The 72,089-nt window shown below is 53.9% G+C and overlaps 1 protein-coding gene across 1 annotated transcript; it reads left to right on the top strand.

The window, feature by feature from the left end:
• Window positions 1–16,173: 16,173 nt before the first annotated feature.
• On the top strand, window positions 16,174–71,670 carry LOC147110166 (uncharacterized). Its single transcript, XM_086004101.1, has 7 exons — window positions 16,174–16,279; window positions 18,643–18,753; window positions 19,759–19,869; window positions 28,749–28,859; window positions 29,865–29,975; window positions 41,115–41,269; window positions 70,478–71,670. The coding sequence occupies exons 3-6, from the start codon at window positions 19,776–19,778 to the stop codon at window positions 41,231–41,233; spliced, it is 435 nt and encodes a 144-aa protein (XP_085860227.1). The 5' UTR covers window positions 16,174–16,279; window positions 18,643–18,753; window positions 19,759–19,775; the 3' UTR covers window positions 41,234–41,269; window positions 70,478–71,670.
• The last annotated feature ends 419 nt before the right edge of the window (window positions 71,671–72,089 follow it).

Genomic DNA, 72,089 nt, shown 5'->3' with positions numbered 1-72,089 from the left:
CCGCAATGTTGGAGGGGCAGTACTGACGGAGGGCCGCACTGTCGGAGGGGCAGTACTGAGGGAGCGCCGCATTTTCGGAGTGGCAGTACTGAGGGAGCGCTGCACTATCGGAGGGGCAGTACTGAGGGAGTGCTGCACTATCGGAGGGGCAGTACTGAGGGAGCACCGCATTGTCGGAGGGGCAGTGCTGAGGGAGCGCTGCACTATCGGAGGGGCAGTACTGAGGGAGTGCTGCACTATCGGAGGGTCATTACTGAGGGAGCGCCGCACTGTTTCTGCCCAATCCTATTATTATTTTCTAAGTGCCCTGTTACCAAGTCCTTAATAATTGATTCTGGCATTTTCCTTACTACTGATGTGAGGCTAACTGGCCTGTAGTTCCCCGTTTTCCCTCTCCCTCCTTTCTTAAATAGTGGGGTTACATTTGCCACCTTCCAATCCATGGGAACGGTTCTAGAATCCAGATCCTAGGAAGATTAAATATTCTTCACCTAACTTCTCTCTACTTTCAGGGTCAACGGACGTAACAACGATAAGGGCAGAGACCGAGAGTGTTGCACAGACTGTTCCCAGTGCTTCTAATCTCCCGGGCACTGCTGGTGCTGGCAACACAACCCTGTGGGGTGAGTAACACCTCCTTCATCCTCACTTCATTCACTATCGCAGGGTCGGAGGGATGTGGGTGTCGTGAAGAACATGGATGTGGGGCGAGAACCCAACATAGGCTGGAGTCTCAGGGGAGCGAGGGCCGTGCAGGTCCCATCACCTGTCATCCCACGTTCCCCTATCACTTTATTGAACGGGCATTCAACCCCCGGGCGAACCCAAAAATGGTGTCCGCTGTGGTTCAGTGAGTCGCACTCTCGCCTCTCAGTCAGAAGGTTGTGTGTTCGAGCCCCCACTCCAGAGACTTGAGTACAAAATCCAGGCCGACACTCCCAGGGCAGCAGTGAGGGAGCGCCGCACTTTCGGAGGGGCAGTACTGAGGGAGCGCCGCGCTATTGGAGGGGCAGTACTGAGGGAGTGCTGCACTGTCGGAGGGGCGGTACTGAGGGAGCGTCGCACTGTCGGAGGGACATTACTGAGGGAGCGCTGCACTGTCGGAGGGCCGGTACTGAGGGAGCACCGCACTGTCGGAAGGGCGGTACTGAGGGAGCGCCGCACTGTCGGAGTGGCAGTACTGAGGGAGCGCCGCACTGTCGGAGGGGCAGTACTGAGGGAGCGCCGCAGTGTCGGAGGGGCAGTACTGAGGGTGCGCCGCACTGTAGGAGGGGCAGTTCTGAGGGAGCGCCGCACTGTCAGAGGGGCAGTACTGAGGGAGCGCCGCAGTGTCGGAGGGGCAGCACTGAGGGAGCGCCACACTGTCGGAGGGGCAGTACTGAGGGAGCGCCGCACTGTGGGAGGGGCAGCACTGAGGGGGCGCCGCGCTGTCGGAGGGGCAGTACTGAGGGGGTGCTGCACTGTCGGAGGGGCGGTACTAAGGGAGTGCCACACTGTCGGAGGCATTACTGAGGGAGCGTCGCACTGTCGGAGGGGCAGTACTGAGGGAGCGCCGCACTGTCGGAGTGGCAGTACTGAGGGAGCGCCGCACCGTCGGAGAGGCAGTACTGAGGGAGCGCCGCACTGTCGGAGGGGCAGTACTGAGGGTGCTCCGCACTGTCAAAGGGGCAGTACTGAGGGAGTGCCGCACTGTCGGAGGGGCAGTACTGGGGGAGCGCTGCACTGTCGGAGGGGCAGTACTGAGGATGCGCCGCACTGTCGGAGGGGCAGTGCTGAGGGAGCGCCGCACTGTCAGAGGGGCATTACTGAGGGAGCCCCGCACTGTCGGAGGGGCAGTACTGAGGGAGCGCCGCACTGTCGGAGGGGCGGTACTGAGGGAGCACCGCAATGTTGGAGGGGCAGTACTGACGGAGGGCCGCACTGTCGGAGGGGCAGTACTGAGGGAGCGCCTCATTTTCGGAGGGGCAGTACTGAGGGAGCGCTGCACTATCGGAGGGGCAGCACTGAGGGAGCGCTGCACTGTCGGAGGGGCAGCACTGAGGGAGCGCTGCACTGTCGGAGGAGCAGCACTGAGGGAGTGCTGCACTGTCGGAGGGGCAGCACTGAGGGAGCTCTGCTTTGTCGGAGGGGCAGCACTGAGGGAGCGCTGCACTGTCGGAGGGGCAGCACTGAGGGAGCGCTGCACTGTCGGAGGGGCAGCACTGAGGGAGCTCTGCACTGTCAGAGGGGCAGTACTGAGGGAGTGCCGCACTTTCAGAGGGGCAGTACTGAGGGTGCGCCGCGCTGTCGGTGGGGCAGTACTGAGGGAGCGCCACACTTTCGGAGGGGCAGTACCGAGGGAGTGCCGCAGTGTCGGAGAGGCAGTACTGAGCGAGTGCCGCACCGTCGGAGAGGCAGTACTGAGGGAGCGCCGCATTGTCGGAGGGGCAGTACTGAGGGTGCTCCGCACTGTCGGAGGGGCAGTATTGAGGGAGCGCCGCAGTGTCGGAGGGGCAGTACTGAGGGTGCGCCGCACTGTAGGAGGGGCAGTTCTGAGGGAGCGCCGCACTGTCAGAGGGGCAGTACTGAGGGAGCGCCGCAGTGTCGGAGGGGCAGTACTGAGGGAACGCCACACTGTCGGAGGGGCAGTATCGAGGGAGTGCCGCAGTGTCGGAGAGGCAGTACTGAGCGAGTGCCGCATTGTCGGAGGGTCAGTACAGAGGGAGCGCCGCACTGTCGGAGGGACAGTTCTGAGGGAGCGCCGCACTGTCGGAGGGGCAGTACTGAGGGAGTGCCGCACTGTCGGAGGGGCAGTACTGAGGTAGCACCGCACTGTCGGAGGGGCAGTACTGAGGGAGCATTGCACTGTCGGAGGGGCAGTACTGAGGGAACGCTGCACTGTCGGAGGAGCAGTACTGAGGGAGCATTGCACTGTCGGAGGGTCATTACTGAGGGAGTGCTGCACTGTTTCTACCCAATGCTGTTATTATTTTCTAAGTGCCCTGTTACCAAGTCCTTAATAATAGATTCTGGCATTTTCCTTACTACTGATGTGAGGCTAACTGGCCTGTAGTTCCCCTTTTTCTCTCTCCCTCCTTTCTTAAATAGTGGGTTTACATTTGCCACCTTCCAATCCATGGGAACTGTTCTAGAATCCAGATCCTAGGAAGATTAAATATTCTTCACCTAACTTCTCTCTACTTTCAGGGTCAACGGACGTAACAACGATAAGGGCAGAGACCGAGAGTGTTGCACAGACTGTTCCCAGTGCTTCTAATCTCCCGGGCACTGCTGGTGCTGGCAACACAACCCTGTGGGGTGAGTAACACCTCCTTCATCCTCATTTCATTCACTATCGCAGGGTCGGAGGGATGTGGGTGTCGCGATGAACATGGAGGTGGGGCGAGAAACCAACATAGGCTGGAGTCTCAGGGGAGCGAGGGCCTTGCAGGTCCCATCACCTGTCATCCCACGTTCCCCTATCACTTTATTGAACGGTCATTCAACCCCCGGGCGAACCCAAAAATGGTGTCCGCTGTGGTTCAGTGAGTCGCACTCTCGCCTCTCAGTCAGAAGGTTGTGTGTTCGAGCCCCCACTCCAGAGACTTGAGTACAAAATCCAGGCCGACACTCCCAGGGCAGCAGTGAGGGAGCGCCGCACTTTCGGAGGGGCAGTACTGAGGGAGCGCCGCGCTATTGGAGGGGCAGTACTGAGGGAGTGCTGCACTGTCGGAGGGGCGGTACTGAGGGAGTGTCGCACTGTCGGAGGGACATTACTGAGGGAGCGCTGCACTGTCGGAGGGCCGGTACTGAGGGATCACCGCACTGTCAGAAGGGCGGTACTGAGGGAGCGCCGCACTGTCGGAGTGGCAGTACTGAGGGAGCGCCGCACTGTCGGAGGGGCAGTACTGAGGGAGCGCCGCAGTGTCGGAGGGGCAGTACTGAGGGTGCGCCGCACTGTAGGAGGGGCAGTTCTGAGGGAGCGCCGCACTGTCAGAGGGGCAGTACTGAGGGAGCGCCGCAGTGTCGGAGGGGCAGCACTGAGGGAGCGCCACACTGTCGGAGGGGCAGTACTGAGGGAGCGCCGCACTGTGGGAGGGGCAGTACTGAGGGGGCGCCGCGCTGTCGGAGGGGCAGTACTGAGGGGGTGCTGCACTGTCGGAGGGGCGGTACTAAGGGAGTGCCACACTGTCGGAGGCATTACTGAGGGAGCGTCGCACTGTCGGAGGGGCAGTACTGAGGGAGCGCCGCACTGTCGGAGTGGCAGTACTGAGGGAGCGCCGCACCGTCGGAGAGGCAGTACTGAGGGAGCGCCGCACTGTCGGAGGGGCAGTACTGAGGGTGCTCCGCACTGTCGGAGGGGCAGTATTGAGGGAGCGCATCTCTGTCGGAAGGGCAGTACTGAGGGAGCGCCGCACTGTCAAAGGGGCAGTACTGAGGGAGTGCCGCACTGTCGGAGGGGCAGTACTGGGGGAGCGCTGCACTGTCGGAGGGGCAGTACTGAGGATGCGCCGCACTGTCGGAGGGGCAGTGCTGAGGGAGCGCCACACTGTCGGAGGGGCATTACTGAGGGAGCCCCGCACTGTCGGAGGGGCAGTACTGAGGGAGCGCCGCACTGTCGGAGGGGCGGTACTGAGGGAGCACCGCAATGTTGGAGGGGCAGTACTGACGGAGGGCCGCACTGTCGGAGGGGCAGTACTGAGGGAGCGCCGCATTTTCGGAGGGGCAGTACTGAGGGAGCGCTGCACTATCGGAGGGGCAGTACTGAGGGAGTGCTGCACTATCGGAGGGGCAGCACTGAGGGAGCGCTGCACTGTCGGAGGAGCAGCACTGAGGGAGTGCTGCACTGTCGGAGGGGCAGCACTGAGGGAGCTCTGCACTGTCAGAGGGGCAGCACTGAGGGAGCGCTGCACTGTCGGAGGGGCAGCACTGAGGGAGCGCTGCACTGTCGGAGGGGCAGCACTGAGGGAGCTCTGCACTGTCAGAGGGGCAGTACTGAGGGAGTGCCGCACTTTCAGAGGGGCAGTACTGAGGGTGCGCCGCGCTGTCGGTGGGGCAGTACTGAGGGAGCGCCACACTGTCGGAGGGGCAGTACCGAGGGAGTGCCGCAGTGTCGGAGAGGCAGTACTGAGCGAGTGCCGCATTGTCGGAGGGTCAGTACAGAGGGAGCGCCGCACTGTCGGAGGGACAGTTCTGAGGGAGCGCCGCACTGTCGGAGGGGCAGTACTGAGGGAGTGCCGCACTGTCGGAGGGGCAGTACTGAGGTAGCACCGCACTGTCGGAGGGGCAGTACTGAGGGAACGTTGCACTGTCGGAGGAGCAGTACTGAGGGAGCATTGCACTGTCGGAGGGGCAGTACTGAGGGAACGCTGCACTGTCGGAGGAGCAGTACTGAGGGAGCATTGCACTGTCGGAGGGGCAGTACTGAGGGAATGCTGCACTGTCGGAGGAGCAGTACTGAGGGAGCATTGCACTGTCGGAGGGTCATTACTGAGGGAGTGCTGCACTGTTTCTACCCAATGCTGTTATTATTTTCTAAGTGCCCTGTTACCAAGTCCTTAATAATAGATTCTGGCATTTTCCTTACTACTGATGTGAGGCTAACTGGCCTGTAGTTCCCCTTTTTCTCTCTCCCTCCTTTCTTAAATAGTGGGTTTACATTTGCCACCTTCCAATCCATGGGAACTGTTCTAGAATCCAGATCCTAGGAAGATTAAATATTCTTCATCTAACTTCTCTCTACTTTCAGGGTCAACGGACGTAACAACGATAAGGGCAGAGACCGAGAGTGTTGCACAGACTGTTCCCAGTGCTTCTAATCTCCCGGGCACTGCTGGTGCTGGCAACACAACCCTGTGGGGTGAGTAACACCTCCTTCATCCTCATTTCATTCACTATTGCAGGGTCGGAGGGATGTGGGTGTCGCGATGAACATGGATGTGGGGCGAGAACCCAACATAGGCTGGAGTCTCAGGGGAGCGAGGGCCTTGCAGGTCCCATCACCTGTCATCCCACGTTCCCCTATCACTTTATTGAACGGGCATTCAACCCCCGGGCGAACCCAAAAATGGTGTCCGCTGTGGTTCAGTGAGTCGCACTCTCGCCTCTCAGTCAGAAGGTTGTGTGTTCGAGCCCCCACTCCAGAGACCTGAGTACAAAATCCAGGCCGACACTCCCAGGGCAGCAGTGAGGGAGCGCCGCACTTTCGGAGGGGCAGTACTGAGGGAGCGCCGCGCTATTGGAGGGGCAGTACTGAGGGAGTGCTGCACTGTCGGAGGGGCGGTACTGAGGGAGCGTCGCACTGTCGGAGGGACATTACTGAGGGAGCGCTGCACTGTCGGAGGGCCGGTACTGAGGGAGCACCGCACTGTCGGAAGGGCGGTACTGAGGGAGCGCCGCACTGTCGGAGTGGCAATACTGAGGGAGCGCCGCACTGTCGGATGGGCAGTACTGAGGGAGCGCCGCAGTGTCGGAGGGGCAGTACTGAGGGTGCGCCGCACTGTAGGAGGGGCAGTTCTGAGGGAGCGCCGCACTGTCAGAGGGGCAGTACTGAGGGAGCGCCGCAGTGTCGGAGGGGCAGCACTGAGGGAGCGCCACACTGTCGGAGGGGCAGTACTGAGGGAGCGCCGCACTGTGGGAGGGGCAGTACTGAGGGGGCGCCGCGCTGTCGGAGGGGCAGTACTGAGGGGGTGCTGCACTGTCGGAGGGGCGGTACTAAGGGAGTGCCACACTGTCGGAGGCATTACTGAGGGAGCGTCGCACTGTCGGAGGGGCAGTACTGAGGGAGCGCCGCACTGTCGGAGTGGCAGTACTGAGGGAGCGCCGCACCATCGGAGAGGCAGTACTGAGGGAGCGCCGCACTGTCGGAGGGGCAGTACTGAGGGTGCTCCGCACTGTCGGAGGGGCAGTATTGAGGGAGCGCATCTCTGTCGGAGGGGCAGTACTGAGGGAGCGCCGCACTGTCAAAGGGGCAGTACTGAGGGAGTGCCGCACTGTCGGAGGGGCAGTACTGGGGGAGCGCTGCACTGTCGGAGGGGCAGTACTGAGGATGCGCCGCACTGTCGGAGGGGCAGTGCTGAGGGAGCGCCGCACTGTCGGAGGGGCATTACTGAGGGAGCCCCGCAATGTCGGAGGGGCAGTACTGAGGGAGCGCCGCACTGTCGGAGGGGCGGTACTGAGGGAGCACCGCAATGTTGGAGGGGCAGTACTGACGGAGGGCCGCACTGTCGGAGGGGCAGTACTGAGGGAGCGCCGCATTTTCGGAGGGGCAATACTGAGGGAGCGCTGCACTATCGGAGGGGCAGTACTGAGGGAGTGCTGCACTATCGGAGGGGCAGTACTGAGGGAGCACCGCATTGTCGGAGGGGCAGTGCTGAGGGAGCGCTGCACTATCGGAGGGTCATTACTGAGGGAGCGCCGCACTGTTTCTGCCCAATCCTATTATTATTTTCTAAGTGCCCTGTTACCAAGTCCTTAATAATTGATTCTGGCATTTTCCTTACTACTGATGTGAGGCTAACTGGCCTGTAGTTCCCCGTTTTCTCTCTCCCTCCTTTCTTAAATAGTGGGGTTACATTTGCCACCTTCCAATCCATGGGAACGGTTCTAGAATCCAGATCCTAGGAAGATTAAATATTCTTCACCTAACTTCTCTCTACTTTCAGGGTCAACGGACGTAACAACGATAAGGGCAGAGACCGAGAGTGTTGCACAGACTGTTCCCAGTGCTTCTAATCTCCCGGGCACTGCTGGTGCTGGCAACACAACCCTGTGGGGTGAGTAACACCTCCTTCATCCTCACTTCATTCACTATCGCAGGGTCAGAGGGATGTGGGTGTCGCGAAGAACATGGAGGTGGGGCGAGAACCCAACATAGGCTGGAGTCTCAGGGGAGCGAGGGCCTTGCAGGTCCCATCACCTGTCATCCCACGTTCCCCTATCACTTTATTGAACGGGCATTCAACCCCCGGGCGAACCCAAAAATGGTGTCCGCTGTGGTTCAGTGAGTCGCACTCTCGCCTCTCAGTCAGAAGGTTGTGTGTTCGAGCCCCCACTCCAGAGACTTGAGTACAAAATCCAGGCCGACACTCCCAGGGCAGCAGTGAGGGAGCGCCGCACTTTCGGAGGGGCAGTACTGAGGAAGCACTGCACTGTCGGAGGGGCAGCACTGAGGGAGCGCCGTACTGTCGGAGGGGCAGCACTGAGGAAGCACTGCACTGTCGGAGGGGCAGCACTGAGGGAGCGCCGCACTGTCGGAGGGGCAGCACTGAGGGAGCGCTGCACTGTCGGAGGGGCAGCACTGAGGGAGCGCCGCACTGTCGGAGGTGCAGCACTGAGGGAGCTCTGCACTGTCAGAGGGGGCAGTACTGAGGGAGCGCTGCACTGTCGGAGGGGCAGCACTGAGGGTGCTCTGCACTGTCGGAGGGGCAGCACTGAGGGAGCGCTGCACTGTCGGAGGGGCAGCACTGAGGGAGCGCTGCACTGTCGGAGGAGCAGCACTGAGGGAGTGCTGCACTGTCGGAGGGGCAGCACTGAGGAAGCTCTGCACTGTCGGAGGGGAGCACTGAGGGAGCGCTGCACTGTCGGAGGGGCAGCACTGAGGGAGCGCTGCACTGTCGGAGGAGCAGCACTGAGGGAGTGCTGCACTGTCGGAGGGGCAGCACTGAGGGAGCTCTGCACTGTCGGAGGGGCAGCACTGAGGGAGCGCTGCACTGTCGGAGGGGCAGCACTGAGGGAGCGCTGCACTGTTCAAGGGGCAGCACTGAGGGAGCTCTGCACTGTCAGAGGGGCAGTACTGAGGGAGTGCCGCACTTTCAGAAGGGCAGTACTGAGGGTGCGCCGCGCTGTCGGTGGGGCAGTACTGAGGGAGCGCCACACTGTCGGAGGGGCAGTACCGAGGGAGTGCCGCAGTGTCGGAGAGGCAGTACTGAGCGAGTGCCGCATTGTCGGAGGGTCAGTACAGAGGGAGCGCCGCACTGTCGGAGGGACAGTTCTGAGGGAGCGCCGCACTGTCGGAGGGGCAGTACTGAGGTAGTGCCGCACTGTCGGAGGGGCAGTACTGAGGTAGCACCGCACTGTCGGAGGGGCAGTACTGAGGGAACGCTGCACTGTCGGAGGAGCAGTACTGAGGGAGCGCCGCACTGTCGGAGGGGCAGTACTGAGGGAACGCTGCACTGTCGGAGGAGCAGTACTGAGGGAGCATTGCACTGTCGGAGGGGCAGTACTGAGGGAACGCTGCACTGTCGGAGGAGCAGTACTGAGGGAGTGCTGCACTGTTTCTACCCAATGCTGTTATTATTTTCTAAGTGCCCTGTTACCAATTCCTTAATAATAGATTCTGGCATTTTCCTTACTACTGATGTGAGGCTAACTGGCCTGTAGTTCCCCTTTTTCTCTCTCCCTCCTTTCTTAAATAGTGGGTTTACATTTGCCACCTTCCAATCCATGGGAACTGTTCTAGAATCCAGGCCCCAGGAAGATTAAATATTCTTCACCTAACTTCTCTCTACTTTCAGGGTCAACGGACGTAACAACGATAAGGGCAGAGACCGAGAGTGTTGCACAGACTGTTCCCAGTGCTTCTAATCTCCCGGGCACTGCTGGTGCTGGCAACACAACCCTGTGGGGTGAGTAACACCTCCTTCATCCTCACTTCATTCACTATCGCAGGGTCAGAGGGATGTGGGTGTCGCGATGAACATGGAGGTGGGGCGAGAACCCAACATAGGCTGGAGTCTCAGGGGAGCGAGGGCCTTGCAGGTCCCATCACCTGTCATCCCACGTTCCCCTATCACTTTATTGAACGGGCATTCAACCCCCGGGCGAACCCAAAAATGGTGTCCGCTGTGGTTCAGTGAGTCGCACTCTCGCCTCTCAGTCAGAAGGTTGTGTGTTCGAGCCCCCACTCCAGAGACTTGAGTACAAAATCCAGGCCGACACTCCCAGGGCAGCAGTGAGGGAGCGCCGTACTTTCGGAGGGGCAGTACTGAGGGAGCGCCGCACTGTCGGAGGGACAACACTGAGGGAGCGCCGTACTGTCGGAGGGGCAGCACTGAGGAAGCACTGCACTGTCGGAGGGGCAGCACTGAGGGAGCGCCACACTGTCGGAGGGGCAGCACTGAGGGAGCGCTGCACTGTCGGAGGGGCAGCACTGAGGGAGCGCCGCACTGTCGGAGGGGCAGCACTGAGGGAGCTCTGCACTGTCAGAGGGGGCAGTACTGAGGGAGCGCTGCACTGTCGGAGGGGCAGCACTGAGGGAGCTCTGCACTGTCGGAGGGGCAGCACTGAGGAGCGCTGCACTGTCGGAGGGGCAGCACTGAGGGAGCGCTGCACTGTCGGAGGAGCAGCACTGAGGGAGTGCTGCACTGTCGGAGGGGCAGCACTGAGGGAGCTCTGCACTGTCGGAGGGGCAGCACTGAGGGAGCGCTGCACTGTCGGAGGGGCAGCACTGAGGGAGCGCTGCACTGTCGGAGGAGCAGCACTGAGGGAGTGCTGCACTGTCGGAGGGGCAGCACTGAGGGAGCTCTGCACTGTCGGAGGGGCATCACTGAGGGAGCGCTGCACTGTCGGAGGGGCAGCACTGAGGGAGCGCTGCACTGTCGGAGGGGCAGCACTGAGGGAGCTCTGCACTGTCAGAGGGGCAGTACTGAGGGAGTGCCGCACTTTCAGAGGGGCAGTACTGAGGGTGCGCCGCGCTGTCGGTGGGGCAGTACTGAGGGAGCGCCACACTGTCGGAGGGGCAGCACTGAGGGAGCGCCGCACTGTCGGAGGGGCAGCACTGAGGGAGCTCTGCACTGTCAGAGGGGGCAGTACTGAGGGAGCGCTGCACTGTCGGAGGGGCAGCACTGAGGGAGCTCTGCACTGTCGGAGGGGCAGCACTGAGGGAGCGCTGCACTGTCGGAGGGGCAGCACTGAGGGAGCACTGCACTGTCGGAGGAGCAGCACTGAGGGAGTGCTGCACTGTCGGAGGGGCAGCACTGAGAGAGCTCTGCACTGTCGGAGGGGCAGCACTGAGGGAGCGCTGCACTGTCGGAGGGGCAGCACTGAGGGAGCGCTGCACTGTCGGAGGAGCAGCACTGAGGGAGTGCTGCACTGTCGGAGGGGCAGCACTGAGGGAGCTCTGCACTGTCGGAGGGGCATCACTGAGGGAGCGCTGCACTGTCGGAGGGGCAGCACTGAGGGAGCGCTGCACTGTCAGAGGGGCAGTACTGAGGGAGTGCCGCACTTTCAGAGGGGCAGTACTGAGGGTGCGCCGCGCTGTCGGTGGGGCAGTACTGAGGGAGCGCCACACTGTCGGAGGGGCAGTACCGAGGGAGTGCCGCAGTGTTGGAGAGGCAGTACTGAGCGAGTGCCGCATTGTCGGAGGGTCAGTACAGAGGGAGCGCCGCACTGTCAGACGGACAGTTCTGAGGGAGCGCCGCACTGTCGGAGGGGCAGTACTGAGGGAGTGCCGCACTGTCGGAGGGGCAGTACTGAGGTAGCACCGCACTGTCGGAGGGGCAGTACTGAGGGAGCGCCGCACTGTCGGAGGGGCAGTACTGAGGGAGCGCCGCACTGTCAGAGGGGCAGTACTGAGGGAGTGCCGCACTTTCAGAGGGGCAGTACTGAGGGTGCGCCGCGCTGTCGGTGGGGCAGTACTGAGGGAGCGCCACACTGTCGGAGGGGCAGTACCGAGGGAGTGCCGCAGTGTCGGAGAGGCAGTACTGAGCGAGTGCCGCATTGTCGGAGGGTCAGTACAGAGGGAGCGCCGCACTGTCGGAGGGACAGTTCTGAGGGAGCGCCGCACTGTCGGAGGGGCAGTACTGAGGGAGTGCCGCACTGTCGGAGGGGCAGTACTGAGGTAGCACCGCACTGTCGGAGGGGCAGTACTGAGGGAACGCTGCACTGTCGGAGGGGCAGTACTGAGGGAGCGCCGCACTGTCGGAGGGGCAGTACTGAGGGAGCATTGCACAGTCGGAGGAGCAGTACTGAGGGAGCATTGCACTGTCGGAGGGGCAGTACTGAGGGAGTGCTGCACTGTTTCTACCCAATGCTGTTATTATTTTCTAAGTGCCCTGTTACCAAGTCCTTAATAATAGATTCTGGCATTTTCCTTACTACTGATGTGAGGCTAACTGGCCTGTAGTTCCCCTTTTTCTCTCTCCCTCCTTTCTTAAATAGTGGGCTTACATTTGCCACCTTCCAATCCATGGGAACGGTTCTAGAATCCAGATCCTAGGAAGATTAAATATTCTTCACCTAACTTCTCTCTACTTTCAGGGTCAACGGACGTAACAACGATAAGGGCAGAGACCGAGAGTGTTGCACAGACTGTTCCCAGTGCTTCTAATCTCCCGGGCACTGCTGGTGCTGGCAACACAACCCTGTGGGGTGAGTAACACCTCCTTCATCCTCACTTCATTCACTATCGCAGGGTCAGAGGGATGTGGGTGTCGTGATGAACATGGAGGTGGGGCGAGAACCCAACATAGGCTGGAGTCTCAGGGGAGCGAGGGCCTTGCAGGTCCCATCACCTGTCATCCCACGTTCCCCTATCACTTTATTGAACGGGCATTCAACCCCCGGGCGAACCCAAAAATGGTGTCCGCTGTGGTTCAGTGAGTCGTACTCTCGCCTCTCAGTCAGAAGGTTGTGTGTTCGAGCCCCCACTCCAGAGACTTGAGTACAAAATCCAGGCCGACACTCCCAGGGCAGCAGTGAGGGAGCGCCGCACTTTCGGAGGGGCAGTACTGAGGGAGCGCCGCACTGTTGGCGGGGCAGTACTGAGGGAGTGCTGCACTGTCGGAGGGGCGGTACTGAGGGAGCGTCGCACTGTCGGAGGGGCAGCACTGAGGGAGCGCCACACTGTCGGAGGGGCAGCACTGAGGGAGCGCTGCACTGTCGGAGGGGCAGCACTGAGGGAGCGCCGCACTGTCGGAGGGGCAGCACTGAGGGAGCTCTGCACTGTCAGAGGGGGCAGTACTGAGGGAGCGCTGCACTGTCGGAGGGGCAGCACTGAGGGAGCTCTGCACTGTCGGAGGGGCAGCACTGAGGAGCGCTGCACTGTCGGAGGGGCAGTACTGAGGGAGCGCCGCACTGTTGGCGGGGCAGTACTGAGGGAGTGCTGCACTGTCGGAGGGGCGGTACTGAGGGAGCGTCGCACTGTCGGAGGGACATTACTGAGGGAGCGCTGCACTGTCGGAGGGCCGGTACTGAGGGAGCACCGCACTGTCGGAAGGGCGGTAATGAGGGAGCGCCGCACTGTCGGAGTGGCAGTACTGAGGGAGCGCCGCACTGTCAGAGGGGCAGTACTGAGGGAGCGCCGCAGTGTCGGAGGGGCAGTACTGAGGGTGCGCCGCACTGTAGGAGGGGCAGTTCTGAGGGAGCGCCGCACTGTCAGAGGGGCAGTACTGAGGGAGCGCCGCAGTGTCGGAGGGGCAGCACTGAGGGAGCGCCACACTGTCGGAGGGGCAGTACTGAGGGAGCGCCGCACTGTGGGAGGGGCAGTACTGAGGGGGCGCCGCGCTGTCGGAGGGGCAGTACTGAGGGGGTGCTGCACTGTCGGAGGGGCGGTACTAAGGGAGTGCCACACTGTCGGAGGCATTACTGAGGGAGCGTCGCACTGTCGGAGGGGCAGTACTGAGGGAGCGCCGCACTGTCGGAGTGGCAGTACTGAGGGAGCGCCGCACCGTCGGAGAGGCAGTACTGAGGGAGCGCCGCACTGTCGGAGGGGCAGTACTGAGGGTGCTCCGCACTGTTGGAGGGGCAGTATTGAGGGAGCGCATCTCTGTCGGACGGGCAGTACTGAGGGAGCGCCGCACTGTCAAAGGGGCAGTACTGAGGGAGTGCCGCACTGTCGGAGGGGCAGTACTGGGGGAGCGCTGCACTGTCGGAGGGGCAGTACTGAGGATGCGCCGCACTGTCGGAGGGGCAGTGCTGAGGGAGCGCCGCACTGTCGGAGGGGCATTACTGAGGGAACCCCGCACTGTCGGAGGGGCAGTACTGAGGGAGTGCCGCACTGTCGGAGGGGCAGTGCTGAGGGAGCACCGCACTGTCGGAGGGGCATTACTGAGGGAGCCCCGCACTGTCGGAGGGGCAGTACTGAGGGAGCGCCGCACTGTCGGAGGGGCGGTACTGAGGGAGCACCGCAATGTTGGAGGGGCAGTACTGACGGAGGGCCGCACTGTCGGAGGGGCAGTACTGAGGGAGCGCCGCATTTTCGGAGTGGCAGTACTGAGGGAGCGCTGCACTATCGGAGGGGCAGTACTGAGGGAGTGCTGCACTATCGGAGGGGCAGTACTGAGGGAGCACCGCATTGTCGGAGGGGCAGTGCTGAGGGAGCGCTGCACTATCGGAGGGGCAGTACTGAGGGAGTGCTGCACTATCGGAGGGTCATTACTGAGGGAGCGCCGCACTGTTTCTGCCCAATCCTATTATTATTTTCTAAGTGCCCTGTTACCAAGTCCTTAATAATTGATTCTGGCATTTTCCTTACTACTGATGTGAGGCTAACTGGCCTGTAGTTCCCCGTTTTCCCTCTCCCTCCTTTCTTAAATAGTGGGGTTACATTTGCCACCTTCCAATCCATGGGAACGGTTCTAGAATCCAGATCCTAGGAAGATTAAATATTCTTCACCTAACTTCTCTCTACTTTCAGGGTCAACGGACGTAACAACGATAAGGGCAGAGACCGAGAGTGTTGCACAGACTGTTCCCAGTGCTTCTAATCTCCCGGGCACTGCTGGTGCTGGCAACACAACCCTGTGGGGTGAGTAACACCTCCTTCATCCTCATTTCATTCACTATCGCAGGGTCAGAGGGATGTGGGCGTCGCGAAGAGCATGGATGTGGGGCGAGAACCCAACATAGGCTGGAGTATCAGGGGAGCGAGGGCCGTGCAGGTCCCATCACCTGTCATCCCACGTTCCCCTATCACTTTATTGAACGGGCATTCAACCCCCGGGCGAACCCAAAAATGGTGTCCGCTGTGGTTCAGTGAGTCGCACTCTCGCCTCTCAGTCAGAAGGTTGTGTGTTCGAGCCCCCACTCCAGAGACTTGAGAACAAAATCCAGGCCGACACTCCCAGTGCAGCAGTGAGGGAGCGCCGCACTGTCGGAGGGGCAGTACTGAGGGAGCGCCGCACTGTCGGAGGGGCAACACTGAGGGAGCGCCGTACTGTCGGAGGGGCAGCACTGAGGAAGCGCTGCACTGTCGGAGGGGCAGCACTGAGGAGCGCCGCACTGTCGGAGGGGCAGCACTGAGGGAGCGCTGCACTGTCGGAGGGGCAGCACTGAGGGAGCGCCGCACTGTCGGAGGGGCAGCACTGAGGGAGCTCTGCACTGTCAGAGGGGGCAGTACTGAGGGAGCGCTGCACTGTTGGAGGGGCAGCACTGAGGGAGCTCTGCACTGTCGGAGGGGCAGCACTGAGGGAGCGCTGCACTGTTGGAGGGGCAGCACTGAGGGAGCGCTGCACTGTCGGAGGAGCAGCACTGAGGGAGTGCTGCACTGTCGGAGTGGCAGCACTGAGGGAGCTCTGCGCTGTCGGAGGGGCAGCACTGAGGGATCGCTGCACTGTCGGAGGGCCAGCACTGAGGGAGCGCTGCACTGTCGGAGGAGCAGCACTGAGGGAGTGCTGCACTGTCGGAGGGGCAGCACTGAGGGAGCTCTGCACTGTCGGAGGGGCATCACTGAGGGAGCGCTGCACTGTCGGAGGGGCAGCACTGAGGGAGCGCTGCACTGTCGGAGGGGCAGCACTGAGGGAGCTCTGCACTGTCAGAGGGGCAGTACTGAGGGAGCGCTGCACTGTCAGAGGGGCAGTACTGAGGGAGTGCCGCACTTTCAGAGGGGCAGTACTGAGGGTGCGCCGCGCTGTCGGTGGGGCAGTACTGAGGGAGCGCTGCACTATCGGAGGGGCAGTACTGAGGGAGTGCTGCATTATCGGAGGGTCATTACTGAGGGAGCGCCGCACTGTTTCTACCCAATGCTGTTATTATTTTCTAAGTGCCCTGTTACCAAGTCCTTAATAATAGATTCTGGCATTTTCCTTACTACTGATGTGAGGCTAACTGGCCTGTAGTTCCCCTTTTTCTCTCTCCCTCCTTTCTTAAATAGTGGGTTTACATTTGCCACCTTCCAATCCATGGGAACTGTTCTAGAATCCAGATCCTAGGAAGATTAAATATTCTTCACCTAACTTCTCTCTACTTTCAGGGTCAACGGACGTAACAACGATAAGGGCAGAGACCGAGAGTGTTGCACAGACTGTTCCCAGTGCTTCTAATCTCCTGGGCACTGCTGGTGCTGGCAACACAACCCTGTGGGGTGAGTAACACCTCCTTCATCCTCACTTCATTCACTATCGCAGGGTCGGAGGGATGTGGGTGTCGCGATGAACATGGATGTGGGGCGAGAACCCAACATAGGCTGGAGTCTCAGGGGAGCGAGGGCCTTGCAGGTCCCATCACCTGTCATCCCACGTTCCCCTATCACTTTATTGAACGGGCATTCAACCCCCGGGCGAACCCAAAAATGGTGTCCGCTGTGGTTCAGTGAGTCGCACTCTCGCCTCTCAGTCAGAAGGTTGTGTGTTCGAGCCCCCACTCCAGAGACTTGAGTACAAAATCCAGGCCGACACTCCCAGGGCAGCAGTGAGGGAGCGCCGCACTTTCGGAGGGGCAGTACTGAGGGAGCGCCGCGCTATTGGAGGGGCAGTACTGAGGGAGTGCTGCACTGTCGGTGGGGCGGTACTGAGGGAGCGTCGCACTGTCGGAGGGACATTACTGAGGGAGCGCTGCACTGTCGGAGGGCCGGTACTGAGGGAGCACCGCACTGTCGGAAGGGCGGTACTGAGGGAGCGCCGCACTGTCGGAGTGGCAGTACTGAGGGAGCGCCGCACTGTCGGAGGGGCAGTACTGAGGGAGCGCCGCAGTGTCGGAGGTGCAGTACTGAGGGTGCGCCGCACTGTAGGAGGGGCAGTTCTGAGGGAGCGCCGCACTGTCAGAGGGGCAGTACTGAGGGAGCGCCGCAGTGTCGGAGGAGCAGCACTGAGGGAGCGCCACACTGTCGGAGGGGCAGTACTGAGGGAGCGCCGCACTGTGGGAGGGGCAGCACTGAGGGGGCGCCGCGCTGTCGGAGGGGCAGTACTGAGGGGGTGCTGCACTGTCGGAGGGGCGTTACTAAGGGAGTGCCACACTGTCGGAGGCATTACTGAGGGAGCGTCGCACTGTCGGAGGGGCAGTACTGAGGGAGCGCCGCACTGTCGGAGTGGCAGTACTGAGGGAGCGCCGCACCGTCGGAGAGGCAGTACTGAGGGAGCGCCGCACTGTCGGAGGGGCAGTACTGAGGGTGCTCCGCACTGTCGGAGGGGCAGTATTGAGGGAGCGCATCTCTGTCGGAGGGGCAGTACTGAGGGAGCGCCGCACTGTCAAAGGGGCAGTACTGAGGGAGTGCCGCACTGTCGGAGGGGCAGTACTGGGGGAGCGCTGCACTGTCGGAGGGGCAGTACTGAGGATGCGCCGCACTGTCGGAGGGGCAGTGCTGAGGGAGCGCCGCACTGTCGGAGGGGCATTACTGAGGGAGCCCCGCACTGTCGGAGGGGCAGTACTGAGGGAGCGCCGCACTGTCGGAGGGGCGGTACTGAGGGAGCACCGCAATGTTGGAGGGGCAGTACTGACGGAGGGCCGCACTGTCGGAGGGGCAGTACTGAGGGAGCGCCGCATTTTCGGAGGGGCAGTACTGAGGGAGCGCTGCACTATCGGAGTGGCAGTACTGAGGGAGCGCCGCACTGTCGGAGGGGCAGTACTGAGGGAGCGCCGCAGTGTCGGAGGGGCGGTACTGAGGGTGCGCGGCATTGTATGAGGGGCAGTTCTGATGGAGCGCCGCACTGTCAGAGGGGCAGTACTGAGGGAGCGCCGCAGTGTCAGAGGGGCAGCACTGAGGGAGCGCCGCACTGTCGGAGGGGCAGTACTGAGGGAGCGCCGCACTGTGGGAGGGGCAGTACTGAGGGGGCGCCGCGTTGTCGGAGGGGCAGTACTGAGGGCGTGCTGCGCTGTCGGAGGGGCGGTACTAAGGGAGTGCCACACTGTCGGAGGCATTACTGAGGGAGCGCCGCATTGTCGGAGGTGCAGTACTGAGGGAGCGCCGCACTGTCGGAGGGGCAGTATTGAGGGAGCACCGCACTGTCGGATGGCAGTACTGATGGAGTCTTGCACTGTCGGAGGGGCAGTTCTGAGGGAGTCTCGCACTGTCGGAGGGGCGGTACTGAGGGAGCACTGCACTGTCGGAGGGGCAGTACTGAGGGAGCACTGCACTGTCGGAGGGGCAGTACTGAGGGAGCGCTGCACTGTCGGAGGGGCGGTACTGAGGGAGCACCGCACTGTTGGAAGGGCGGTACTGAGGGAGCGCCGCACTGTCGGAGGGACATTACTGAGGGATGCCGCACTGCTTCTGCTCAATCCTATTATTATTGTCTAAGTGCCCTGTTACCAAGTCCTTAATGATAGATTCTGGCATTTTCCCTACTACTGATGTGAGGCTAACTGGCCTGTAGTTCACCGTTTTCCCTCTCCCTCCTTTCTTAAATAGTGGGGTTACATTTGCCACCTTCCAACCTACGGGAACCATTCCAGAATCCATATGCTAGGAAGATTAAATATTCTACACCAACTGCTTCTCTCTACTTTCAGGCTCACCGAATGTAACAGCGACAGTGTCCGAGACCGAGAGTGTTGCACAGACTGTTCCCAGTGCTCCTAATGCCCTGGGCACTCCTAGTGCTGACAACACAACCCTGTGGGGTGAGTGACACCTCCTTCATCCTCACTTCATTCACAATTGCAGGGTCGGAGGGATGTCGCGAAGAACATGGAGGTGGGGCGTGAACCCAACATAGGCTGGAGTCTCAGGGATGCCAGGGCCTTGCAGGTTTAAGAAGATAAGAATTAGGAACATGAGTCGACCGTAAGCCCCCTCGAGCCTGCTCACTGTGCACCCAAGCTGTGCACGCTCACCCCAGGAATCAGTCTAGTGAACCTTCATTACACCACCACCAAGGCAAGTATATCCTTCCTTAGGTAAGGAGACCAGAACTGTGTGCAGTACTCCAGGTGTGGTCTTACCGAGGCCCTGTACGATTGCAGCAAGGCTTCCTTACTCTTAAAACAACGTTAACATGCAGGTACGGAAAGCAATTTGGAAGGCAAATGGTATGTTAGCCTTTATAGCACGAAGATTGGCGTACATTACTAAGGATATACTTGCCTTGGAGGCAGTGCAACGAAGGTTCACTAGATTGATTCCTGGAATGAGAGGGCTGTCCTATGAGGAGAGATTGAGTAGAATGGGCCGATACTCTCTGGAGTTTAGAAGAATGAGAGGTGATCTCATTGAAACATACAAGATTCTGAGGGGGATTGACAGGGTAGATGCTGAGAGGCTGTTTCCCCCTGGCTGGAGAGTCTAGAACCAGGGGTCACAGTCTCAGGATAAGGGCTCGGCCATTGAGGACTGAGATGAGGAGGAATTTCTTCACTCAGAGGGCGGTGAATCTTTGGAATTCTCTGCCCCAGAGGGCTGTGGAGGCTCAGTCGTTGAGTATATTCAAGGCTGAGACCGAGAGATTTTTGAATATTAAGGGAATCGAGGGATATGGGGATAGTGCAGGAAAGTGGAAATGAGGTAGAAGATCAGCCGTGATCTTATTGAATGGCGGAGCAGGTTCGAGGGGCCGAGTGGTCTCCATCAATTCTATGTTACTCAGAAGATTAACTAGTCTTCACCTAACTGCTTCTCGCTATCTTCAGGTACAACAACCACAAGAATGACGGAGTCTGAGACCGTTCAGCGCTCAGTGAATGCGTCCAGACATCACAGGAACCTGGTCACAACAAGCACGGCCCACAAAACCATGCCGGGTAAGTAACACCTCCTACATCCTCACTTCCATTCCCATTACAGTGCCAGCATGTGGAGGAGGGTGAACTGGGCATAATCCTTGCCGTACCCACCTGCCCTTGTTTTGAGACAGTGCATGGCCATCTGAAGGGTTACAGACAGGAGTGGGATATTGGCACTGTAGACTGAGACACTATCTGAAGGGTTACAGACAGGAGTGGGATATTGGCACTGTAGACTGGGTCACAATCTGAAGGGTTACAGACAGGAGTGGGATATTGGCACTGTAGACTGGGTCACTACCTGAAGGGTTACAGACAGGAGTGTGATATTGGCACTGTAGACTGGGTCACTATCTGAAGGGTTACAGACAGGAGTGGGATATTGACACTGTAGACTGGGTCACTATCTGAAGGGTTACAGACAGGAGTGGGATATTGGCACTGTAGACTGGGTCACAATCTGAAGGGTTACAGACAGGAGTGGGATATTGGCACTGTAGACTGGGTCACTACCTGAAGGGTTACAGACAGGAGTGGGATATTGGCACTGTAGACTGGGTCACAATCTGAAGGGTTACAGACAGGAGTGGGATATTGGCACTGTAGACTGAGACACTATCTGAAGGGTTACAGACAGGAGTGGGATATTGGCACTGTAGACTGGGTCACTATCTGAAGGGTTACAGACAGGAGTGGGATATTGGCACTGTAGACTGGGTCACTATCTGAAGGGTTACAGACAGGAGTGGGATATTGGCACTGTAGACTGAGACACTATCTGAAGGGTTACAGACAGGAGTGGGATATTGGCACTGTAGACTGGGTCACAATCTGAAGGGTTACAGACAGGAGTGGGATATTGGCACTGTAGACTGGGTCACTACCTGAAGGGTTACAGACAGGAGTGTGATATTGGCACTGTAGACTGGGTCACTATCTGAAGGGTTACAGACAGGAGTGGGATATTGACACTGTAGACTGGGTCACTATCTGAAGGGTTACAGACAGGAGTGGGATATTGGCACTGTAGACTGGGTCACAATCTGAAGGGTTACAGACAGGAGTGGGATATTGGCACTGTAGACTGGGTCACTACCTGAAGGGTTACAGACAGGAGTGGGATATTGGCACTGTAGACTGGGTCACAATCTGAAGGGTTACAGACAGGAGTGGGATATTGGCACTGTAGACTGAGACACTATCTGAAGGGTTACAGACAGGAGTGGGATATTGGCACTGTAGACTGGGTCACTATCTGAAGGGTTACAGACAGGAGTGGGATATTGGCACTGTAGACTGGGTCACTATCTGAAGGGTTACAGACAGGAGTGGGATATTGGCACTGTAGACTGGGTCACTATCTGAAGGGTTACAGACAGGAGTGGGATATTGGCACTGTAGACTGGGTCACTATCTGAAGGGTTACAGACAGGAGTGGGATATTGGCACTGTAGACTGGGTCACAATCTGAAGGGTTACAGACAGGAGTGGGATATTGGCACTGTAGACTGGGTCACTATCTGAAGGGTTACAGACAGGAGTGGGATATTGGCACTGTAGACTGGGTCACTATCTGAAGGGTTACAGACAGGAGTGGGATATTGGCACTGTAGACTGGGTCACAATCTGAAGGGTTACAGACAGGTGTGGGATATTGGCACTGTAGACTGGGTCACTATCTGAAGGGTTACAGACAGGAGTGGGATATTGGCACTGTAGACTGGGTCACTATATGAAGGGTTACAGACAGGAGTGGGATATTGGCACTGTAGACTGGGTCACTATCTGAAGGGTTACAGACAGGAGTGTGATATTGGCACTGTAGACTGGGTCACTATCTGAAGGGTTACAGACAGGAGTGGGATATTGGCACTGTAGACTGGGTCACTATCTGAAGGGTTACAGACAGGAGTGTGATATTGGCACTGTAGACTGGGTCACTATCTGAAGGGTTACAGACAGGAGTGGGATATTGGCACTGTCGACTGAGTCACTATCTGAAGGGTTACAGACAGGAGTGGGATATTGGCACTGTAGACTGGGTCACTATCTGAAGGGTTACAGACAGGAGTGGGATATTGGCACTGTAGACTGGGTCACTATCTGAAGGGTTACAGACAGGAGTGGGATATTGGCACTGTAGACTGGGTCACTATCTGAAGGGTTACAGACAGGAGTGGGATATTGACACTGTAGACTGGGTCACTATCTGAAGGGTTACAGACAGGAGTGGGATATTGGCACTGTAGACTGGGTCACTATCTGAAGGGTTACAGACAGGAGTGGGATATTGGCACTGTAGACTGGGTCACAATCTGAAGGGTTACAGACAGGAGTGTGATATTGGCACTGTAGACTGGGTCACTATCTGAAGGGTTACAGACAGGAGTGGGATATTGGCACTGTAGACTGGGTCACTACCTGAAGGGTTACAGACAGGAGTGGGATATTGGCACTGTAGACTGGGTCACTACCTGAAGGGTTACAGATAGGAGTGGGATATTGGCACTGTAGACTGGGTCACTACCTGAAGGGTTACAGACAGGAGTGTGATATTGGCACTGTAGACTGGGTCACTATCTGAAGGGTTACAGACAGGAGTGGGATATTGGCACTGTAGACTGGGTCACTATCTGAAGGGTTACAGACAGGTGTGGGATATTGACACTGTAGACTGGGTCACTACCTGAAGGGTTACAGACAGGAGTGGGATATTGGCACTGTAGACTGGGTCACTATCTGAAGGGTTACAGACAGGAGTGGGATATTGACACTGTAGACTGAGACACTATCTGAAGGGTTACAGACAGGAGTGGGATATTGGCACTGTAGACTGGGTCACTACCTGAAGGGTTACAGACAGGAGTGGGATATTGGCACTGTAGACTGGGTCACAATCTGAAGGGTTACAGACAGGAGTGGGATATTGGCACTGTAGACTGGGTCACTATATGAAGGGTTACAGACAGGAGTGGGATATTGGCACTGTAGACTGGGTCACTATCTGAAGGGTTACAGACAGGAGTGGGATATTGGCACTGTAGACTGGGTCACTATCTGAAGGGTTACAGACAGGAGTGTGATATTGGCACTGTAGACTGGGTCACTATCTGAAGGGTTACAGACAGGTGTGGGATATTGACACTGTAGACTGGGTCACTATCTGAAGGGTTACAGACAGGAGTGGGATATTGGCACTGTAGACTGGGTCACTATCTGAAGGGTTACAGACAGGAGTGGGATATTGACACTGTAGACTGGGTCACTATCTGAAGGGTTACAGACAGGAGTGGGATATTGGCACTGTAGACTGGGTCACTATCTGAAGGGTTACAGACAGGAGTGGGATATTGGCACTGCAGACTGGGTCACAATCTGAAGGGTTACAGACAGGAGTGGGATATTGGCACTGTAGACTGGGTCACTATCTGAAGGGTTACAGACAGGAGTGGGATATTGGCACTGTAGACTGGGTCACTATCTGAAGGGTTACAGACAGGAGTGGGATATTGGCACTGTAGACTGGGTCACAATCTGAAGGGTTACAGACAGGTGTGGGATATTGGCACTGTAGACTGGGTCACTATCTGAAGGGTTACAGACAGGAGTGGGATATTGGCACTGTAGACTGGGTCACTATATGAAGGGTTACAGACAGGAGTGGGATATTGGCACTGTAGACTGGGTCACTATCTGAAGGGTTACAGACAGGAGTGTGATATTGGCACTGTAGACTGGGTCACTATCTGAAGGGTTACAGACAGGAGTGGGATATTGGCACTGTAGACTGGGTCACTATCTGAAGGGTTACAGACAGGAGTGTGATATTGGCACTGTAGACTGGGTCACTATCTGAAGGGTTACAGACAGGAGTGGGATATTGGCACTGTCGACTGAGTCACTATCTGAAGGGTTACAGACAGGAGTGGGATATTGGCACTGTAGACTGGGTCACTATCTGAAGGGTTACAGACAGGAGTGGGATATTGGCACTGTAGACTGGGTCACTATCTGAAGGGTTACAGACAGGAGTGGGATATTGGCACTGTAGACTGGGTCACTATCTGAAGGGTTACAGACAGGAGTGGGATATTGACACTGTAGACTGGGTCACTATCTGAAGGGTTACAGACAGGAGTGGGATATTGGCACTGTAGACTGGGTCACTATCTGAAGGGTTACAGACAGGAGTGGGATATTGGCACTGTAGACTGGGTCACAATCTGAAGGGTTACAGACAGGAGTGTGATATTGGCACTGTAGACTGGGTCACTATCTGAAGGGTTACAGACAGGAGTGGGATATTGGCACTGTAGACTGGGTCACTACCTGAAGGGTTACAGACAGGAGTGGGATATTGGCACTGTAGACTGGGTCACTATCTGAAGGGTTACAGACAGGTGTGGGATATTGACACTGTAGATTGGGTCACTACCTGAAGGGTTACAGACAGGAGTGGGATATTGGCACTGTAGACTGGGTCACTATCTGAAGGGTTACAGACAGGAGTGGGATATTGACACTGTAGACTGAGACACTATCTGAATGGTTACAGACAGGAGTGGGATATTGGCACTGTAGACTGGGTCACTACCTGAAGGGTTACAGACAGGAGTGGGATATTGGCACTGTAGACTGGGTCACTATCTGAAGGGTTACAGACAGGAGTGGGATATTGGCACTGTAGACTGGGTCACTATCTGAAGGGTTACAGACAGGAGTGTGATATTGGCACTGTAGACTGGGTCACTATCTGAAGGGTTACAGACAGGTGTGGGATATTGACACTGTAGACTGGGTCACTATCTGAAGGGTTACAGACAGGAGTGGGATATTGGCACTGTAGACTGGGTCACTATCTGAAGGGTTACAGACAGGAGTGGGATATTGGCACTGTAGACTGGGTCACTATCTGAAGGGTTACAGACAGGAGTGGGATATTGGCACTGTAGACTGGGTCACAATCTGAAGGGTTACAGACAGGAGTGGGATATTGGCACTGTCGACTGGGTCACTATCTGAAGGGTTACAGACAGGAGTGGGATATTGGCACTGTAGACTGGGTCACTATCTGAAGGGTTACAGACAGGAGTGGGATATTGGCACTGTAGACTGGGTCACTACCTGAAGGGTTACAGTCAGGAGTGGGATATTGGCACTGTAGACTGGGTCTCTATCTGAAGGGTTACAGACAGGAGTGGGATATTGGCACTGTAGACTGGGTCACTATCTGAAGGGTTACAGACAGGAGTGGGATATTGGCACTGTAGACTGGGTCACAATCTGAAGGGTTACAGACAGGAGTGGGATATTGACACTGTAGACTGGGTCACAATCTGAAGGGTTACAGACAGGAGTGGGATATTGGCACTGTAGACTGGGTCACTATCTGAAGGGTTACAGACAGGAGTGGGATATTGGCACTGTAGACTGGGTCACAATCTGAAGGGTTACAGACAGGAGTGGGATTTTGGCACTGTAGACTGGGTCACTATCTGAAGGGTTACAGACAGGAGTGGGATATTGGCACTGTAGACTGGGTCACTATCTGAAGGGTTACAGACAGGAGTGGGATATTGGCACTGTAGGCTGGGTCACTATCTGAAGGGTTACAGACAGGAGTGGGATATTGGCACTGTAGATTGGGTCACTATCTGAAGGGTTACAGACAGGAGTGGGATATTGGCACTGTAGACTGGGTCACTATCTGAAGGGTTACAGACAGGTGTGGGATATTGGCACTGTAGACTGGGTCACTATCTGAAGGGTTACAGACAGGTGTGGGATATTGGCACTGTAGACTGGGTCACCATCTGAAGGGTTACAGACAGGAGTGGGATATTGGCACTGTAGACTGGGTCACTATATGAAGGGTTACAGACAGGAGTGTGATATTGGCACTGTAGACTGGGTCACTATCTGAAGGGTTACAGACAGGTGTGGGATATTGGCACTGTCGACTGAGTCACTATATGAAGGGTTACAGACAGGAGTGGGATATTGGCACTGTAGATTGGGTCACTATCTGAAGGGTTACAGACAGGAGTGGGATATTGGCACTGTAGACTGGGTCACTATCTGAAGGGTTACAGACAGGTGTGGGATATTGACACTGTAGACTGGGTCACTATCTGAAGGGTTACAGACAGGAGTGGGATATTGGCACTGTAGACTGGGTCACTATCTGAAGGGTTACAGACAGGAGTGGGATATTGGCACTGTAGACTGGGTCACTATCTGAAGGGTTACAGACAGGAGTGGGATATTGGCACTGTAGACTGGGTCACAATCTGAAGGGTTACAGACAGGAGTGGGATATTGGCACTGTCGACTGGGTCACTATCTGAAGGGTTACAGACAGGAGTGGGATATTGGCACTGTAGACTGGGTCACTATCTGAAGGGTTACAGACAGGAGTGGGATATTGGCACTGTAGACTGGGTCACTACCTGAAGGGTTACAGTCAGGAGTGGGATATTGGCACTGTAGACTGGGTCTCTATCTGAAGGGTTACAGACAGGAGTGGGATATTGGCACTGTAGACTGGGTCACTATCTGAAGGGTTACAGACAGGAGTGGGATATTGGCACTGTAGACTGGGTCACAATCTGAAGGGTTACAGACAGGAGTGGGATATTGACACTGTAGACTGGGTCACAATCTGAAGGGTTACAGACAGGAGTGGGATATTGGCACTGTAGACTGGGTCACTATCTGAAGGGTTACAGACAGGAGTGGGATATTGGCACTGTAGACTGGGTCACAATCTGAAGGGTTACAGACAGGAGTGGGATTTTGGCACTGTAGACTGGGTCACTATCTGAAGGGTTACAGACAGGAGTGGGATATTGGCACTGTAGACTGGGTCACTATCTGAAGGGTTACAGACAGGAGTGGGATATTGGCACTGTAGGCTGGGTCACTATCTGAAGGGTTACAGACAGGAGTGGGATATTGGCACTGTAGATTGGGTCACTATCTGAAGGGTTACAGACAGGAGTGGGATATTGGCACTGTAGACTGGGTCACTATCTGAAGGGTTACAGACAGGTGTGGGATATTGGCACTGTAGACTGGGTCACTATCTGAAGGGTTACAGACAGGTGTGGGATATTGGCACTGTAGACTGGGTCACCATCTGAAGGGTTACAGACAGGAGTGGGATATTGGCACTGTAGACTGGGTCACTATATGAAGGGTTACAGACAGGAGTGTGATATTGGCACTGTAGACTGGGTCACTATCTGAAGGGTTACAGACAGGTGTGGGATATTGGCACTGTCGACTGAGTCACTATATGAAGGGTTACAGACAGGAGTGGGATATTGGCACTGTAGATTGGGTCACTATCTGAAGGGTTACAGACAGGAGTGGGATATTGGCACTGTAGACTGGGTCACTATCTGAAGGGTTACAGACAGGTGTGGGATATTGGCACTGTAGACTGGGTCACTACCTGAAGGGTTACAGACAGGAGTGGGATATTGGCACTGTAGACTGGGTCACTATCTGAAGGGTTACAGACAGGTGTGGGATATTGGCACTGTCGACTGAGTCACTATATGAAGGGTTACAGACAGGAGTGGGATATTGGCACTGTAGGCTGGGTCACTGTCTGAAGGGTTACAGACAGGAGTGTGATATTGACACTGTAGACTGGGTCACTATCTGAAGGGTTACAGACAGGAGTGGGATATTGGCACTGTAGATTGGGTCACCATCTGAAGGGTTACAGACAGGAGTGGGATATTGGCACTGTCGACTGAGTCACTATCTGAAGGGTTACAGACAGGAGTGGGATATTGGCACTGTAGACTGGGTCACAATCTGAAGGGTTACAGACAGGAGTGGGATATTGACACTGTAGACTGGGTCACTACCTGAAATGTTACATAGAGGAGTGGGATATTGGAACTGTCGATTGTGTCACTGAAGGGTTACAGACAGGAGTGGGATATTGGCACGGTCGGAGGGGCAGTACTGAGGGAGCGCCGCACTGTCGGAGGGGCGGTACTGAGGGAGTGCCGCACTGTCGGAGGGGCAGTACTGAGGGAGCGCCGCACTATCGGAGTGGCAGTACTGAGGGAGCGCCGCACTGTCAGAGGGGCAGTACTGAGGGAGCGCCGCAGTGTCGGAGGGGCAGCACTGAGGGAGCGCCGCACTGTCGGAGGGGCAGTACTGAGGGAGCGCCGCACTTTGGGAGGGGCAGTACTGAGGGGGCGCCGCGTTGTCGGAGGGGCAGTACTGAGGGCGTGCTGCGCTGTCGGAGGGGCGGTACTAAGGGAGTGCCACACTGTCGGAGGCATTACTGAGGGAGCGCCGCATTGTCGGAGGTGCAGTACTGAGGGAGCGCCGCACTGTCGGAGGGGCAGTATTGAGGGAGCACCGCACTGTCGGATGGCAGTACTGATGGAGTCTTGCACTGTCGGAGGGGCAGTTCTGAGGGAGTCTCGCACTGTCGGAGGGGCGGTACTGAGGGAGCGCATTACTGTCGGAGGGGCAGTACTGATGGAGCGCCGCACTGTCGGAGGGACATTACTGAGGGAGCACTGCACTGTCGGAGGGGCGGTACTGAGGGAGCACCGCACTGTTGGAAGGGCGGTACTGAGGGAGCGCCGCACTGTCGGAGGGACATTACTGAGGGATGCCGCACTGCTTCTGCTCAATCCTATTATTATTGTCTAAGTGCCCTGTTACCAAGTCCTTAATGATAGATTCTGGCATTTTCCCTACTACTGATGTGAGGCTAACTGGCCTGTAGTTCACCGTTTTCCCTCTCCCTCCTTTCTTAAATAGTGGGGTTACATTTGCCACCTTCCAACCTACGGGAACCATTCCAGAATCCATATGCTAGGAAGATTAAATATTCTACACCAACTGCTTCTCTCTACTTTCAGGCTCACCGAATGTAACAGCGACAGTGTCCGAGACCGAGAGTGTTGCACAGACTGTTCCCAGTGCTCCTAATGCCCTGGGCACTCCTAGTGCTGACAACACAACCCTGTGGGGTGAGTGACACCTCCTTCATCCTCACTTCATTCACAATTGCAGGGTCGGAGGGATGTCGCGAAGAACATGGAGGTGGGGCGTGAACCCAACATAGGCTGGAGTCTCAGGGATGCCAGGGCCTTGCAGGTTTAAGAAGATAAGAATTAGGAACATGAGTCGACCGTAAGCCCCCTCGAGCCTGCTCACTGTGCACCCAAGCTGTGCACGCTCACCCCAGGAATCAGTCTAGTGAACCTTCATTACACCACCTCCAAGGCAAGTATATCCTTCCTTAGGTAAGGAGACCAGAACTGTGCGCAGTACTCCAGGTGTGGTCTTACCGAGGCCCTGTACGATTGCAGCAAGGCTTCCTTACTCTTAAAACAACGTTAACATGCAGGTACGGAAAGCAATTTGGAAGGCAAATGGTATGTTAGCCTTTATAGCACGAAGATTGGCGTACATTACTAAGGATATACTTGCCTTGGAGGCAGTGCAACGAAGGTTCACTAGATTGATTCCTGGGATGAGAGGGCTGTCCTATGAGGAGAGATTGAGTAGAATGGGCCGATACTCTCTGGAGTTTAGAAGAATGAGAGGTGATCTCATTGAAACATACAAGATTCTGAGGGGGATTGACAGGGTAGATGCTGAGAGGCTGTTTCCCCCTGGCTGGAGAGTCTAGAACCAGGGGTCACAGTCTCAGGATAAGGGCTCGGCCATTGAGGACTGAGATGAGGAGGAATTTCTTCACTCAGAGGGCGGTGAATCTTTGGAATTCTCTGCCCCAGAGGGCTGTGGAGGCTCAGTCGTTGAGTATATTCAAGGCTGAGATCAATAGATTTTTGAATATTAAGGGAATCGAGGGATATGGGGATAGTGCAGGAAAGTGGAAATGAGGTAGAAGATCAGCCGTGATCTTATTGAATGGCGGAGCAGGTTCGAGGGGCCGAGTGGTCTCCATCAATTCTATGTTACTCAGAAGATTAACTAGTCTTCACCTAACTGCTTCTCGCTATCTTCAGGTACAACAACCACAAGAATGACGGAGTCTGAGACCGTTCAGCGCTCAGTGAATGCGACCAGACATCACAGGAACCTGGTCACAACAAGCACTGCCCACAAAACCATGCCGGGTAAGTAACACCTCCTACATCCTCACTTCCATTCCCATTACAGTGCCAGCATGTGGAGGAGGGTGAACTGGGCATAATCCTTGCCGTACCCACCTGCCCTTGTTTTGAGACAGTGCATGGCCATCTGAAGGGTTACAGACAGGAGTGGGATATTGGCACTGTAGACTGAGACACTATCTGAAGGGTTACAGACAGGAGTGGGATATTGACACTGTAGACTGGGTCACTATCTGAAGGGTTACAGACAGGAGTGGGATATTGGCACTGTAGACTGGGTCACAATCTGAAGGGTTACAGACAGGAGTGGGATATTGGCACTGTAGACTGGGTCACTACCTGAAGGGTTACAGACAGGAGTGGGATATTGGCACTGTAGACTGGGTCACAATCTGAAGGGTTACAGACAGGAGTGGGATATTGGCACTGTAGACTGAGACACTATCTGAAGGGTTACAGACAGGAGTGGGATATTGGCACTGTAGACTGGGTCACTATCTGAAGGGTTACAGACAGGAGTGGGATATTGGCACTGTAGACTGGGTCACTATCTGAAGGGTTACAGACAGGAGTGGGATATTGGCACTGTAGACTGGGTCACTATCTGAAGGGTTACAGACAGGAGTGGGATATTGGCACTGTAGACTGGGTCACTATCTGAAGGGTTACAGACAGGAGTGGGATATTGGCACTGTAGACTGGGTCACAATCTGAAGGGTTACAGACAGGAGTGGGATATTGGCACTGTAGACTGGGTCACTATCTGAAGGGTTACAGACAGGAGTGGGATATTGGCACTGTAGACTGGGTCACTATCTGAAGGGTTACAGACAGGAGTGGGATATTGGCACTGTAGACTGGGTCACAATCTGAAGGGTTACAGACAGGTGTGGGATATTGGCACTGTAGACTGGGTCACTATCTGAAGGGTTACAGACAGGAGTGGGATATTGGCACTGTAGACTGGGTCACTATATGAAGGGTTACAGACAGGAGTGGGATATTGGCACTGTAGACTGGGTCACTATCTGAAGGGTTACAGACAGGAGTGGGATATTGGCACTGTAGACTGGGTCACTATCTGAAGGGTTACAGACAGGAGTGGGATATTGGCACTGTAGACTGGGTCACTATCTGAAGGGTTACAGACAGGAGTGTGATATTGGCACTGTAGACTGGGTCACTATCTGAAGGGTTACAGACAGGAGTGGGATATTGGCACTGTCGACTGAGTCACTATCTGAAGGGTTACAGACAGGAGTGGGATATTGGCACTGTAGACTGGGTCACTATCTGAAGGGTTACAGACAGGAGTGGGATATTGGCACTGTAGACTGGGTCACTATCTGAAGGGTTACAGACAGGAGTGGGATATTGGCACTGTAGACTGGGTCACTATCTGAAGGGTTACAGACAGGAGTGGGATATTGACACTGTAGACTGGGTCACTATCTGAAGGGTTACAGACAGGAGTGGGATATTGGCACTGTAGACTGGGTCACTATCTGAAGGGTTACAGACAGGAGTGGGATATTGGCACTGTAGACTGGGTCACAATCTGAAGGGTTACAGACAGGAGTGTGATATTGGCACTGTAGACTGGGTCACTATCTGAAGGGTTACAGACAGGAGTGGGATATTGGCACTGTAGACTGGGTCACTACCTGAAGGGTTACAGACAGGAGTGGGATATTGGCACTGTAGACTGGGTCACTACCTGAAGGGTTACAGACAGGAGTGGGATATTGGCACTGTAGACTGGGTCACTACCTGAAGGGTTACAGACAGGAGTGTGATATTGGCACTGTAGACTGGGTCACTATCTGAAGGGTTACAGACAGGAGTGGGATATTGGCACTGTAGACTGGGTCACTATCTGAAGGGTTACAGACAGGTGTGGGATATTGACACTGTAGACTGGGTCACTACCTGAAGGGTTACAGACAGGAGTGGGATATTGGCACTGTAGACTGGGTCACTATCTGAAGGGTTACAGACAGGAGTGGGATATTGACACTGTAGACTGAGACACTATCTGAAGTGTTACAGACAGGAGTGGGATATTGGCACTGTAGACTGGGTCACTACCTGAAGGGTTACAGACAGGAGTGGGATATTGGCACTGTAGACTGGGTCACAATCTGAAGGGTTACAGACAGGAGTGGGATATTGGCACTGTAGACTGGGTCACTATATGAAGGGTTACAGACAGGAGTGGGATATTGGCACTGTAGACTGGGTCACTATCTGAAGGGTTACAGACAGGAGTGGGATATTGGCACTGTAGACTGGGTCACTATCTGAAGGGTTACAGACAGGAGTGTGATATTGGCACTGTAGACTGGGTCACTATCTGAAGGGTTACAGACAGGTGTGGGATATTGACACTGTAGACTGGGTCACTATCTGAAGGGTTACAGACAGGAGTGGGATATTGGCACTGTAGACTGGGTCACTCTCTGAAGGGTTACAGAGAGGAGTGGGATATTGGCACTGTAGACTGGGTCACTATCTGAAGGGTTACAGATAGGAGTGGGATATTGGCACTATAGACTGGGTCACAATCTGAAGGGTTACAGACAGGAGTGGGATATTGGCACTGTAGACTGGGTCACTATCTGAAGGGTTACAGACAGGAGTGGGATATTGGCACTGTAGACTGGGTCACTATCTGAAGGGTTACAGACAGGAGTGGGATATTGGCACTGTAGACTGGGTCACTACCTGAAGGGTTACAGTCAGGAGTGGGATATTGGCACTGTAGACTGGGTCACAATCTGAAGGGTTACAGACAGGAGTGGGATATTGGCACTGTAGACTGGGTCACTATCTGAAGGGTTACAGACAGGAGTGGGATATTGGCACTGTAGACTGGGTCACAATCTGAAGGGTTACAGACAGGAGTGGGATTTTGGCACTGTAGACTGGGTCACTATCTGAAGGGTTACAGACAGGAGTGGGATATTGGCACTGTAGACTGGGTCACTATCTGAAGGCTTACAGACAGGAGTGGGATATTGGCACTGTAGGCTGGGTCACTATCTGAAGGGTTACAGACAGGAGTGGGATATTGGCACTGTAGATTGGGTCACTATCTGAAGGGTTACAGACAGGAGTGGGATATTGGCACTGTAGACTGGGTCACTATCTGAAGGGTTACAGACAGGTGTGGGATATTGGCACTGTAGACTGGGTCACTATCTGAAGGGTTACAGACAGGTGTGGGATATTGGCACTGTAGACTGGGTCACCATCTGAAGGGTTACAGACAGGAGTGGGATATTGGCACTGTAGACTGGGTCACTATATGAAGGGTTACAGACAGGAGTGTGATATTGGCACTGTAGACTGGGTCACTATCTGAAGGGTTACAGACAGGTGTGGGATATTGGCACTGTCGACTGAGTCACTATATGAAGGGTTACAGACAGGAGTGGGATATTGGCACTGTAGATTGGGTCACTATCTGAAGGGTTACAGAGAGGAGTGGGATATTGGCACTGTAGACTGGGTCACTATCTGAAGGGTTACAGACAGGTGTGGGATATTGGCACTGTAGACTGGGTCACTACCTGAAGGGTTACAGACAGGAGTGGGATATTGGCACTGTAGACTGGGTCACTATCTGAAGGGTTACAGACAGGTGTGGGATATTGGCACTGTCGACTGAGTCACTATATGAAGGGTTACAGACAGGAGTGGGATATTGGCACTGTAGGCTGGGTCACTGTCTGAAGAGTTACAGACAGGAGTGTGATATTGACACTGTAGACTGGGTCACTGTCTGAAGGGTTACAGACAGGAGTGGGATATTGGCACTGTAGACTGGGTCACCATCTGAAGGGTTACAGACAGGAGTGGGATATTGGCACTGTAGACTGGGTCACTATCTGAAGGGTTACAGACAGGAGTGGGATATTGGCACTGTAGACTGGGTCACAATCTGAAGGGTTACAGACAGGAGTGGGATATTGACACTGTAGACTGGGTCACTACCTGAAATGTTACATAGAGGAGTGGGATATTGGAACTGTCGATTGTGTCACTGAAGGGTTACAGACAGGAGTGGGATATTGGCACGGTCGGAGGGGCAGTACTGAGGGAGCGCCGCACTGTCGGAGGGGCGGTACTGAGGGAGTGCCGCACTGTCGGAGGGGCAGTACTGAGGGAGCGCCGCACTGTCGGAGGGGCGGTACTGAGAGAGCGCCGCACTGTCGGAGGGGCGGTACTGAGGGAGCGCCGCACTGTCGGAGGGGCAGTACTGAGAGAGCGCTGCACTGTCGGAGGGGCAGTACTGAGGGAGCGCCGCAGTGTCGGAGGGGCGTTACTGAGGGAGCGCCGCACTGTGTCCTCTGGTTACCGACCTTCCTGCCGCTGGAAACAGGTTTTCCTTATTTACTGTATAGATTCAAGTTGTTGTTGATCCAGCGCCTTTAACGTCGTGAAACATCCCAAGGTGCTTCACAGGAGCGATTATGAAACACAAATTTGACAGCGAATCACATCAGGAGACATTAGGACAGGTGACCAAAAGCTGGGTCAAAGAGGTCGGTTTTAAGGAGCGTCTTAAAGGAGGAGAGAGAGGCGGAGAGGTTTAGGGAGGGAATTCCAGAGCTCGGGGCCCAGGTGGCTGAAGGCACGCCCGCCAATGGTGGAGCGATGGAAATCGGGGGATGCGCAAGAGGCCGGAATTGGAGGTGCACAGAGATCTGGGAAGGTTGTGGGGCTGGAGGAGGTTACAGAGATAGGGAGGGTTGTAGGGGCTGGAGGAGGTTACAGAGATAGGGAGGGTTGTAGGGGGCTGGAGGAGGTTACAGAGATAGGGAGGGTTGTAGGGGCTGGAGGAGGTTACAGAGATAGGGAGGGTTGTAGGGGCTGGAGGAGGTTACAGAGACAGGGAGGGTTGTAGGGGGCTGGAGGAGGTTACAGAGATAGGGAGGGTTGTAGGGGCTGGAGGAGGTTACAGAGATAGGGAGGGTTGTAGGGGGCTGGAGGAGGTTACAGAGATAGGGAGGGTTGTAGGGGCTGGAGGAGGTTACAGAGATAGGGAGGGTTGTAGGGGGCTGGAGGAGGTTACAGAGACAGGGAGGGTTGTAGGGGGCTGGAGGAGGTTACAGAGATAGGGAGGGTTGTACGGGCTGGAGGAGGTTACGGATCTATGGAGGGTTGTCGGGGCTGGAGGAGGTTACAGAGATAGGGAGAGTTGTCGGGGCTGGAGGAGGTTACAGAGATAGGGAGGGTTGCAGGGGCTGGAGGAGGTTACAGAGATAGGGAGGGTTGCAGGGGGCTGGAGGAGCTTACAGAGATAGGGAGGGTTGCAGGGGCTGGAGGAGATTACAGAGATAGGGAGGGTTGCAGGGGTCGGAGGAGGTTATAGAGATAGGGAGGGTTGTACGGGCTGGAGGAGGTTACGGAGCTATGGAGGGTTGTCGGGGCTGGAGGAGGTTACAGAGATAGGGAGAGTTGTCGGGGCTGGAGGAGGTTACAGAGATAGGGAGGGTTGTAGGGGCTGGAGGAGCTTTCAGAGATAGGGAGGGTTGTACGGGGTGGAGGAGGTTATGGAGCAAAGGAGGATTATAGGGGCTGGAGGAGGTTACAGAGATAGGGAGGGTTGTAGGGGCTGGAGGAGATTACAGAGATAGGGAGGGTTGCAGGGGTTGGAGGAGGTTACAGAGATAAGGAGGGTTGTACGGGCTGGAGGAGGTTACGGAGCTATGGAGGGTTGTCGGGGCTGGAGGAGGTTACAGAGATAGGGAGAGCTGTCGGGGCTGGAGGAGGTTACAGAGATAGGGAGGGTTGCAGGGGGCTGGAGGAGGTTACAGAGATAGGGTGGGTTGTAGGGGCAGGAGGAGGTTACAGAGATAGGGAGTGTTGCAGGGGCTGGAGGAGATTACAGAGATAGGGAGGGTTGCAGGGGTTGGAGGAGGTTACAGAGATAGGGAGGGTTGTACGGGCTGGAGGAGGTTACGGAGCTATGGAGGGTTGTCGGGGCTGGAGGAGGTTACAGAGATAGGGAGAGTTGTCGGGGCTGGAGGAGGTTACAGAGTTAGGGAGGGTTGTAGGGGCTGGAGGAGCTTTCAGAGATAGGGAGAGTTGTACGGGGTGCAGGAGGTTATGGAGCTAAGGAGGATTATAGGGGCTGGAGGAGGTTACAGAGATAGGGAGGGTTGTAGGGGCAATAGGAGATTACAGAGATAGGGAGGGTTGCAGGGGTCGGAGGAGGTTCCAGAGATAGGGAGGGTTGTAGGGGCTGGAGGAGATTACAGAGATAGGGAGGGTTGCAGGGGTCGGAGGAGGTTACAGAGATAGGGAGGGTGGGAGCGAGGAAGCCATGGAGGGGTTTGAAGACGAGGATGAGAATTTTACTGCACCAGGACAGACCAGCCTTCTCCCAACATATCTGCCTCTGTTTGAGCCACATGATCCCAGCGAGTCTTCGCAACCTGTGACCCAATAATGAGGGGGTTGAGGGGCCCCCAAAACCGAAGGAAGCGAAAAACCAGGGGCCTCGTGTCACGGGCTGGTTACCGTGGCGACCAGCGTGCGAGGGAGCTTGTCGCGGTTAACCCCAGTTGAGGCCAACAAGGAGAGACTCGATGGGCATGGAAAAGGAGGCCAGTCGGAAGCAGATTCTCTCATATTATCTCTCTCTCTCTCTGCACATCAAGGTGAAGTGTGAATCAGATTCGGGTTGAGCGAACAACAGCCTTGCATCTCAGCAAAAGCCTGCTTCTAAGAATTCTTTTTTTAACAAATGCTTCTTGTGGCATTTGTGGTGTGTGAGAGAGAGAGAGAGCAGACAAGGGAATGAAAGGGGTCGTGGGAGGTTTACTCTGTATCTAACCCGTGCTGTACCTGCCCTGGAAGTGTTTGATGGGACAGTGTAGAGGGAGCTTTACTCTGTATCTAACCCGTGCTGTACCTGCCCTGGGAGTGTTTGATGGGGCAGTGTAGAGGGAGCTTTACTCTGTATCTAACCCGTGCTGTACCTGCCCTGGGAGTGTTTGATGGGACAGTGTAGAGGGAGCTTTACTCTGTATCTAACCCGTGCTGTACCTGCCCTGGGAGTGTTTGATGGGACAGTGTAGAGGGAGCTTTACTCTGTATCTAACCCGTGCTGTACCTGTCCTGGGAGTGTTTGATGGGACAGTGTAGAGGGAGCTTTACTCTGTATCTAACCCCGTGCTGTACCTGCCCTGGGAGCGTTTGATGGGGCAGTGTAGAGGGAGCTTTACTCTGTATCTAACCCGTGCAGTACCTGCCCTGGGAGCGTTTGATGGGGCAGTGTAGAGGGAGCTTTACTCTGTATCTAACCCGTGCTGTACCTGCCCTGGGAGTGTTTGATGGGACAGTGTAGAGGGAGCTTTACTCTGTATCTAACCCGTGCAGTACCTGCCCTGGGAGTGTTTGATGGGGCAGTGTAGAGGGAGCTTTACTCTGTATCTAACCCGTGCTGTACCTGCCCTGGGAGTGTTTGATGGGACAGTGTAGAGGGAGCTTTACTCTGTATCTAACCCGTGCTGTACCTGTCCTGGGAGTGTTTGATGGGACAGTGTAGAGGGAGCTTTACTCTGTATCTAACCCGTGCTGTACCTGCCCTGGGAGTGTTTGATGGGACAGTGTAGAGGGAGCTTTACTCTGTATCTAACCCGTGCTGTACCTGCCCTGGGAGTGTTTGATGGGACAGTGTAGAGGGAGCTTTACTCTGTATCTAACCCGTGCTGTACCTGCCCTGGGAGTGTTTGATGGGACAGTGTAGAGGGAGCTTTACTCTGTATCTAACCCGTGCTGTACCTGCCCTGGGAGTGTTTGATGGGACAGTGTACAGGGAGCTTTACTCTGTATCTAACCCGTGCTGTACCTGCCCTGGGAGTGTTTGATGGGACAGTGTACAGGGAGCTTTACTCTGTATCTAACCCATGCTGTACCTGCCCTGGGAGTGTTTGATGGGACAGTGTAGAGGGAGCTTTACTCTGTATCTAACCCATGCTGTACCTGCCCTGGGAGTGTTTGATGGGACAGTGTAGAGGGAGCTTTACTCTGTATCTAACCCATGCTGTACCTGCCCTGTGTTTGATGGACAGTGTAGAGGGAGCTTTACTCTGTATCTAACCCATGCTGTACCTGCCCTGGGAGTGTTTGATGGGACAGTGTAGAGGGAGCTTTACTCTGTATCTAACCCATGCTGTACCTGCCCTGGGAGTGTTTTGATGGGACAGTGTAGAGGGAGCTTTACTCTGTATCTAACCCATGCTGTACCTGCCCTGGGAGTGTTTGATGGGACAGTGTAGAGGGAGCTTTACTCTGTATCTAACCCGTGCTGTACCTGCCCTGGGAGTGTTTGATGGGGCAGTGTAGAGGGAACTTTTCTCTGTATCTCCTTCTTAGGCAGTCCCTCGGAACCGAGGATGACTTGCTTCCACACTACCAATGAGTTCTCAGGTGACTGATGAGTCCAATGCAGGACCGACAGTCTCTGTCACAGGTGGGGCGATGGGTGGGGTGCTTAGGTTGATGTGCGCTCCTCACGCTGCCTGTGCTTGACTTCCGCTTGCTCCCGGCGAAGAGACTCGAGGTGTTCGGCGCCTTCCCGGATGCTTCTCCTCCACTCTGTGCGGTCTTGGGCCAGGGATTCCCAGGTGTCGGTGGGGATGTTACACTTTTTCAAGGAGGCTCTGAGGGTGTCTTTGAAGCGTTTCCTCTGCCCACCTGGGGCTCTCTTGCCGTGTCGGAGCTCCGAGTAGAGCGCTTGTTTTGGGAGTCTCGTATCGGGCATGCGGACAATGTGACCCGTCCAACGGAGCTGATTGAGCGTGGTCAGAGCTTCGATGCTGGGATGTTGGCCTGAGCAAGAACACCGACGTTGGTGCGCCTATCCTGCCAATGGATTATGTGCTCGCTGACCTACACTGGCTCTCGGTCTGGCAATGCCTTGTTTTTTTAAAACTCTTCTCCTCCACGAGCTCCTCGCCCCTCCCTATCTCTGTAACCTCCTCCAGCCCCTACAACCCTCCCTATCTCTGTAACCTCCTCCAGCCCCTACAACCATCCCTATCTCTGTAACCTCCTCCAGCCCCCTTCAACCTCCCTATCTCTGTAACCTCCTCCAGCCCCCTACGACCCTCCCTATCTCTGTAACCTCCTCCAGCCCCTTTCAACCCTCCCTATCTCTGTAACCTCCTCCAGCCCTACACCCCTCCCTATCTCTGTAACCTCCTCCAGCCCCTACAACCCTCCCTATCTCTGTAACCTCCTCCAGCCCCGACAACCCTCCCTATCTCTGTAACCTCCTCCAGCCCCCTACAACCCTCCCTATCTCTGTAACCTCCTCCAGCCCCTACTACCCTCCCTATCTCGGTAACCTCCTCCAGCCCCGACAACCCTCCCTATCTCTGTAACCTCCTCCAGCCCCCTAAAACCCTCCCTATCTCTGTAACCTCCTCCAGCCCCCTAAAACCCTCCCTATCTCTGTAACCTCCTCCAGCCCAACAACCCTCCCTATCTCTGTAACCTCCTCCAGCCCCGACAACCCTCCTATCTCTGTAACCTCCTCCAGCCCCCTAAAACCCTCCCTATCTCTGTAACCTCCTCCAGCCCCCTAAAACCCTCCCTATCTCTGTAACCTCCTCCAGCCCCTACAACCCTCCCTATCTCTGTAACCTCCTCCAGCCCCTACACCCCTCCCTATCTCTGTAACCTCCTCCAGCCCCTACAACCCTCCCTATCTCTGTAACCTCCTCCAGCCCCTACAACCCTCCCTATCTCTGTAACCTCCTCCAGCCCCCTACAACCCTCCCTATCTCTGTAACCTGCTCCAGCCCCTACTACCCTCCCTATCTCTGTAACCTCCTCCAGCCCCGACAACCCTCCCTATCTCTGTAACCTCCTCCAGCCCCCTAAAACCCTCCCTATCTCTGTAACCTCCTCCAGCCCCAACAACCCTCCCTATCTCTGTAACCTCCTCCAGCCCCGACAACCCTCCCTATCTCTGTAACCTCCTCCAGCCCCGACAACCCTCCCTATCTCTGTAACCTCCTCCAGCCCCCTACAACCCTCCCTATCTCTGTAACCTCCTCCAGCCCCCTACAACCCTCCCTATCTCTGTAACCTCCTCCAGCCCCTACTACCCTCCCTATCTCGGTAACCTCCTCCAGCCCCGACAACCCTCCCTATCTCTGTAACCTCCTCCAGCCCCCTACAACCTCCCTATCTCTGTAACCTCCTCCAGCCCCCTAAAACCCTCCCTATCTCTGTAACCTCCTCCAGCCCCTACAACCCTCCCAGATCTCTGTAACCTCCTCCAGCCCCTACAACCCTCCCTATCTCTGTAACCTCCTCCAGCCCCTACAACCCTCCCTATCTCTGTAACCTCCTCCAGCCCCTACAACCCTCCCAGATCTCTGCGCTCCTCCAATTCCGGCCTCTTGTCCATCCCCCGATTTCCATCGCTCCACCATTGGCGGCCGTGCATTCAGCCGCCTGGGCCCCGAGCTCTGGAATTCCCCTCCCTAAACCTCTCTGCCTCTCTCTGCTCCTTTAAGACGCTCCTTAAAACCCACCGCTTTGAGCAAGCTTTTGGTCACCTGTCTTAATATCTCCTTAATAACAACAGAAAATGCTGGAAACACTCAGCAGGCCAGGCAGCATCCGTGGAGCGAGTAACAGTGTCAACAGGCTGGATTTTCATTGGGCCGTGGATTGGAGGCGTGTGGGGAGTTAAAATCCCGAAATCGGGGGGGTCCCGAACCCATCCCGCCCTCCAACCCGCCTCCAGATGCAGTATAATCGCCCAACCTGTCCAAATCATACTGGAGTTTCTCGGCATCCTCCTCACAGCACACACGCCCCACCCAGCTTTGTGTCGTCTGCAAACTTGATCGAAAGGTGAGGTGCTGTTCCTCGAGCTTACGTTGAGCTTCATTGGAACAGTGTAAGAGGCCAGCACCTCCTTAAAGCCTGCTACAGCTCCAACTTTTACCAATTCTGAGGGTCCCAGACCTGAAACGTTAACTCTGTTTCTCTCTCCACGGATGCTGCCTGGCCTGCTGAGTGTTGCCAGTATTTTCTGTTGTTATTTCAGATTTCCAGCATCTGCAGTACTTTGCTATCCCATTAATCTGTTACTTGTTCCTGTTTTGTTAGACACACATGCGGGGCAGTCTGAGCTCAGCAGCAATATCGTGACATCTATCATTGTGCTGTTCCTTCTGCTCATCCTCCTGCTGGTAACACTGGTGGCGTACCGTTGCGTCAAGAAATGAGTTTGAACATTGCATTTGGATTGGCATCAATGGAGGGTGAGTATAATTTGCAGCAGTACAGAGAATAAAGCTCCCTCTACACTGTCCCACCAAACACTCCCAGGGCAGGTACAGCACGGGGTTAGATACAGAGTAAAGCTCCCTCTACACTGTCCCATCAAACACTCCCAGGACAGGTACAGCACGGGTTAGATACAGAGTAAAGCTCCCTCTACACTGTCCCATCAAACACTCCCAGGACAGGTACAGCACGGGTTAGATACAGAGTAAAGCTCCCTCTACACTGTCCCATCAAACACTCCCAGGGCAGGTACAGCACAGGGTTAGATACAGAGTAAAGCTCCCTCTACACTGTCCCACCAAACACTCCCAGGGCAGGTACAGCACGGGTTAGATACAGAGTAAAGCTCCCTCTACACTGTCCCACCAAACACTCCCAGGGCAGGTACAGCACGGGTTAGATACAGAGTAAAGCTCCCTCTACACTGTCCCATCCAAACACTCCCAGGGCAGGTACAGCACGGGTTAGATACAGAGTAAAGCTCCCTCTACACTGTCCCACCAAACACTCCCAGGGCAGGTACAGCACGGGTTAGATACAGAGTAAAGCTCCCTCTACACTGTCCCACCAAACACTCCCAGGGCAGGTACAGCACGGGTTAGATACAGAGTAAAGCTCCCTCTACACTGTCCCATCAAACACTCCCAGGGCAGGTACAGCAGGGTTAGATACAGAGTAAAGCTCCCTCTACACTGTCCCATCAAACACTCCCAGGGCAGGTACAGCACGGGTTAGATACAGAGTAAAGCTCCCTCTACACTGTCCCATCAAACACTCCCAGGACAGGTACAGCACGGGTTAGATACAGAGTAAAGCTCCCTCTACACTGTCCCACCAAACACTCCCAGGGCAGGTACAGCACGGGTTAGATACAGAGTAAAGCTCCCTCTACACTGTCCCATCAAACACTCCCAGGACAGGTACAGCACGGGTTAGATACAGAGTAAAGCTCCCTCTACACTGTCCCACCAAACACTCCCAGGGCAGGTACAGCACGGGGTTAGATACAGAGTAAAGCTCCCTCTACACTGTCCCATCAAACACTCCCAGGACAGGTACAGCACGGGTTAGATACAGAGTAAAGCTCCCTCTACACTGTCCCATCAAACACTCCCAGGACAGGTACAGCACGGGTTAGATACAGAGTAAAGCTCCCTCTACACTGTCCCATCAAACACTCCCAGGGCAGGTACAGCACAGGGTTAGATACAGAGTAAAGCTCCCTCTACACTGTCCCACCAAACACTCCCAGGGCAGGTACAGCACGGGTTAGATACAGAGTAAAGCTCCCTCTACACTGTCCCACCAAACAATCCCAGGGCAGGTACAGCACGGGTTAGATACAGAGTAAAGCTCCCTCTACACTGTCCCATCAAACACTCCCAGGGCAGGTATAGCACGGGGTTAGATACAGAGTAAAGCTCCCTCGACACTGTCCCATCAAACACTCCCAGGGCAGGTATAGCACGGGGTTAGATACAGAGTAAAGCTCCCTCTACACTGTCCCATCAAACACTCCCAGGGCAGGTACAGCACGGGGTTAGATACAGAGTAAAGCTCCCTCTACACTGTCCCATCAAACACTCCCAGGGCAGGTACAGCACGGGGTTAGATACAGAGTAAAGCTCCCTCTACACTGTCCCATCAAACACTCCCAGGGCAGGTACAGCACGGGGTTAGATACAGTGTAAAGCTCCCTCTACACTGTCCCATCAAACACTCCCAGGGCAGGTACAGCACGGGGTTAGATACAGAGTAAAGCTCCCTCTACACTGTCCCATCAAACACTCCCAGGGCAGGTACAGCACGCGGTTAGATACAGAGTAAAGCTCCCTCTACACTGTCCCATCAAACACTCCCAGGGCAGGTACAGCACGGGGTTAGATACAGAGTAAAGCTCCCTCTACAGGGTCCCATCATACACTCCCAGGGCAGGTACAGCACGGGTTAGATACAGAGTAAAGCTCCCTCTACACTGTCCCATCAAACACTCCCAGGGCAGGTACAGCACTGGTTAGATACAGAGTAAAGCTCCCTCTGCACTGTCCCATCAAACACTCCCAGGGCAGGTACAGCACGGGGTTAGATACAGAGTAAAGCTCCCTCTACACTGTCCCATCAAACACTCCCAGGGCAGGTACAGCACGGGTTAGATACAGAGTAAAGCTCCCTCTACACTGTCCCACCAAACACTCCCAGGGCAGGTACAGCACGGGTTCGATACAGAGTAAAGCTCCCTCTACACTGTCCCATCAAACACTCCCAGGGCAGGTACAGCACGGGTTAGATACAGAGTAAAGCTCCCTCTACACTGTCCCATCAAACACTCCCAGGGCAGGTAGAGCACGGGGTTAGATACAGAGTAAAGCTCCCTCTACACTGTCCCATCAAACACTCCCAGGGCAGGTACAGCACGGGGTTAGATAAAGAGTAAAGCTCCCTCTACACTGTCCCATCAAACACTCCCAGGGCAGGTACAGCACGGGGTTAGATACAGAGTAAAGCTCCCTCTACACTGTCCCATCAAACACTCCCAGGGCAGGTACAGCACGGGGTTAGATACAGAGTAAAGCTCCCTCTACACTGTCCCATCAAACACTCCCAGGGCAGGTACAGCACGGGGTTAGATACAGGGTAAAGCTCCCTCTACAATGTCCCATCAAACACTCCCAGGGCAGCTCCAGCATGGGTTAGATGCAGAGCAAAGCTCCCTCTACACTGTCCCATCAAACACTCCCAGGGCAGGTACAGCACGGGTTAGATACAGAGTAAAACTCCCTCTGCACTGTTCCATCAAACACTCCCAGGGCAGGTACAGCACGGGTTAGATACAGAGTAAAACTCCCTCTTCACTGTCCCATCAAACACTCCCAGGGCAGGTACAGCACGGGTTAGATACAGAGTAAAGCTCCCTCTACACGGTCCCACCAAACACTCCCAGGGCAGGTACAGCACGGGTTAGATACAGAGTAAAGCTCCCTCTACACTCTCCCATCAAACACTCCCAGGGCAGGTACAGCACGGGTTAGATACAGAGTAAAGCTCCCTCTACACTGTCCCATCAAACACTCCCAGGGCAGGAATAGCATGGGTTAGATACAGAGGAAATTTCTCTCTGCACTGTCCCATCAAACACTCCCAGGGCAGGTACAGCACGGGTTAGATACAGAGTAAAGCTCCCTCTGCGCTGTCCCATCAAACACTCCCAGGGCAGGTACAGCACGGGGTTAGATACAGAGTAAAGCTCCCTCTACAATGTCCCATCAAACACTCCCAAGGCAGGTACAGTATGGGTTAGATACAGAGTAAAGCTCCCTTCTACACTGTTCCATCAAACACTCCCAGGGCAGGTACAGCACGGGTTAGATACAGAGCAAAACTCCCTTTACACTGTCCCATCAAACACTCCCAGGGCAGGTACAGCACGGGGTTAGATACAGAGTAAAGCTCCCTTCTACACTGTTCCATCAAACACTCCCAGGGCAGGTACAGCACGGGTTAGATACAGAGTAAAACTCCCTCTACACTGTCCCATCAAACACTCCCAGGTCAGGTACAGCGCGGGTTAGATACAGAGTAAAGCTCCCTCTACACTGTCACATCAAACGCTCCCAGGGCAGGTACAGCACGGGTTAGTTACAGAGTAAAGTTCCCTTTACACTGCCCAACAAACACTCCCAGGGCAGGTACAGCACGGGTTAGATACAGAGTAAAGCTCCCACTGCACTGTCCCATCAAACATTCCCAGGTCAGGTACAGCACGGGTTAGATACAGAGTAAAGCTCCCTCTACACGGTCCCACCAAACACTCCCAGGGCAGGTACAGCACGGGTTAGATACAGAGTAAAGCTCCCTCTACACTGTCCCATCAAACACTCCCAGGGCAGGTACAGCACGGGTTAGATACAAAGTAAAGCTCCCTCTACACTGTCCCATCAAACACTCCCAGGGCAGGAATAGCATGGGTTAGATACAGAGGAAATTTCTCTCTGCACTGTCCCATCAAACACTCCCAGGGCAGGTACAGCACGGGTTAGATACAGAGTAAAGCTCCCTCTACGCTGTCCCATCAAACACTCCCAGGGCAGGTACAGTATGGGTTAGATACAGAGTAAAGCTCCCTTCTACACTCTTCCATCAAACACTCCCAGGGCAGGTACAGCACGGGTTAGATACAGAGCAAAACTCCCTTTACACTGTCCCATCAAACACTCCCAGGGCAGGTACAGCACGGGGTTAGATACAGAGTAAAGCTCCCTTCTACACTGTTCCATCAAACACTCCCAGGGCAGGTACAGCACGGGTTAGATACAGAGTAAAACTCCCTCTACACTGTCCCATCAAACACTCCCAGGTCAGGTACAGCGCGGGTTAGATACAGAGTAAAGCTCCCTCTGCACTGTCCCATCAAACACTCCCAGGGCAGGTACAGCACGGGTTCGATACAGAGTAAAGCTCCCTCTACACTGTCACATCAAACACTCCCAGGGCAGGTACAGCACGGGTTAGTTACAGAGTAAAGTTCCCTTTACACTGCCCAACAAACACTCCCAGAGCAGGTACAGCACGGGTTAGATACAGAGTAAAGCTCCCTCTACACTGTCCCATCAAACACTCCCAGGGCAGGTACAGCACGGGTTAGATACAGAGTAAAGCTCCCACTGCACTGTCCCATCAAACACTCCCAGGGCAGGTACAGCACGGGTTAGATACAGAGTAAAGCTCCCTCTACACTGTCCCATCAAACACTCCCAGGGCAGGTACAGCACGGGTTAGATACAGAGTAAAGCTCCCTCTACACCGTCCCATCAAACACTCCCAGGGCAGGTACAGCACGGGTTAGATACAGAGTAAAGCTCCCTCTGCCTGTCCCATCAAACACTCCCAGCGCAGGTACAGCATGGGGTTAGATGCAGAGTGAAGCTCCCTCTACACTGTCCCATCAAACACTCCCAGGGCAGGTACAGCATTGGTTAGACACAGAGTAAAGCTCCCTCTACACTGTCCCATCAAACACTCCCAGGGCAGGTACAGCACGTGTTCGATGCAGAGTAAAGCTCCCTCTACACTTTCCCATCAAACACTCCCAGGGCAGGTACAGCACGGGGTTAGATATAGAGTAAAGCTCCCTCTACACTGTCCCATCAAACACTCCCAGGGCAGGTACAGCATGGGGTTAGATACAGAGTAAAGCTCCCTCTACACTGCCCCATCAAACACTCCCAGGGCAGGGACAGCACGGGGTTAGATACAGAGTAAAGCTCCCTCTACACTGCCCCATCAAACACTGCCAGGGAAGGTACAGCATGGGTTAGATACAGAGTAAAGCTCCCTCTGCACTGTCCCATCAAACACTCCCAGGGCAGTTACAGCACGGGTTAGATACAGAGTAAAGCTCCCTCTACACTGTCCCATCAAACACTCCCAGGGCAGGTACAGCACGGGTTAGATACAGAGTGAAGCTCCCTCTACACTGTCCCATCAAACACTCCCAGGGCAGGGACAGCACGGGTTAGATACAGAGTAAAGCTCCCTCTACACTGTCCCATCAAACACTCCCAGGGCAGGTACAGCACGGGGTTAGATACAGAGTAAAGCTCCCTCTACACTATTCCATCAAACACTCCCAGGGCAGGTACAGCACGGGTTAGATACAGAGTAAAGCTCCCTCTACACTGTCCCATCAAACACCCCCAGGGCAGGTACAGCACGGGTTAGATACAGAGTAAAGCTCCCTTTACACTGTCCCATCAAACACTCCCAGGGCAGGTACAGTACGGGGTAACATACAGAGTAAAGCTCCCTCTACACTGTCCCATCAAACACCCCCAGGGCAGGTACAGCACGGGTTAGATACAGAGTAAAGCTCCCTTTACACTGTCCCATCAAACACTCCCAGGGCAGGTACAGTACGGGGTAACATACAGAGTAAAGCTCCCTCTACACTGTCCCATCAAACACTCCCAGGGCAGGTACAGCACGGGTTAGATACAAAGTAAAGCTCCATCTACACTGTCCCATCAAACACTCCCAGGGCAGGTACAGCACGGGTTAGATACAGAGTAAAGCTCCCTCTACACTGTCCCATCAAACAATTCCAGGGCAGGTACAGCATGGGGTTAGATACAGAATAAAGCTCCCTCTACACTGTTTCGTCAAACACTCCTAGGGCAGGTACAGCGCGGGTTAGATACAGAGTAAAGCTCCCTCTACACTGTCCCATCAAACACTCCCAGGGCAGGTACAGCATGGGTTAGATACAGAGTAAAGCTCCCTCTACACTGTCCCATCAAGTACTCCCAGGGCAGGTACAGCACGGGTTAGATACAGAGTAAAGTCCCTCTACACTGTCCCATCAAACACTCCCAGGGCAGGTACATCACGGGTTAGATACAGAGTAAAGCTCCCTCTACACTGTCCCATCAAACACTCCCAGGGCAGGTACAGCACGGGTTAGATACAGAGTAAAGCTCCCTCTACACTGTCCCATCAAACACTCCCAGGGCAGGTACAGCACGGGTTAGATACAGAGTAAAGCTCCCTCTACACTGTCCCATGAAACACTCCCGGGGCAGGTAGAGCACGGGTTAGATACAGAGTAATGCTCCCTCTACACTGTCCCATTGAACACTCCCAGGGCAGGTACAGCACAGGTTAGATACAGAGTAATGCTCCCTCTACACTGTCCCATCAAACACTCCCAGGTCAGGTACAGCGCGGGTTAGATACAGAGTAAAGCTCCCTCTACACTGTCACATCAAACAGTCCCAGGGCAGGTACAGCACGGGTTAGTTACAGAGTAAAGTTCCCTTTACACTGCCCAACAAACACTCCCAGAGCAGGTACAGCACGGGTTAGACACAGAGTAAAGCTCCCTCTACACTGTCCCATCAAACACTCCCAGGGCAGGTGCAGCACGGGTTAGATACAGAGTAAAGCTCCCTCTACACTGTCCCATCAAACACTCCCAGGGCAGGTACAGCACGGGTTAGATACAGAGTGAAGCTCCCTCTACACTGTCCCATCAAACACTCCCAGGGCAGGGACAGCACGGGTTAGATACAGAGTAAAGCTCCCTCTACACTGTCCCATCAAACACTCCCAGGGCAGGTACAGCACGGGGTTAGATACAGAGTAAAGCTCCCTCTACACTATTCCATCAAACACTCCCAGGGCAGGTACAGCACGGGTTAGATACAGAGTAAAGCTCCCTCTACACTGTCCCATCAAACACCCCCAGGGCAGGTACAGCACGGGTTAGATACAGAGTAAAGCTCCCTTTACACTGTCCCATCAAACACTCCCAGGGCAGGTACAGTACGGGGTAACATACAGAGTAAAGCTCCCTCTACACTGTCCCATCAAACACCCCCAGGGCAGGTACAGCACGGGTTAGATACAGAGTAAAGCTCCCTTTACACTGTCCCATCAAACACTCCCAGGGCAGGTACAGTACGGGGTAACATACAGAGTAAAGCTCCCTCTACACTGTCCCATCAAACACTCCCAGGGCAGGTACAGCACGGGTTAGATACAAAGTAAAGCTCCATCTACACTGTCCCATCAAACACTCCCAGGGCAGGTACAGCACGGGTTAGATACAGAGTAAAGCTCCCTCTACACTGTCCCATCAAACAATTCCAGGGCAGGTACAGCATGGGGTTAGATACAGAATAAAGCTCCCTCTACACTGTTTCGTCAAACACTCCTAGGGCAGGTACAGCGCGGGTTAGATACAGAGTAAAGCTCCCTCTACACTGTCCCATCAAACACTCCCAGGGCAGGTACAGCATGGGTTAGATACAGAGTAAAGCTCCCTCTACACTGTCCCATCAAGTACTCCCAGGGCAGGTACAGCACGGGTTAGATACAGAGTAAAGCTCCCTCTACACTGTCCCATCAAACACTCCCAGGGCAGGTACATCACGGGTTAGATACAGAGTAAAGCTCCCTCTACACTGTCCCATCAAACACTCCCAGGGCAGGTACAGCACGGGTTAGATACAGAGTAAAGCTCCCTCTACACTGTCCCATCAAACACTCCCAGGGCAGGTACAGCACGGGTTAGATACAGAGTAAAGCTCCCTCTACACTGTCCCATGAAACACTCCCGGGGCAGGTAGAGCACGGGTTAGATACAGAGTAATGCTCCCTCTACACTGTCCCATTGAACACTCCCAGGGCAGGTACAGCACAGGTTAGATACAGAGTAATGCTCCCTCTACACTGTCCCATCAAACACTCCCAGGTCAGGTACAGCGCGGGTTAGATACAGAGTAAAGCTCCCTCTACACTGTCACATCAAACAGTCCCAGGGCAGGTACAGCACGGGTTAGTTACAGAGTAAAGTTCCCTTTACACTGCCCAACAAACACTCCCAGAGCAGGTACAGCACGGGTTAGACACAGAGTAAAGCTCCCTCTACACTGTCCCATCAAACACTCCCAGGGCAGGTGCAGCACGGGTTAGATACAGAGTAAAGCTCCCTCTGCACTGTCCCATCAAACACTCCCAGGGCAGGTACAGCACGGGTTAGATACAGAGTAAAGCTCCCTCTACACCGTCCCATCAAACACTCCCAGGGCAGGTACAGCACGGGTTAGATACAGAGTAAAGCTCCCTCTGCCAGTCCCATCAAACACTCCCAGGGCAGGTACAGCACGGGGTTAGATACAGAGTAAAGCTCCCTCTACACTGTCCCATCAAAAACTCCCAGGGCAGGTACAGCATGGGTTAGATACAGAGTAAAGCTCCCTCTACACTGTCCCATCAAACACTCCCAGGGCAGGTACAGCACGTGTTAGATACAGAGTAAAGCTCCCTCTACACTTTCCCATCAAACACTCCCAGGGCAGGTACAGCACGGGGTTAGATATAGAGTAAAGCTCCCTCTACACTGTCCCATCAAACACTCCCAGGTCAGGTACAGCATGGGGTTAGATACAGAGTAAAGCTCCCTCTACACTGCCCCATCAAACACTCCCAGGGCAGGGACAGCACGGGGTTAGATACAGAGTAAAGCTCCCTCTACACTGCCCCATCAAACACTGCCAGGGCAGGTACAGCACGGGTTAGATACAGAGTAAAGCTCCCTCTACACTGTCCCATCAAACACTCCCAGGGCAGGTACAGCACGGGTTAGATACAGAGTAAAGCTCCCTCTGCACTGTTCCATCAAACACTCCCAGGGCAGGTACAGCACCGGTTAGATACAGAGTAAAGCTCCCTCTACACTGCCCCATCAAACACTCCCAGGGCAGGTACAGCACGGCTTAGATACAGAGTAAATCTCCCTCTACACTGTCCCATCAAACACTCCCAGGGCAGGTACAGCACGGGTTAGATACAGAGTAAAGCTCCCTCTACACTGTCCCATCAAACATTCCCAGGGCAGGTACAGCACGGGTTAGATACAGAGTAAAGCTCCCTCTACACTCTCCCATCAAACACTCCTAGGGCAGGTACAGCACGGGTTAGATACAGAGTAAAGCTCCCTCTACACTGTCCCATCAAACACTCCCAGGGCAGGTACAGTACGGGTTAGATACAGAGTAAAGCTCCCTCTACACTGTCCCATCAAACACTCCCAGGGCAGGTACAGCACGGGTTAGATACAGAGTAAAGCTCCCTCTACACTGTCCCATCAAACACTCCCAGGGCAGGTACAGCACGGGGTTAGATACATGGTAAAGCTCCCTCTACAATGTCTCATCAAACACTCCCAGGGCAGGTACAGCATGGGTTAGATACAGAGCAATGCTCCCTTCTACACTGTTCCATCAAACACTCCCAGGGCAGGTACAGCACGGGTTAGATACAGAGTAAAACTCCCTCTTCACTGTCCCATCAAACACTCCCAGATCAGGTACAGCACGGGTTAGATACAGAGTAAAGCTCCCTCTACACTGTCCCATCAAACACTCCCAGGGCAGGTACAGCATGGGGTTAGATACAGAGTAAAGCTCCCTCTACACTGTCCCATCAAACACTCCCAGGGCAGGTACAGCACGGGTTAGATACAGAGTAAAGCTCCCTCTACACTGTCCCATCAAACACTCCCAGGGCAGGTACAGCATGGGGTTAGACACAGAGTAAAGCTCCCTCTACACTGTCCCATCAAACACTCCCAGGGCAGGTACAGCACGGGTTAGATACAAAGTAAAGCTCCCTCTACACTGTCCCATCAAACACTCCCAGGGCAGGTACAGCACGGGTTAGATACAGAGTAAAGCTCCCTCTACACTGTCCCATCAAACAATTCCAGGGCAGGTACAGCATGGGGTTAGATACAGAATAAAGCTCCCTCTACACTGTTTCGTCAAACACTCCTAGGGCAGGTACAGCGCGGGTTAGATACAGAGTAAAGCTCCCTCTACACTGTCCCATCAAACACTCCCAGGGCAGGTACAGCATGGGTTAGATACAGAGTAAAGCTCCCTCTACACTGTCCCATCAAGTACTCCCAGGGCAGGTACAGCACGGGTTAGATACAGAGTAAAGCTCCCTCTACACTGTCCCATCAAACACTCCCAGGGCAGGTACATCACGGGTTAGATACAGAGTAAAGCTCCCTCTGCACTGTCCCATCAAACACTCCCAGGGCAGGTACAGCACGGGTTAGATACAGAGTAAATCTCCCTCTACACTGTCCCATCAAACACTCCCAGGGCAGGTACAGCACGGGTTAGATACAGAGTAAAGCTCCCTCTACACTGTCCCAGGAAACACTCCCGGGGCAGGTAGAGCACGGGTTAGATACAGAGTAATGCTCCCTCTACACTGTCCCATTGAACACTCCCAGGGCAGGTACAGCACGGGTTAGATACAGAGTAATGCTCCCTCTACACTGTCCCATCAAACACTCCCAGGTCAGGTACAGCGCGGGTTAGATACAGAGTAATGCTCCCTCTACACTGTCACATCAAACAGTCCCAGGGCAGGTACAGCACGGGTAAGTTACAGAGTAAAGTTCCCTTTACACTGCCCAACAAACACTCCCAGATCAGGTACAGCACGGGTTAGACACAGAGTAAAGCTCCCTCTACACTGTCCCATCAAACACTCCCAGGGCAGGTGCAGCACGGGTTAGATACAGAGTAAAGCTCCCTCTGCACTGTCCCATCACACACTCCCAGGGCAGGTACAGCACGGGTTAGATACAGAGTAAAGCTCCCTCTACACCGTCCCATCAAACACTCCCAGGACAGGTACAGCACGGGTTAGATACAGAGTAAAGCTCCCTCTGCCAGTCCCATCAAACACTCCCAGGGCAGGTACAGCACGGGGTTAGATACAGAGTAAAGCTCCCTCTGCACTGTCCCATCAAAAACTCCCAGGGCAGGTACAGCATGGGTTAGATACAGAGTAAAGCTCCCTCTACACTGTCCCATGAAACACTCCCAGGGCAGGTACAGCACGTGTTAGATACAGAGTAAAGCTCCCTCTACACTTTCCCATCAAACACTCCCAGGGCAGGTACAGCACGGGGTTAGATATAGAGTAAAGCTCCCTCTGCACTGTCCCATCAAACACTCCCAGGGCAGGTACAGCATGGGGTTAGATACAGAGTAAAGCTCCCTCTACACTGCCCCATCAAACACTCCCGGGGCAGGGACAGGACGGTGTTAGATACAGAGTAAAGCTCCCTCTACACTGCCCCATCAAACACTGCCAGGGCAGGTACAGCACGGGTTAGATACAGAGTAAAGCTCCCTCTACACTGTCCCATCAAACACTCCCAGGGCAGGTACAGCACGGGTTAGATACAGAGTAAAGCTCCCTCTACACTGCCCCATCAAACACTCCCAGGGCAGGTACAGCACGGGTTAGATACAGAGTAAATCTCCCTCTACACTGTCCCATCAAACACTCCCAGGGCAGGTACAGCACGGGTTAGATACAGAGTAAAGCTCCCTCTACACTGTCCCATCAAACATTCCCAGGGCAGGTACAGCACGGGTTAGATACAGAGTAAAGCTCCCTCTACACTCTCCCATCAAACACTCATAGGGCAGGTACAGCACGGGTTAGATACAGAGTAAAGCTCCCTCTACACTGTCCCATCAAACACTCCCAGGGCAGGTACAGTACGGGTTAGATACAGAGTAAAGCTCCCTCTACACTGTCCCATCAAACACTCCCAGGGCAGGTACAGCACGGGTTAGATACAGAGTAAAGCTCCCTCTACACTGTCCCATCAAACACTCCCAGGGCAGGTACAGCACGGGGTTAGATACATGGTAAAGCTCCCTCTACAATGTCCCATCAAACACTCCCAGGGCAGGTACAGCATGGGTTAGATACAGAGTAAAGCTCCCTCTACACGGTCCCACCAAACACTCCCAGGGCAGGTACAGCACGGGTTAGATACAGAGTAAAGCTCCCTCTACACTGTCCCATCAAACACTCCCAGGGCAGGTACAGCACGGGTTAGATACAGAGTAAAGCTCCCTCTACACTGTCCCATCAAACACTCCCAGGGCAGGAATAGCATGGGTTAGATACAGAGGAAATTTCTCTCTGCACTGTCCCATCAAACACTCCCAGGGCAGGTACAGCACGGGTTAGATACAGAGTAAAGCTCCCTCTACGCTGTCCCATCAAACACTCCCAGGGCAGGTACAGCACGGGGTTAGATACAGAGTAAAGCTCCCTCTACAATGTCCCATCAAACACTCCCAAGGCAGGTACAGTATGGGTTAGATACAGAGTAAAGCTCCCTTCTACACTGTTCCATCAAACACTCCCAGGGCAGGTACAGCACGGTTTAGATACAGAGCAAAACTCCCTTTACACTGTCCCATCAAACACTCCCAGGGCAGGTACAGCACGGGGTTAGATACAGAGTAAAGCTCCCTTCTACACTGTTCCATCAAACACTCCCAGGGCAGGTACAGCACGGGTTAGATACAGAGTAAAATTCCCTCTACACTGTCCCATCAAACACTCCCAGGTCAGGTACAGCGCGGGTTAGATACAGAGTAAAGCTCCCTCTACACTGTCACATCAAACACTCCCAGGGCAGGTACAGCACGGGTTAGTTACAGAGTAAAGTTCCCTTTACACTGCCCAACAAACACTCCCAGAGCAGGTACAGCACGGGTTAGATACAGAGTAAAGCTCCCTCTACACTGTCCCATCAAACACTCCCAGGGCAGGTACAGCACGGGTTAGATACAGAGTAAAGCTCCCTCTGCACTGTCCCATCAAACACTCCCAGGGCAGGTACAGCACGGGTTAGATACAGAGTAAAGCTCCCTCTACACCGTCCCATCAAACACTCCCAGGGCAGGTACAGCACGGGTTAGATACAGAGTAAAGCTCCCTCTGCCTGTCCCATCAAACACTCCCAGGGCAGGTACAGCACGGTGTTAGATTCAGAGTAAAGCTCCCTCGACACTGTCCCATCAAACACTCCCAGGGCAGGTACAGCATGGGTTAGATACAGAGTAAAGCTCCCTCTACACTGTCCCATCAAACAATCCCAGGGCAGGTACAGCACGTGTTAGATGCAGAGTAAATCTCCCTCTACACTTTCCCATCAAACACTCCCAGGGCAGGTACAGCACGGGGTTAGATATAGAGTAAAGCTCCCTCTACACTGTCCCATCAAACACTCCCAGGGCAGGTACAGCATGGGGTTAGATACAGAGTAAAGCTCCCTCTACACTGCCCCATCAAACACTGCCAGGGCAGGGACAGCACGGGGTTAGATACAGAGTAAAGCTCCCTCTACACTGTCCCATCAAACACTCCCAGGGCAGGTGCAGCACGGGTTAGATACAGAGTAAAGCTCCCTCTACACTGTCCCATCAAACACTCCCAGGGCAGGTACAGCATGGGTTAGATACAGAGTAAAGCTCCCTCTACACTGTCCCATCAAACACTCCCAGGGCAGGTACAGCACGGGTTAGATACAGAGTAAAGCTCCCTCTACACTGTCCCATCAAACACTCCCAGGGCAGGTACAGCACGGGTTAGATACAGAGTAAAGCTCCCTCTACAGTGTCCCATCAAACACTCCCAGGGCAGGTACAGCACGGGTTAGATACAGAGTAAAGCTCCCTCTACACTGTCCCATCAAACACTCCCAGGGCAGGTACAGCACGTGTTAGATACAGAGTAAAGCTCCCTCTACACTGTCCCATCAAACACTCCCAGGGCAGGTACAGTACGGGGTAAGATACAGAGTAAAGCTCCCTCTACACTGTCCCATCAAACACTCCCAGGGCAGGTACAGCACGGGTTAGATACAGAGTAAAGCTCCCTCTACACTGTCCCATCAAACACTCCCAGGGCAGGTACAGCATGGGGTTAGATACAGAGTAAAGCTCCCTCTACACTGTCCCATCAAACACTCCCAGGGCAGGTACAGCACGGGTTAGATACAGAGTAATGCTCCCTCTGCACTGTCCCATCAAACACTCCCAGGGCAGGTACAGCATGGGGTTAGACACAGAGTAAAGCTCCCTCTACACTGTCCCATCAAACACTCCCAGGGCAGGTACAGCACGGGTTAGATACAAAGTAAAGCTCCCTCTACACTGTCCCATCAAACACTCCCAGGGCAGGTACAGCACGCGTTAGATACAGAGTAAAGCTCCCTCTACACTGTCCCATCAAACAATTCCAGGGCAGGTACAGCATGGGGATAGATACAGAATAAAGCTCCCTCCACACTGTTTCATCAAACACTCCTAGGGCAGGTACAGCGCGGGTTAGATACAGAGTAAAGCTCCCTCTACACTGTCCCATCAAACACTCCCAGGGCAGGTACAGCATGGGTTAGATACAGAGTAAAGCTCCCTCTACACTGTCCCATCAAGCACTCCCAGGGCAGGTACAGCACGGGTTAGATACAGAGTAAAGTTCCCTCTGCACTGTCCCATCAAACACTCCCAGGGCAGGTACATCACGGGTTAGATACAGAGTAAAGCTCCCTCTACACTGTCCCATCAAACACTCCCAGGGCAGGTACAGCACGGGTTAGATACAGAGTAAAGCTCCCACTACACTCTCCCATCAAACACTCCCAGGGCAGGTACAGCACGGGTTAGATACAGAGTAAAGCTCCCTCTACACTGTCCCATGAAACACTCCCGGGGCAGGTAGAGCACGGGTTAGATACAGAGTAATGCTCCCTCTACACTGTCCCATCGAACACTCCCAGGGCAGGTACAGCACGGGTTAGATACAGAGTAAAGCTCCCTCTACACTGTCACATCAAACACTCCCAGGGCAGGTACAGCACGGGTTAGGTACAGAGTAAAGTTCCCTTTACACTGCCCAACAAACACTCCCAGAGCAGGTACAGCACGGGTTAGATACAGAGTAAAGCTCTCTCTGCACTGTCCCATCAAACACTCCCAGGGCAGGTACAGCACGGGTTAGATACAGAGTAAAGCTCCCTCTACACCGTCCCATCAAACACTCCCAGGGCAGGTACAGCACGTGTTAGATACAGAGTAAAGCTCCCTCTACACTTTCCCATCAAACACTCCCAGGGCAGGTACAGCACGGGGTTAGATATAGAGTAAAGCTCCCTCTACACTGTCCCATCAAACACTCCCAGGGCAGGTACAGCATGGGGTTAGATACAGAGTAAAGCTCCCTCTACACTGCCCCATCAAACACTCCCAGGGCAGGGACAGCACGGGGTTAGATACAGAGTAAAGCTCCCTCTGCACTGCCCCATCAAACACTGCCAGGGCAGGTACAGCATGGGTTAAATACAGAGTAAAGCTCCCTCTGCACTGTCCCATCAAACACTCCCAGGGCAGTTGCAGCACGGGTTAGATACAGAGTAAAGCTCCCACTACACTGTCCAATCAAACACTCCCAGGGCAGGTACAGCACGGGTTAGATACAGAGTAAAGCTCCCTCTACCCTGTCCCATCAAACACTCCCAGGGCAGGTACAGCACGGGTTAGATACAGAGTAAAGCTCCCTCTACACTGTCCCATCAAACACTCCCAGGGCAGGTACAGCACGGGTTAGATACAGAGTAAAGCTCCCTCTGCACTGTCCCATCAAACACTCCCAGGGCAGGTACAGCACGGGTGAGATACAGAGTAAAGCTCCCTCTACACTGTCCCATCAAACACTCCCAGGGCAGGTACAGCATGGGTTAGATACAGAGTAAAGCTCCCTCTACACTGTCCCATCAAACACTCCCAGGCAGGTACAGCACGGGTTGGATACAGAGTAAAGCTCCCTCTGCACTGTCCCATCAAACACTCCCAGGGCAGGTACAGCACGGGTTAGATACAGAGTAAAGCTCCCTCTACACTGTCCCATCAAACACTCCCAGGGCAGGTACAGCACGGGTTAGATACAGAGTAAAGCTCCCTCTACACTGTTCCATCAAACACTCCCAGGGCAGGTACAGCACGGGTTAGATACAGAGTAAACTCCCTCTGCACTGTCCCATCAAACACTCCCAGGGCAGGTACAGCACGGGTTAGATACAGAGTAAAGCTCCCTCTACACTGTCCCATCAAACACACCCGGGGCAGGTACAGCACGGCTTAGATACAGAGTAAAGCTCCCTCTACACTGTCCCATCAAACACTCCCAGGGCAGGTACAACACGGGTTAGATACAGAGTAAAGCTCCCTCTACACTGTTCCATCAAACACTCCCAGGGCAGGTACTGCACAGGGTTAGATACAGAGTAAAGCTCCCTCTACAGTGTCCCATCAAACACTCCCAGGGCAGGTACAGCACGGGTTAGATACAGAGTAAAGCTCCCTCTACACTGTTCCATCAAACACTCCCAGGGAAGGTACAGCACGGGTTAGATACAGAGTAAAGCTCCCTCTACACTGTCCCATCAAACACTCCCAGGGCAGGTACAGCACGGGGTAAGATACAGAGTAAAGCTCCCTCTACACTGTCCCATCAAACAATCCCAGGGCAGGTACAGCACGGGTTAGATTCAGAGTAAAGCTCCCTCTACACTGTCCCATCAAACACTCCCAGGGCAGGTACAGCATGGGGTTAGATACAGAGTAAAGTTCCCTTACACTGTCCCATCAAACACTCCCAGGGCAGGTACAGCACGGGTTAGATACAGAGTAAAGTTCCCTCGACACTGTCCCATCAAACACTCCCAGGGCAAGTACAGCACAGGTTAGATACAGAGTAAAGCTCCCTCTACACTGTCCCATCAAACACTCCCAGGGCAACTACAGCACGGGTTAGATACAGAGTAAAGGTCCCTCGACACTGTCCCTTCAAACACTCCCAGGGCAGGTAAAGCATGGGGTTAGATATAGAATAAAGCTCCCTCTACACTGTTTCATCAAACACTCCTAGGGCAGGTACAGCACGGGTTACATACAGAGTAAAGCTCCCTCTACACTGTCCCATCAAACACTCCCAGGGCAGGTACAGCACGGGTTAGATACAGAGTAAAGCTCCCTCTACACTGTCCCATCAAACGCTCCCAGGGCAGGTACAGCACGGGTTAGATACAGAGTAAAGCTCCCTCTACACTGTCCCATCAAACACTCCCAGGGCAGGTACATCACGGGTTAGATACAGAGTAAAGCTCCCTCTACACTGTCCCATCAAACACTCCCAGGGCAGGTACAGCACGGGTTAGATACAGAGTAAATCTCCCTCTACACTGTCCCATCAAACACTCCCAGGGCAGGTACAGCAGGGATTAGATACAGAGTAAAGCTCCCTCAACACTGTCCCATCAAACACTCCCGGGGCAGGTACAGCACGGGTTAGATACAGAGTAATGCTCCCTCTTCACTGTCCCGTCAAACACTCCCAGGGCAGGTACAGCACGGGTCAGATACAGAGTAAAGCTCCCTCTACACTGTCCCATCAAACACTCCCAGGGCAGGTACAGCACGGGGTTAGATACAGAGTATAGCTCCCTCTACACTGTCCCATCAAACACTCCCAGGGCAGGTACAGCACGGGTTAGATACAGAGTAAAGCTCCCTCTACACTGTTCCATCAAACACTCCCAGGGCAGGTACAGCACGGGTTAGATACAGAGTAAAGCTCCCTCTACACTGTCCCATCAAACACTCCCAGGGCAGGTACAGCACGGGTTAGATACAGAGTAAAGCTCCCTCTACACTGTCCCATCAAACACTCCCAGGGCAGGTACAGTACGGGGTAAGATACAGAGTAAAGCTCCCTCTACACTGTCCCATCAAACACTCCCAGGGCAGGTACAGCACGGGTTAGGTTCAGAGTAAAGCTCCCTCTACACTGTCCCATCAAACACTCCCAGGGCAGGTACAGCATGGGGTTAGACACAGAGTAAAGCACCCTCTACACTGTCCCATCAAACACTCCCAGGGCAAGTACAGCACGGGTTAGATACAGATTAAAGCTCCCTCTACACTGTCCCATCAAACACTCCCAGGGCAACTACAGCACGGGTTAGATACAGAGTAAAGCTCCCTCTACACTGTCCCATCAAACACTCCCAGGGCAGGTTAAGCATGGGGTTAGATATAGAATAAAGCTCCCTCTACACTGTTTCATCATACACTCCTAGGGCAGGTACAGCACGGGTTAGATACAGAGTAAAACTCCCTCTACACTGTCCCATCAAACACTCCCAGGGCAGGTACAGCACGGGTTAGATACAGAGTAAATCTCCCTCTACATTGTCCCATCAAACACTCCCTGGGCAGGTACAGCACGGGTTAGATGCAGAGTAAAGCTTCCTCAACACTGTCCCATCAAACACTCCCGGGGCAGGTACAGCACGGGTTAAATACAGAGTAATGCTCCCTCTTCACTGTCCCATCAAACACTCCCAGGGCAGGTACAGTACGGGGTAAGATACAGAGTAATGCTCCCTCTTCACTGTCCCATCAAACACTCCCAGGGCAGGTACAGTACGGGGTAAGATACAGAGTAAAGCTCCCTCTACACTGTCCCATCAAACACTCCTAGGGCAGGTACAGCACGGGTTAGATACAGAGTAAAGCTCCCTCTACACTGTCCCATCAAACACTCCCAGGGCAGGTACAGCACGGGTTAGATACAGAGTAAATCTCCCTCTACACTGTCCCATCAAACACTCCCAGGGCAGGTACAGCACGGGTTAGATACAGAGTAAAGCTTCCTCAACACTGTCCCATCAAACACTCCCGGGGCAGGTACAGCACGGGTTAAATACAGAGTAAAGCTCCCTCTACACTGTCCCGTCAAACACTCCCAGGGCAGGTACAGCACGGGTTAGATACAGAGTAAAGCTCCCTCTTCACTGTCCCATCAAACACTCCCAGGGCAGGTACAGTACGGGGTAAGATACAGAGTAAAGCTCCCTCTACACTGTCCCATCAAACACTCCCAGGGCAGGTACAGCACGGGTTAGATACAGAGTAAAGCTCCCTGTACACTGTCCCATCAAACACTCCCAGGGCAGGTACAGCATGGGGTTAGATACAGAGTAAAGCTCCCTCTACACTGTCCCATCAAACACTTCCAGGGCAGGTACAGCACGCGTTAGATACAAAGTAAAGCTCCCTCTACACTGTCCCATCAAACACTCCCAGGGCAGGTACAGCACGGGTTAGATACAGAGTAAAGCTCCCTCTACACTGTCCCATCAAACACTCCCATTGCAGGTACAGCATGGTGTTAGGTACAAAATAAAGCTCCCTCTACACTGTTTCATCAAACACTCCTAGGGCAGGTACAGCATGGGTTAGATACAGAGTAAAGCTCCCTCTGCACTGTCCCATCAAACACTCCCAGGGCAGGTACAGCACGGGTTAGGTACAGAGTAAAGCTCCCTCTACACTGTCCCATCAAACACTCCCAGGGCAGGTACAGCACGGGTTAGATACAGAGTAAAGCTCCCTCTACACTGTCCCATCAAACACTCCCAGGGCAGGTACATCACGGGTTAGATACAGAGTAAAGCTCCCTCAACACTGTCCCATCAAACACTCCCAGGGCAGGTACAGCACGGGTTAGATACAGAGTAAAGCTCCCTCTACACTGTCCCATCAAACACTCCCAGGGCAGGTACAGCACGGGTTAGATACAGAGTAAAGCTCCCTCTACACTGTCCCATCAAACACTCCCGGGGCAGGTACAGCACGGGTTAGATACAGAGTAAAGCTCCCTCTACACTGTCCCATCAAACACTCCCAGGGCAGGTACAGCACGGATTAGATACAGAGTAAAGCTCCCTCTACACTGTCCCATCAAACACTCCCAGGGCAGGTACATCACGGGTTAGATACAGAGTAAAGCTCCCTCTACACTGTCCCATCAAACACTCCCAGGGCAGGTACAGCACAGGTTAGATACAGAGTAAAGCTCCCTCTACACTTTCCCATCAAACACTCCCAGGGCAGGTACAGCACGGGTTAGATACAGAGTAAAGCTCCCTCTACACTGTCCCATCAAACACTCCCGGGGCAGTTACAGCACGGGTTAGATACAGAGTAAAGCTCCCTCTACACTGTCCCATCAAACACTCCCAGGGCAGGTACAGCACTGGTTAGATACAGAGTAAAGCTCCCTCTACACTGTCCCATCAAACACTCCCGGGGCAGGTACAGCACGGGTTAGATACAGAGTAAAGCTCCCTCTACACTGACCCATCGAACACTCCCAGGGCAGGTACAGTACGGGGTAAGATACAGAGTAAAGCTCCCTCTACACTGTCCCATCAAACACTCCCAGGGCAGGTACAGCATGGGGTTAGATACAGAGTAAAGTTCCCTCTACACTGTCCCATCAAACACTCCCAGGGCAGGTACAGCACGGGTTAGATACAGAGTAAAGTTCCCTCGACACTGTCTCATCAAACACTCCCAGGGCAAGTACAGCACAGGTTAGATACAGAGTAAAGCTCCCTCTACACTGTCCCATCAAACACTCCCAGGGCAACTACAGCACGGGTTAGATACAGAGTAAAGGTCCCTCGACACTGTCCCTTCAAACACTCCCAGGGCAGGTAATGCATGGGGTTAGATATAGAATAAAGCTCCCTCTACACTGTTTCATCAAACACTCCTAGGGCAGGTACAGCACGGGTTACATACAGAGTAAAGCTCCCTCTACACTGTCCCATCAAACACTCCCAGGGCAGGTACAGCACGGGTTAGATACAGAGTAAAGCTCCCTCTACACTGTCCCATCAAACGCTCCCAGGGCAGGTACAGCACGGGTTAGATACAGAGTAAAGCTCCCTCTACACTGTCCCATCAAACACTCCCAGGGCAGGTACATCACGGGTTAGATACAGAGTAAAGCTCCCTCTACACTGTCCCATCAAACACTCCCAGGGCAGGTACAGCACGGGTTAGATACAGAGTAAATCTCCCTCTACACTGTCCCATCAAACACTCCCAGGGCAGGTACAGCAGGGATTAGATACAGAGTAAAGCTCCCTCAACACTGTCCCATCAAACACTCCCGGGGCAGGTACAGCACGGGTTAGATACAGAGTAATGCTCCCTCTTCACTGTCCCGTCAAACACTCCCAGGGCAGGTACAGCACGGGTTAGATACAGAGTAAAGCTCCCTGTACACTGTCCCATCAAACACTCCCAGGGCAGGTACAGCACGGGGTTAGATACAGAGTATAGCTCCCTCTACACTGTCCCATCAAACACTCCCAGGGCAGGTACAGCACGGGTTAGATACAGAGTAAAGCTCCCTCTACACTGTTCCATCAAACACTCCCAGGGCAGGTACAGCACGGGTTAGATACAAAGTAAAGCTCCCTCTACACTGTCCCATCAAACACTCCCAGGGCAGGTACAGCACGGGTTAGATACAGAGTAAAGCTCCCTCTACACTGTCCCATCAAACACTCCCAGGGCAGGTACAGTACGGGGTAAGATACAGAGTAAAGCTCCCTCTACACTGTCCCATCAAACACTCCCAGGGCAGGTACAGCACGGGTTAGGTTCAGAGTAAAGCTCCCTCTACACTGTCCCATCAAACACTCCCAGGGCAGGTACAGCATGGGGTTAGATACAGAGTAAAGCTCCCTCTACACTGTCCCATCAAACACTCCCAGGGCAAGTACAGCACGGGTTAGATACAGATTAAAGCTCCCTCTACACTGTCCCATCAAACACTCCCAGGGCAACTACAGCACGGGTTAGATACAGAGTAAAGCTCCCTCTACACTGTCCCATCAAACACTCCCAGGGCAGGTTAAGCATGGGGTTAGATATAGAATAAAGCTCCCTCTACACTGTTTCATCAAACACTCCTAGGGCAGGTACAGCACGGGTTAGATACAGAGTAAAGCTCCCTCTACACTGTCCCATCAAACACTCCCAGGGCAGGTACAGCACGGGTTAGATACAGAGTAAATCTCCCTCTACACTGTCCCATCAAACACTCCCAGGGCAGGTACAGCACGGGTTAGATACAGAGTAAAGCTTCCTCAACACTGTCCCATCAAACACTCCCGGGGCAGGTACAGCACGGGTTAAATACAGAGTAATGCTCCCTCTTCACTGTCCCATCAAACACTCCCAGGGCAGGTACAGTACGGGGTAAGATACAGAGTAATGCTCCCTCTTCACTGTCCCATCAAACACTCCCAGGGCAGGTACAGTACGGGGTAAGATACAGAGTAAAGCTCCCTCTACACTGTCCCATCAAACACTCCTAGGGCAGGTACAGCACGGGTTAGATACAGAGTAAAGCTCCCTCTACACTGTCCCATCAAACACTCCCAGGGCAGGTACAGCACGGGTTAGATACAGAGTAAATCTCCCTCTACACTGTCCCATCAAACACTCCCAGGGCAGGTACAGCACGGGTTAGATACAGAGTAAAGCTTCCTCAACACTGTCCCATTAAACACTCCCGGGGCAGGTACAGCACGGGTTAAATACAGAGTAAAGCTCCCTCTACACTGTCCCGTCAAACACTCCCAGGGCAGGTACAGCACGGGTTAGATACAGAGTAAAGCTCCCTCTTCACTGTCCCATCAAACACTCCCAGGGCAGGTACAGTACGGGGTAAGATACAGAGTAAAGCTCCCTCTACACTGTCCCATCAAACACTCCCAGGGCAGGTACAGCACGGGTTAGATACAGAGTAAAGCTCCCTCTACTCTGTCCCATCAAACACTCCCAGGGCAGGTACAGCACGCGTTAGATACAAAGTAAATCTCCCTCTACACTGTCCCATCAAACACTCTCAGGGCAGGTACAGCACGGGTTAGATACAGAGTAAAGCTCGCTCTACACTGTCCCTTCAAACACTCCCATTGCAGGTACAGCATGGTGTTAGATACAGAGTAAAGCTCCCTCTGCACTGTCCCATCAAACACTCCCAGGGCAGGTACAGCACGGGTTAGGTACAGAGTAAAGCTCCCTCTACACTGTCCCATCAAACACTCCCAGGGCAGGTACAGCACGGGTTAGATACAGAGTAAAGCTCCCTCTACACTGTCCCATCAAACACTCCCAGGGCAGGTACATCACGGGTTAGATACAGAGTAAAGCTCCCTCTACACTGTCCCATCAAACACTCCCAGGGCATGTACAGCACGGGTTAGATACAGAGTAAAGCTCCCTCTACACTGCCCCATCAAACACTCCCAGGGCAGGTACAGCACGGGTTAGATACAGAGTAAAGCTCCCTCTACACTGTCCCGTCAAACACTCCCGGGGCAGATACAGCACGGGTTAGATACAGAGTAAAGCTCCCTCTACACTGTCCCATCAAACACTCCCAGGGCAGGTACAGCACGGATTAGATACAGAGTAAAGCTCCCTCTACACTGTCCCATCAAACACTCCCAGGGCAGGTACATCACGGGTTAGATACAGAGTAAAGCTCACTCTACACTGTCCCATCAAACACTCCCAGGGCAGGTACAGCACGGGTTAGATACAGAGTAAAGCTCCCTCTACACTTTCCCATCAAACACTCCCAGGGCAGGTACAGCACGGGTTAGATACAGAGTAAAGCTCCCTCTACACTGTCCCATCAAACACTCCCGGGGCAGTTACAGCACGGGTTAGATACAGAGTAAAGCTCCCTCTACACTGTCCCATCAAACACTCCCAGGGCAGGTACATCACTGGTTAGATACAGAGTAAAGCTCCCTCTACACTGTCCCATCAAACACTCCCGGGGCAGGTACAGCACGGGTTAGATACAGAGTAAAGCTCCCTCTACACTGTCCCATCGAAAACTCCCAGGGCAGGTACAGTACGGGGTAAGATACAGAGTAAACTCCCTCTACACTGTCCCATCAAACACTCCCAGGGCAGGTGCAGCACGGGTTAGATTCAGAGTAAAGCTCCCTCTACACGGTCCCATCAAACACTCCCAGGGCAGGTACAGCATGGGGTTAGATACAGAGTAAAGTTCCCTCTACACTGTCCCATCAAACACTCCCAGGGCAGGTACAGCACGGGTTAGATACAGAGTAAAGCTCCCTCTACACTGTCCCATCAAACACTCCCAGGGCAGGTACAGCATGGGGTTAGATACAGAATAAAGCTCCCTCTACACTGTCCCATCAAACACTCCCAGGGCAAGTACAGCACGGGTTAGATACAGAGTAAAGCTCCCTCTACACTGTCCCATCAAACACTCCCAGGGCAACTACAGCACGGGTTAGATACAGAGTAAAGCTCCCTCTACACTGTCCCATCAAACACTCCCAGGGCAGGTAAAGCATGGGGTTAGATATAGAATAAAGCTCCCTCTACACTGTTTCATCAAACACTCCTAGGGCAGGTACAGCACGGGTTAGATACAGAGTAAAGCTCCCTCTACACTGTCCCATCAAACACTCCCAGGGCAGGTCCAGCACGGGTTAGATACAGAGTAAATCTCCCTCTACACTGTCCCATCAAACACTCCCAGGGCAGGTACAGCACGGGTTAGATACAGAGTAAAGCTCCCTCAACACTGTCCCATCAAACACTCCCGGGGCAGGTACAGCACGGGTTAAATACAGAGTAATGCTCCCTCTTCACTGTCCCATCAAACACTCCCAGGGCAGGTACAGTATGGGGTAAGATACAGAGTAAAGCTCCCTCTACACTGTCCCATCAAACACTCCCAGGGCAGGTACAGCACGGGTTAGATACAAAGTAAAGCTCCCTCTACACTGTCCCATCAAACACTCCCAGGGCAGGTACAGCATGGGGTTAGATACAGAGTAAAGCCCCCTCTACACTGTCCCATCAAACACTTCCAGGGCAGGTACAGCACGCGTTAGATACAAAGTAAAGCTCCCTCTACACTGTCCCATCAAACACTCCCAGGGCAGGTACAGCACGGGTTAGATACAGAGTAAAGCTCCCTCTACACTGTCCCATCAAACACTCCCATTGCAGGTACAGCATGGTGTTAGGTACAGAATAAAGCTCCCTCTACACTGTTTCATCAAACACTCCTAGGGCAGGTACAACATGGGTTAGATACAGAGTAAAGCTCCCTCTGCACTGTCCCATCAAACACTCCCAGGGCAGGTACAGCACGGGTTAGGTACAGAGTAAAGCTCCCTCTGCACTGTCCCATCAAACACTCACAGGGCAGGTACAGCACGGGTTAGATACAGAGTAAAGCTCCCTCTACACTGTCCCATCAAACACTCCCAGGGCAGGTACATCACGGGTTAGATACAGAGTAAAGCTCCCTCTACACTGTCCCATCAAACACTCCCAGGGCAGGTACAGCACGGGTTAGATACAGAGTAAAGCTCCCTCTACACTGTCCCATCAAACAGTCCCAGGGCAGGTACAGCACGGGTTAGATACAGAGAAAACCTCCCTCTACACTGTCCCATCAAACACTCCCAGGGCAGGTACAGCAAGGGTTAGATACAGAGTAAAGCTCCCTCTACACTGTCCCATCAAACACTCCCAGGGCAGGTACATCACGGGTTAGATACAGAGTAAAGCTCCCTCTACACTGTCCCATCAAACACTCCCAGGGCAGGTACAGCACGGGTTAGATACAGAGTAAAGCTCCCTCTACACTTTCCCATCAAACACTCCCAGGGCAGGTACAGCACGGGTTAGATACAGAGTAAAGCTCCCTCTACACTGTCCCATCAAACACTCCCGGGGCAGTTACAGCACGGGTTAGATACAGAGTAAAGCTCCCTCTACACTGTCCCATCAAACACTCCCAGGGCAGGTACAGCACGGGTTAGATACAGAGTAAAGCTCCCTCTACACTGTCCCATCAAACACTCCCGGGGCAGGTACAGCACGGGTTAGATACAGAGTAAAGCTCCCTCTACACTGTCCCATCAAACACTCCCAGGGCAGGTACAGCACGGGTTAGATACAGAGTAAAGCTCCCTCAACACTGTCCCATCAAACACTCCCAGGGCAGGTACAGCACGGGGTTAGATACAGAGTAAAGCTCCCTCTACACTGTCCCATCAAACACTCCCAGGGCAGGTCCAGCACGGGGTTAGATACAGAGTAAAGCTCCCTCGACACTGTCCCATCAAACACTCCCAGGGCAGGTGCAGCACGGGTTAGATACAGAGTAAAGCTCCCTCTACACTCTCCCATCAAACACTCCCAGGGCAGGTACAGCAAGGGTTAGATACAGAGTAAAGCTCCCTCGACACTGTCCCATCAAACACTCCCAGGGCAGGTGCAGCACGGGTTAGATACAGAGTAAAGCTCCCTCTACACTGTCCCATCAAACACTCTCAGGGCAGGTACAGCACGGGTTAGATACAGAGTAAAGCTCCCTCTACACTGTCCCATCAAACACTCCCAGGGCAGGTACAGCACGGGTTAGATATAGAGTAAAGCTCCCTCGACACTGTCCCATCAAACACTCCCAGGGCAGGTACAGCACGGGTTAGATACAGAGTAAAGCTCCCTCGACACTGTCCCATCAAACACTCCCAGGGCAGGTACAGCACGGTTTAGATACAGAGTAAAGCTCCCTCGACACTGTCCCATCAAACACTCCCAGGGCAGGTACAGCACGGGTTAGATACAGAGTAAAGCTCCCTCGACACTGTCCCATCAAACACTCCCAGGGCAGGTACAGCACGGGTTAGATACAGAGTAAAGCTCCCTCTACACTTTCCCATCAAACACTCCCAGGGCAGGTACAGCACGGGTTAGATACAGAGTAAAGCTCCCTCTACACTGTCCCATCAAACACTCCCGGGGCAGGTACAGCACGGGTTAGATACAGAGTAAAGCTCCCTCTACACTGTCCCATCATACACTCCCAGGGCAGGTACAGCACGGGTTAGATACAGAGTAAAGCTCCCTCTACACTGTCCCATCAAACACTCCCAGGGCAGGTACAGCACGGGTTAGATACAGAGTAAATCTCCCTCTACACTGTCCCATCATACACTCCCGGGGCAGGTACAGCATGGGTTAGATACAGAGTAAAGCTCCCTCTACACTGTCCCATCAAACACTCCCAGGGCAGGTACAGCAAGGGTTAGATACAGAGTAAAGCTCCCTCTACACTTTCCTGTTGTGTATGTAATATGTGTGCTACTTTGAACCTATGGACAGGACTGCACTACTTGTTGGGCGTAGTGATACGCAGTACCACTCCTGGCCATAGGGGTATAAATAGTACTGTGGGTACTGACCCCCCTCAGTTCCCGCCTGTGGGCATGAAGTAAAGACCTATGTATAGTCCCTACCTCCAACCAGTAAAGGCCTGTTTGAGTTATACGTTTAAGTCTTTGTGTTAATTGTTCAATACAATACACATACTTAACATTTCCCATCAAACACTCCCAGGGCAGGTACAGCACGGGTTAGATACAGAGTAAAGCTCCCTCTACACTGTCCCATCAAACACTCCCGGGGCAGGTACAGCACGGGTTAGATACAGAGTAAAGCTCCCTCTACACTGTCCCATCAAACACTCCCAGGGCAGGTCCAGCACGGGGTTAGATACAGAGTAAAGCTCCCTCGACACTGTCCCATCAAACACTCCCAGGGCAGGTGCAGCACGGGTTAGATACAGAGTAAAGCTCCCTCTACACTGTCCCATCAAACACTCTCAGGGCAGGTACAGCACGGGTTAGATACAGAGTAAAGCTCCCTCTACACTGTCCCATCAAACACTCCCAGGGCAGGTACAGCACGGGTTAGATACAGAGTAAAGCTCCCTCTACACTGTCCCATCAAACACTCCCAGGGCAGGTACAGCACGGGTTAGATACAGAGTAAAGCTCCCTCTACACTGTCCCATCAAACACTCCCAGGGCAGGTACAGCACGGGTTAGATACAGAGTAAAGCTCCCTCTACACTGTCCCATCAAACACTCCCAGGGCAGGTACAGCACGGGTTAGATACAGAGTAAAGCTCCCTCTACACTGTCCCATCAAACACTCTCAGGGCAGGTATAGCACGGGTTAGATACAGAGTAAAGCTCCCTCTACACTGTCCCATCAAACACTCCCCGGACAGATACAGCACGGGGTTACATACAGAGTAAAGCTCCCTCTACACTGTCCCATCAAACACTCCCAGGGCAGGTACAGCACGGGTTAGATACAGAGTAAAGCTCCCTCTACACTGTCCCATCAAACACTCCCAGGGCAGGTACAGCACGGGTTAGATACAGAGTAAAGCTCCCTCTACACTGTCCCATCAAACACTCCCGGGGCAGGTGCAGCACGGGTTAGATACAGAGTAAAGCTCCCTCTACACTGTCCCATCAAACACTCCCAGGGCAGGTACAGCATGGGTTAGATACAGAGTAAATCTCCCTCTACACTGTCCCATCAAACACTCCCAGGGCAGGTACAGCATGGGTTAGATACAGAGTAAAGCTCCCTTTACACTGTCCCATCAAACACTCCCAGGGCAGGTACAGCACGGGTTAGATACAGAGTAAAGCTCCCTCTACACTGTCCCATCAAACACTCCCAGGGCAGGTACAGCACGGGTTAGATACAGAGTAAAGCTCCCTCTACACTGTCCCATGAAACACTCCCAGGGCAGGTACAGCACGGGTTAGATACAGAGTAAAGCTCCCTCTACACTGTCCCATCAAACACTCCCAGGGCAGGTACAGCACAGGGTTAGATACAGAGTAAAGCTCCCTCTACACTGTCCCATCAAACACTCCCAGGGCAGGTACAGCACAGGGTTAGATACAGAGTAAAGCTCCCTCTGCCTGTCTGAATCCGATAAATACAGCTGCCCCTGAACTTCCGAAGCTAACATTTTGTCCTTTTATTTTAAAACAGAATTTTTTCACCGGATCCAAGCCCTGAACCTCAGTCAATCCTCGACGTCCTTTGATAAAGAATTCGATACAATGGCGATGGGCATTTAAAAGTGGGAAATATTCGATTGACCTTTCTCCCTCCCCATTGACCTTGAAAAGTTCCAGACGGTGTGATCTTAACGACAGTGTTGATGAATGTTTCCGGAGATGGATTTAGCTGTCGACATGGTGCCGTCACAACAGGGAACTGCGCCGGAATAAAAGACCATTTGTTTGCCCCGTTAGGGAGAGCGGTTTTAAGCCCACCCACTCGGCCTACGCGGGCGGGCGGTTCAAATCGAAAGCTGCCACCTTCGCAACACCTTCGATTTTAACATGCTCTCCTGAAGCAGGCAGCAAGGGCACCCGCCTGGAGCCAACAAGGGTCCTTTTATACGCTCGCCTGTCGCTGCCCGATGACATCATTGAGACCCGACTGTAATTTTAACTCGGGCCTGAGTGGTGAATCCACCTGGAGTTAAAATCCGGGACCTTCTGCAAAAACCTTCGAAGATTGTACACATAAGAACATAAGAAATAGGAGCAGGAGTCGGCCATTCATTCCCTCGATTCCATAAGATCATGGCTGATCTTCTACCTCATCTCCACCTTCCTGCACCCGATCCCCATGTCCTTTGATTCCCCATGAATCCAAAAATCTATCGATCTCTGTCGTGAATATACTCAACGACTGAGCCTCCACAGCCCCCTGGGGCAGAGAATTCCAAAGATTCACCGCCCTCTGAGTGAAGAAATTTTCCCTCATCTCAGTCCTAAATGGCCGACCCCTTATCCGGAGACTGTGACCCCTGGTTCTCGACTCTCCAGCCAGGGGGAAACATCCTCCCTGCATCTACCCTGTCAAGCCCTGTAAGAATTTTGTATGTTTCAATGAGATCACCTCTCATTCTTTAAACTCTAGAGAATATAGGCCTAGTCTACTCAATCTCTCCTCATAGGACAATCCCCCCATCCCAGGATCCAGTCTGGTGAACCTTCGTTGCACTCCCTCTATGGCAAGTATATCCTTCCTTAGGCAAGGAGACCAAAACTGTCCACAATACTCCAGGTGTGGTCTCACCAGGGCCCTTTATAATCGCAGTAAGACGTCTTTACTCTTATACTCAAATCCTCTTGTAATAAAGGCCAACATACCATTTGCTTTCCAAACTGCTTGCTGTACCTGCATGTTAACTTTCAGTGATTCGTGTACAAGGACACCCAGGTCCCTCTGAACACCAACATTTCCCAATCTCTCACCATTTAAAAAATACTCTGCTTTTCTAGTTTTCCTATCAAAGTGGATAACTTCACATTTCTCCACATTATATTCCATTTGCCATGTTCTTGCCCACTCACTTAGCCTGTCTATATCCCCTTGAAGCCTCCTTGCATCCTCCTCACAACTTACATTCCCACCCAGCTTTGTACCATCAGCAAACTTGGATATATTACATTTGGTCCCCTCATCCAAATCATTGATGTAGATTGTGAATCGTTGGGGCCCAAGCACTGATCCTTGTGGTATTCCACTAGTTACAGCCTGCCAACCCGAAAATGACCTGTTTAGTCCTACTCTCTGTTTTCTGTCC

This window comes from Somniosus microcephalus, chromosome 12 (assembly GCF_052327205.1).
Source record: "Somniosus microcephalus isolate GS21.2 chromosome 12, FLI_Smic_1.0, whole genome shotgun sequence".
Taxonomy (NCBI): domain Eukaryota; kingdom Metazoa; phylum Chordata; class Chondrichthyes; order Squaliformes; family Somniosidae; genus Somniosus; species Somniosus microcephalus.
This window is presented reverse-complemented; position numbering and strand designations above follow the sequence as displayed.

Excerpts from the sequence above, each read along its gene's own strand:
- LOC147110166 (XM_086004101.1), top strand. The coding sequence starts at position 19,776 with ATGACGGAGTCTGAGACCGTTCAGCGCTCAGTGAATGCGTCCAGACAT. Across the intron at positions 19,870-28,748 it reads GGCCCACAAAACCATGCCGG|GCTCACCGAATGTAACAGCG; the intron begins GTAAGTAACACC and ends CTCTACTTTCAG. Across the intron at positions 28,860-29,864 it reads TGACAACACAACCCTGTGGG|GTACAACAACCACAAGAATG; the intron begins GTGAGTGACACC and ends CGCTATCTTCAG.